The 64,834-nt window shown below is 35.5% G+C and overlaps 1 protein-coding gene across 2 annotated transcripts; it reads right to left on the bottom strand.

Moving 5' to 3' along the window:
• Positions 1-15,995: 15,995 nt before the first annotated feature.
• SERPINB2 (serpin family B member 2) lies at positions 15,996-44,873 on the bottom strand. Of its 2 annotated transcripts, XM_074201323.1 has the most exons (8): positions 44,541-44,873; positions 32,443-32,618; positions 28,276-28,398; positions 24,074-24,202; positions 22,365-22,482; positions 19,475-19,617; positions 17,339-17,503; positions 15,996-16,993 (listed from the first exon to the last, which is right to left on the bottom strand). In XM_074201323.1, the coding sequence occupies exons 2-8, from the start codon at positions 32,608-32,610 to the stop codon at positions 16,589-16,591; spliced, it is 1,251 nt and encodes a 416-aa protein (XP_074057424.1). In that variant the 5' UTR covers positions 32,611-32,618; positions 44,541-44,873; the 3' UTR covers positions 15,996-16,588. The 2 variants fall into 2 exon arrangements, with proteins under 2 accessions (XP_074057424.1, XP_074057425.1); XM_074201324.1 differs by lacking the exons at positions 32,443-32,618; positions 44,541-44,873 and adding an exon at positions 28,938-29,320.
• Between the last annotated feature and the right edge of the window lie 19,961 nt (positions 44,874-64,834).

Here is a 64,834-nt window from a genome sequence, read left to right as displayed (position 1 = left end):
GATAGTGCAAAAGGGGAAGAGACTCACAAAACAAGTAGTTCACAGAAAAAGAGGGTGTGGTAACTTTCTATTTTAACAAATTAACTGTCATTACTAGATGATAAGCTGTGTTTCTTCACTGCTAAAGGATTGCAAGTGTTTTTCATCAATTTTTTCTAAAATTGATGTCCTACTGAATTTAGCAACCTTCAGTGAAATCCCTGTAACCATGCCCTGGTCATGTCTAAAATAAAAATAATTTCTACTTTTTACAGGTTGTAAATTATTAGCCTGAGTATTAAAGAGAAAAATGCTAATACAATGATGTATATAACCTTTTTTCCTTACTATAATACAGACCAATAGGAATTTATCACATTATTCATTTTTCAGTTCCAAACATTTTCAATGACTTCCAAAAGAAGTGGGGAAACTTGTAATTTTTTATAAATTCATGGTTTTATCAGTGCAGAGAGCTTCCTGGTATGGAAGGTCTTTTTTTACTTGGATACATTAGCAATATATCTACAACTTATGGTTTTAGTCAAATGCCTGTGGAATCAAAATTCAATGGTTTCTGATAATGATGATGAGAATAATAATAATAACAGCTAGTATTTACATAATTTTTAAACTAATGAATCCATCTGAAATTCATTTTCACTCCATTCCCCCATCTTGCTTAATTTAGGTTTCTTACTTTATTTTTATTTTCAATTGCAAATTCTCTCTACTCCACCAACCCTTTCCTGAACCATTTATAAGATAGGAAAGATGATATCCATTAACCCTAACCCTAATTCAAAACATTTTCACATTAACTATGTTTAAAGAAAAAAATAAGAAAAATAATGAAAGTGAAGCAAGACCAAGATGGCAAAGAAAAGTCAGGAAGTTACCTGAGCTACCCCAGTTAGTCTTTAAACAACTTTAAATCAAGCCTCTAAATAAATTCTGGAGCAATAGAACCTACAAAATCACTGGATGAAACAATTTTCTAGCCCAATGTAACTTAAAAGGACTGCAGGAAAAGTGTGCTCCACTTAAGTAAAAGGGGAGCTCAGCCCACCACAGGCAAGTACTCAGGAGAGCCAGCAAGAAGCTCTTAGCCACAGTACACGTCAGTACCTGTGACCCTGTTAGTCCTGGCTCAACAGATGATTGGCACAGCAGGTCAGCTATGAAGCCTCCTACCCTAGCATATCAGACAAATTGCCAGCTCCCAAGCTGCTAGCACAACAGGACAGAGGGCAAGCTGCCAGGCCCAAAGTCCCAGACAGAAAACCAGTCCACAGGCCTCTAGCTTACCTCCCTTCCCCTTTCACACTACCCTAGGTGAGTAGCAGCCTTGAACCCATGTCCCAGGGGCTTCCTTTCCTTCATTTTCTACCAACTTATACCAGGCATGGGTTGTGGTATTTACCTTCAAAAAAATCCTAATAAAAATTTGATCTAAGAACTACAACCAATAAGGCATGACAACTTTATCCCAGGATATAGGAATACAGTTACTCCTTTACCCCAGGAGCAGAGATCAACTTTAAAATTATGGAATAGACTGGAAAATCCCCAAATAAATAAAAACTCTGATAATATAAGCTACCATGGCAATAGGGAAGATCAAAATACAACTCAGAAAAAGACAACAATGTTTAAATGCCTTCCTGAAAAGCCTCAAAGAGGCATATGAATTGGTCTCAAGTCCATGAAGAGCTCAAAAAGGATTTTAAAAAGAGAAGAAAAATCAGAAAAGGAATGAAAGTGATACAAGAGAATCATGAAAAAAGTCAATAGCTTGGATAAAGATAAAATTCCTTAAAAAGTGGAATTGGGCAAATGGAGAAGGAGATTCAAAAACTAAATGAAGGGGCAGCTAGGTGGAGCAGTGTAGATAAAGCACAGGCCCTGGAGTCAGGAGTACCTGGGTTCAAATCCAGTCTCAGACACTTAAAATAATTACCTAGCAGTGTGGCCTTGGGCAAGCCACTTAACCCCATTTGCCTTGCAAAAAACAAAAAACAAAAACAAACAAAAACTAAATGAAGAAAATAATTCTTTAAAAATTAGAACTGGATATGTGGAAGCTAATGCCTCTTTGAGACATCAAGAATCACACAAAATTAAAAGACTGAAAAAATAGAAGAAAATGTAAACTACCTCATTGAAAAAAAACAGATCTGAAAAATATATTGAGGAGAGATAACAAGAATTATTGGACTAGAATGGCTGAATAAATTGTGATATATGAATGTGATGGAATATTATTCTGTAAGAAATCATGAGCAAACATATTTCAGAAAGATTTGCAAAGGCTTACATTAACTGATGCTGAGTGAAGTGAGAAGAACCAGAAGAACAAATACAGCAGCAATAGCAACATTGTATGATGATCAAGTATGATTCACTTAATTCTCAATGACCAAAGACAATTCCAAAAGACTTGTCAAGGAAAATGCCATCTACATCCAGAGAAAGAACTATGGAGCCTGAATGCAGATCAAAGAATTCTATTTTCACTTTTTTTAAATTTGTTTTTCATTTTTTGTTTCTCATGGACCTTTGTTCTGAATCTTCTTTCACAACTTGAAAAATATGATAATAAATTTACCATAATGTACATGTATAATTTTTGTCAGATTACTTTCTGTCTTGGGGAGAAGAGAAAGAAGCAAGGGAGGGAGAAAAGTATGAAACTCAAAATGAATGTTGGAAACTATCTTTACATATAACTAGAAAAAATAAAATATAAAAAAAGAATTATTTGATCACCTGAAATCCATGATCCAAAAAAAAAAAAAATCCTGAAGAACAACTTTCAAAAAATTATCAAAGAAGATATTCTAGAACTAGAGGGTAAAATAGTAATTGAAAGAATCCATCAAACACCTCCTGTAAGAAATTCCCAAATGAAAATTCCAAGAAATAAAATAGCCAAATTCCAGACCTCGCAGATCAAGTAGCAGTCAGAAAGAAAACAATTCAGATATCAAGGAGTCACAATCAGGATTATAGAGTACTTAGCAGCTTCTACATGAAAAGATTGGAGGACTTGGAGTATGATATTAAAAAAAAAAACAAATTATTCAATAAAGTTAAACTATTTGCATCCCTGCAAGGGAAGGTGTTACTTAAAACTTTTAAGAACTATATCTCCATTAGTTAGAAGGGATATGCATAGACAGAGAGTATGGAAAGAAGTTGACTTTGTTGAAATGATATGAAAAAAATTGAGGTATAAAAGAGGATTGAACGGATAGGAAAGTGTAGAGAGGCAGAATGGATTAAATTGTTTCACATAAAGAGGTATGAAAAACCTCATATAATAGAGAGAAAGAAGGAAAAGGTTGAACATTATTTGAAACTTACTCTCTTTGGATTTAGCTCAAAGAGGTGATGACATTCTATAGAATGGAAATAGAAAGCTATCTTACCCTATATCGAATTAGGAGTGGAAAAGGAAAAGGAAAGTGGGGAAAGGGCTGACAGAATAGAGGGAAGACTGGAGGGGGTAGTGGTCAAAAACAAAACACTGGTGAGGAGGGACAGGGTAAAAGGAGAGAAAGAGTAAAGTATAAATAGAGCAAAATAGGATGAAGAGAAATACACAACAATCATAACTGAATGTTACTTGGATAAATTCTCCTACAAAGCAGAATAGATTAAAAGCCAGAATTCTACAATATGTTGTTTATATGAAGCACCTGAAACAGAGAGACATATAGTGAGTAAAGGTAAAAGGTCAGAGCAGAATATATTACCCTTCAACTGTAATAAAAAAAAAAAAACAAGAGCTCACAGAAAGCAAAAGCAAAAATGGATCTAACTAAAAGAGACAAGGAAGGAATTTACATCTTGCTAAAAGGTACCAATGAAGAATTATCAGTACAAAACATATTTTCATCAAATGGTATTATGTTCAAATTTCTGAAGAAGTTAAATGAGTTACAGGAGAAAATAGTAAAACTGCAAAAGTAGAGGAATTCATCTTTCTCAGAACTAGATTAAATCTTTTTATTTAATTAATTAATTTATTTTGAATTTTACAATTTTTTCCCCTAATCTCACTTCCCTCCCCCCACCTCCACCCCCCACAGAAGGCAGTCTGTTAGTCTTTACATTGTTTCCATGGTATACATTGACCTAAGTTGAATGTTATGAGAGAGAAATCATATCCCCAAGAAAAATAATAAAGCATAAGAGATAGCAAAATTACACAATAAGATAACTTTTTTTTTTAAATTAAAGATAATAGTGCAGAGACAAGATGGCGGTGTGAAGGCAGCATTTCCTGGGAACTCCTTTCCCAAAAAACTCCAAAAGCTGTAAAATTATGACTCTAGCCAAAATTTAGAGGGGCAGAAGCCACAGAAAGACTGAGTGATACATTTTCCCAGTCCAAGATAACTTAGAAGCTCTGCTGGAAAGGTCTGTTTCATCAGGTCTTGGAATTGGAAAAAAGCCCCTGGCATAGCACAACACAGCCCAGCCCAGGGATCACTGGGAACAGCTTGAAGGGGCCGTGAAAGGACTCTGCTATATCAGAATGAGTGTGTAGTGAGGAGCATCGGACAACCTGCAGTGAGAATCAGGAGAAAACAGCCTGCATCTCCAGAGCACAACCCAGTCTTTAAGGGGGTCAAGGGGGACTGCAGAAATCTCTCTGCTCTCCCTGGGACAGGACTCTGCTGTTTACCCACACTCAGATCCAGCTTGCTGTTTGGGCTTCCATACTAAGATAGCAGGGACCCTCCTCACAGCTCCAGGGCAGAGAGGAGTGCCTGTGATAATCTACATATCAAAGCACAGGCAAGAGAGCATAAGACCTTGGAGGAATAAAGGTCCCAGTAGGGTGTCCCAAAAAAGCTCCCAAAGCCTTGGAAGTGCTGTAAATTAGTCTTGGGCTGATGAAATGAGTAAACAACCGAAAAAGAATCTGACCATAGAAAATTACTTTAGTCCCATGGAAGATCAAAACACATTCTCAGATGATGACAAAATTGAAACTTCTATATCCAAAACCTCCAAGAGAAATAGAAAATGGACTCAGACTATGGATGAGCTCAAAAAAGAATTTGAAAAGCAATTAAGGGAGGTGGAGGAAAAATTAGGAGGAGAAATGAGAGCAATGCAGAAAAATCATGAAACCAAATCAGCAGCCTGGTGAAAGAAATAAAAAAAAATACTGAAGAAAATAATATGTTAAAAACCAGTTTAGGTGAAATGGAATAAGCAAAACAAAAGCAAATGAGGAGAATGCCTTAAAAAGCAGAATTGGACAGCTAGAAAAGAAGATAAAAAAGCTCTCTGTAAAAAAACTTCTTCAAATGCAGAATGGAACTAAAGGAAGCTGATGACTTTGCAAGAAATCAGGAAGAAATAAAACTCTTCCAAAAGAGTCAAAAATTAGAAGAAAATGTGAAATATCTCATTGAAAAAAAACCGATCTCAAAAAACAGATCTAGAAGAAATAATTTAAAAATTATTGGACTGCCTGAAAGTCATGACCAGGAAAAGAGCCTAGACTTCATTTTTCAAGAAATAATACAACAAAATTGCCCTGAGATTCTAAAAGCAGAGGATAAAATAGAAATTGAGGGACTTCACCAGTCACCTCCTGAAAGAGATGCCCAAATAAAACTTCCAGGAATATTATAGCCAAATTCCAAAACTCCCAAGTCAAAGATAAAATTCTAAAAGGAAAAAAAAACAAACAATTCAACTACTATGGCTCCATAGTCAGGATTACACAAGATCTGGCAGCATCTACATTAAGGGCTCATAGGGATTAGAATATGATATTCTGGAAGACAAGAATCAACTACCCAGCAAAACTGAACATCCTCTTTTGGGGGAAAAGATAGACTTTCATTTAAACAGAGGACTTTCAGACTTTCCTATTGAAACAACCAGAGCTTAACAGAAAGTATGATCTTCAAGTACAAGACTCTGGTGAGCCATAGAGGGAATGGACAAGAAGATCTATGAGGAACTTAATGATATTGAACTGTTTGTATTCCTGCATGGGAAGAAGATATTGATGACTCATATGACCTTTCTCATTTATAAGAGCTTGTTAGGTGCATTTATAGATAGAGCACAGGAAGGAGTAGAATATAATTGTATAATATAGTAACAAGATGGATTCAGTGGGTGATAAAGGGAACTACTGGGAGGAAGAGAAAGGAGAAGAAGAAGGAGTTAAGAAATTTCACATAAGAGTCAAGTAAAAGCTTTTTCAATGGAGTGGAATGGGGGAAGGCAAGGGGGAATGAGTAGGCCTTCATTCTCTTCAGAAATGGCTCAGAGCAGAGAAGAACTAATATATACACTTAATAGGGTATAGAAATCTCTTACACTAGAGAAAAATGAGAAGAGAGGGAAGGGATAAGAGGGAATGGGGGGAGGAGGGAATAGGTGATAGAAGAGTGGGAAGATTGTAGGAGAAGGTATTCTTTTGGACAGGGCCAGGATGAAAGGAGAGAGAGAGAGAGAGAATAGGATAAATGAGAGTAAGGAGGAATAGAGTGAAGGGAAATACAGCTGGTAATAGCAACTGTGGGAAAAATATTGAAGCAACTTCTCTGGTGGATTTATGATAAAGAAGGCAACTCACCCCAGAGACAGAGCCATTGAAATCTGAACATAGACTGAAGTACATTTTTTTCTCTCACTACTCTTGAGGTTTCTCATCTTCTTGCAGGGGAGGGTTATGTTTACTCTTATAACAAAATTATTGCAGTAATATAAAATAAATAAACCAAAATCAAAAAATAAATTAAAGATAATACTCTGGTCTTTGTTCAAACTCCACAATTCTCTCTCTGGATACAGATGGTATTCTCCATCACAGATATCCCCAAATTATACCTGATTGTTGCACTGATGGAATGAACAAGTGAATTAAGGTTGATCATCACCCCCATGTTGCTGTTAGGGTGTACAATGTTCTTCTGGTTCTGCCTATCTCACTCAGCATCAAGAACCAAATTAAATCTAAACACGAAATTAGAGAGTTGATTTAATGTATTAGTGCAAGAGATCACTTCTACAATCACAGAAAACTAACTAGAGTTCCTCACCCTTGTTTTTCCTTGTCTTGGTGTTTAGTATAGCAGAAGTATCTCAAATACATGTAAAGTTTCAATTATTTTCATATCTCCAGACCATTCTTCCCTCATCCAGTATAAGAAAGTGATCATTTTATGGCCACTTAGTATATACTTAGTATATGTAGGCTGTGTCATCAACTCCTGCTTAAGCTAAGAAATAGTTCATCCATCTTATGCCCACCTAGTCAGCAAAGACCTTTCCTGGCTCACCCAACTCATGATCCTGTTAACATATTATTTTCCTTATTCTAACTTATGTGTCATGTGTCAACCAATGGAATTATTCTATATTTGAGACAGATATTCTTGAATGTCTAGATACCAATCTCTATGAAAGTAGTGCCCTGGGAGGAGAGGACATCTCAGATAAAGGGGAAGATCTAAGGTCCACTTCATTAGGGGGGACCATGAATCCTTTAATAAAATTCTATTGGCTCACAGCTCTGCCTCAGTCTCTTTTGTTATAGGTAGAACAATTTTAGTTAAGACAGATTAAACAAGAAAGAAGTTAAAGAAGTGAATAGAATTTTAGTAAAGCTAGATATGATTGACCTCTTCAGGAAATTGAATGGGAATTGAAAGAAATATACCCTTTTTCTCAGTGGTACATGGAGCACAAAAATTGACCATACATTAAAGTATAAAAACCTCAAAACCAAATACAGAGAAGTAGAAACATTGCATACATCCCTTTCAGACAGTAATTCAATAAAAATCATATCACATAAAAGGACCATGGAAGCTTAAATTAAATCTTATTTGAAACTAAATAATCTAATCCTAAAAATAAGTGGGCCAAAGAACAAAAGATACAAGCAAATCAATAATTTCAACAAAGAGAATGACAGTAATATGACAACATATCAAATTTTATGGGATGCAGCCAAAGCAATACTTAGGAGAAATGTATATATCTCTCAATGTTTACATCAATAAAATAAAGTACAAATTAATGAATTGGGCAGACAACTAAAAAAAGTTAGAAAAACAATATATTAAAATTCTCCAAATAACACCAAATTGAAATCCTGAAAAATCAAAGGAGAAATTAATAAAATTAAAGGTTTAACTCATAAATAAACTATGAGCTTTTTTTAATTTTTAGTTTATACATGCATATTTTTTCCATATTAGTCATGCTACAAAAGAAGAATCAGAACAAAAAGGAAACCATAAGAGATAAAAAAACAAAACCAAATTTAAAAATAAACCTGAAAATAGTATTCTTTGATCTGCCTTCAGACTTCATAGTTCTTTCTCTGGATGTTCATGGCATTGTCTGTCACAGATCTTTTAGAATTGTCTTTGATCATTGCTTAGAAGAGTCAAGTCTATCATAGTTAATCATCATACAATGTTCCTGTTACTGTGTCCAGTGTTCTCCTAATTCTGCTCACTTCACTTAGCATCAGTTCATTTAAGACTTTATAGATTTTTCATAAATCTTCCTGCTCATTATTTCCTCATAGAACAATAATATTCTTATACTGCATATCATTCAGCTTTTCTCCAATATCTAATTCTTTGCCACTTCAAAAAGAACTGCTAGGAATGTTTTTGTACATGTGGAGCTTTACCCCTTTTTTATGATCTCTGAGTTATAGACCTAGTAGTGGTATTTCTAGATCAAAGGGTATGCTCAGTTTTAAAGTCCTTTGGGCAGTTCCAAGTCACTCTTCAGAATGGTTGGATCCATTTATAGCTTCCCTAACAGTGCACATGTCCCAGTCTTCCCATATCTTCATCTAATATTTACCATTTCCCTTTTCTGTCACATTAGCCAATTTGATAGGGATGAGGTGGTACCTCAAAGCTGTTGCAATTTGCATTTCTCTAATTAATACTGATTTAAAGCATTTTATATAACTATAAATTTAATTTAATAGTTAATTTCTTCATCTGAAAACTGCTTGTTCATATTCTTTGACCATTTATTAATTGGGGAATGACTTGTATTCTTATACATTTGACTCAATTCTCCATGTATTTTAGAATTGAGGTCTTTATCAAAAATACTGTTTCTTTCTGTTTTTCCTTCTAATCTTGGTTGCATTGATTTTGTTTGTGCAAAACTTTTCAATTTAATATAATCAAAATTATCCATTTTTCAGTGGTGGGATTCAACATGTTCACACTGGTTTGGCAGAATCAATATTGAATTTTATGTTGAGTGTGGTGAACCGTTGTTAAAATAGCACTTGTGATCAGGGCTCTCTCTGTGGTGGGTGCCTGAACAGCCACCCAATATGGAAATCACAAATTTACATTCCTACTCTTTTTTATCATTCATCTGTGCAACAGTGTTTTCTAAGCACCCATAATTATGTTCTTTCCATCCATAGGAGAAAAAAAATTGACAGAACTATGCTTATAATATAGTTATTTATTCATTTCTTAAAACTCATTTTACTTTTGCTGAAATATTACATTTTAATATTTTCATTTTTGTTATTTCACTAAACAAATATATAAGATAAAGAGAAAAAGTGCCAAACAACCAGGAATGGGTTGTCATTTGTTTTCAGTTTACATTATGCCCAAAATTCCCCTGAGTTATTATGAGTTCACTGGTGTTGCCTGAGTGGTGAAACCAATAGGAAACTAGGACAAAATGAATCAATAAAAATATAGATTTCAAGGGTTGTCTTACTGTCCATTTTGGAAGCCATGGAAGTAGAACGAAAAAAAAAGAGTTAGAATAGGTAGAATGAGTTTGGGTTCTGTATATGTACCAACATTGGCTGCTCTGGTCACATGGCTGCTTTCACTCCAAAAGGAATTATTTGCTTACTGTCAGTAATGTAATATAATCCAGTTTTTTTGTACCATGTATTATTCCTATTTGATTATTAAATGTACTTAATATTAAACTACCTTTTGGTATATCTTTTTTGTACACTAAAAATAGTCATTAGGCCAGAGAAGTTGTTAATTCATTTGAATCCCACAGCTGTCCATTTTGCATTTCATAATGTTTTCTATCTCGTGTTTAGTCATAAATTCTTCTTCTTTCCTTAGATCTGACAGTAAATGATTCCTTGCTCTTCTAATTGGTTTATGGTATCACCCTTTATGTCTAAATCATGTACCCATTTCAACCTTATCTTGGTATAGGATGTGAGATATTACTCCAAGTCTTGTTTTTACTATGCTATTTTCCAATTTCTCAAATAATGAGTTCTAATCCCAGAAGTTGAAATCTTTTTGGTTGATTAAACAGTTGATTATTATAGTCATTTACTGCTGTGTAATCTGAAGTTTACCTATTCCACTAGTCCACCATTCTACTTCTTAGCCAGTACCCAATAGTTTTGATAACTGCTGCTTTATAATAAAGTTTTAGATATGGTACCACTAGACTGAACTGGTTTTATTTTTAAAAATGAATAAAATAGACAAACTTGATTTTAAAAAGAAAGAAGAAAATAGATTACCAGTATTAAAGATGGAGTGAATTTACCACCAATGAAGAAGAAATTAAAGCAATAATTAAGAGCTATTCTGCCCAGTTGTATACCAATAAATCTGACAATGTAAGTGAAATGGATCAGTTTTTACAAAAATTTGAACTGCCCAGATTAATAGAAGAGGAAATCAAATATTTAAATAATCCTGTTCTGGAAAAAGTTATTAAACAAGTCATCAATGAACTCCCTAAGAAAAAATTCCATGGCCAAATGAATTGACAAGTGAATTTTACCAAATGTTTAAAGCATATTAATTCCAACACTATATAAATGATTTGTGAAAATAGGTGGGAAAGGAGTCCTTTTATAACACAAATATGGTGCTGATACCTAAATCAGTAAGGGCAAAAACAAAATTATAGACCAATTATTGATGCAGAAATTTTAAATAAAATATTAGCAAAAGATTATAGCAATATGTCACCAAGATAATACATTACCACCCAAAAGGATTTATACCAGGGCTGGTTCAATATTAGAAAAATTATCACTAGCAAAACTATCAGTAATAACACGATTATCTCAAAAGATACAGAAAAAGGTTTTGTCAAATACAGCACCCATTCCTATTAAAAATACTGGAGATAAGGGGCGGCTAGGTGGTTCAGTGGATAGAGCACTGGCCCTGGAGTCAGGAGTACCTGAGTTCAAATCCGGCCTCAGACACTTAAACCTAGCTGTGTGGCCTTGGGCAAGCCATTTAACCTCATTGCCTTGCAAAAAAAATACTGGAGATCATAGAAATAAATGGAACTTTCCTTAAAATAAGTAGTATCTATCTAAAACGATCAGCTAATATTATCTGTAATGGGGAGAAGCTAGATGATTTCCCACTGAGATCAAAGATGAAACAAGAATGCTTAATGTCACTACTATTATTCAATAATGTATTATAAATACTAACTGTAATAAAAGAGAAGAAAAAGAAATAAAAGGGATTAGAATAAGAAATAAAGAAACAAAGCTCTCACTCTTTACACAGGATATGATGGTTTATTAGAGGTCAAAACCATTTTCATAATATTTTCTTTTTATACTATGAGGTGAAACTGCAGAAAGAGTCCCAGGCCTGCAGTCAGGAAGGCTCATCTTCCAAAATTCAAATCCAGCCTCAGACATTTATTGTGTGACCTTGTGCAAGTCACTTACCCTGTTTGCTTCAGTTTCTATAAAATGAGCTAGAGAAGGAAAGGGTAGACCACTCTAGTGTCTTTACCAAGTAGCCTCCATAAAGGTTGAAGAAGAGTCAGACACTAGTCACCAACAAATTGTGAACCTAATCATTTCCATCAACCAACCATTTTACTTCATATCCAAACTATTTTGATGATTATCAGTTTATAATATAGTTTGAGATCTGGTACTTCTAGACCCCCTTACCTTGTTCTTTTTACATTGATTCCCTTGATAGACTTGACGTTTTGTTCCTCCATATGAAATTTATTTTTTCTAGTAATATTTTGGCAGTTGAATTGCTATGGAACTGAATTAGTAAGTTATTTTAGATAATAGCATCATTCTATTGTATTGACTTAGTCTCCCCACAAGGCTATGAATATTTCTGTAATAGTTTAAATTGGTTTTTAGTTGTGTTGAGTGTTTTTATATAATTATGTTCTGATACTTCCTATATATGTCTTGGCAAGTAGAGTCTCAAGCATTTTATACTGTTTTCAACAATTGTAAATGGAATTTCTCCATCTCTTCCTGCTAGATTTCAAGGTTAATAAATAGAAATGCTGATGATTTGTGTGGTTTATTCTATATCTTATAAATTGACTAAGTCGTTCATTGTTCCAAATGGCTTTTTAGTTGATTCTCTAGGATTTTCTAAGTGTTCCATCATATTATCTGTAAGAAATGATGACTTTATTTTGTCATTGTCTATGTTATTCTTTTAATTGTTTTTCTTCTATTATTGCTATAAGTGGCACTTCATGCATAATAATAAAAAATAGTTTATCCCCATTACAAATAATGCTTGCTCTTGAGTGTTGTATTTTGTCAAAAACTTTTTCAGGGCTTATGGACAGTCATATTGTTTTTGTTGTTTTTATAATTGATATGGTCAAATTATGCTTATTGTTTTCCTAATATTGAACCAGACTTGCATAAATCTTGGCTGATTATAGTATCTTTGTGATTTATGGTTGTAATCTCTTTGCTTGTGTTTCTTTTAAAATGTTCAATAGTCATTAGGATAGATCAAAGGAGAATTTTTTCAATATAGGGTAGAGAGTAAGAAAGCATCCAACAGACAAGGAGAAATTGAAGATAAGTGAGAGAATGATAATGATAGAAGGAGCAATTTGTTGGAGAAGATGGAATAGAATGAAATCACTTTTATGGATGTGGAGGGGCTGCCCTTGTGAAGGATAAGGTCATTTTTTTTGCAAGGCAATGGGGTTAAGTGGCTTGCCCAAGGCCACACAGCTAGGTAATTATTAAGTGTGTGAGGCCGCATTTGAACTCAGGTACTCCTGACTCCAGGGCCGATGCTCTATCCATTGCGCCACCTAGCCTCCCCTAAGGTCATTTTTTCATGTGAGACAGGGATGAAGGAAGGAATGGTGACACAAGGAATTGTGAGATGAAGAGGAGGAAAAAAAGAGTAAGTCCCTCAGTGAGTGGCCTCAACTGAGGCCTAAATATTAGACAAGGTTCTAAGGAAAGAAGATGAGGAGAAGAAAGCATGGGAGGTTTGAGGAAAGAATGGGTTTGCTGTCGAGAATAGGATAGTGAGTTCATTAGGAAGGTGTAGATTGGGGCATCTAGGTGGCGTAGTGGATAAAGCACCCGCCCTGGAGTCAGGAGTACCTGGGTTCTCAAATCCGATCTCAGACACATAATAATCACCTAGCTGTGTGGCCTTGGGCAAGCCACTTAACCCCATTTGCCTTGCAAAAAAAAAAAAAAAAAAAAGGTGTAGATCTAGAGTACTGAGGACCCATTGAGTTTATGTAAAATAAATTTGTGGTGGGCTTAGTTATAATACATGACTTTCTTCTCTTTTTTCAGCAATGCATGTATAACAGGAAGAAACTGGATGATGAGAGAGATCCAAGTCTGAGGTTTGGCAAGGACCAATTGGTAGAATGACAAAAGGGCAAGGAACTTAAGAGGAAGACAGTGTATAGTTGAACTCTGAAAGTGTGGGTAGTATAGGAAAGATGCTCTGGGAGAGAACTGAGGGGCTGAGGGATTGGAGGTCATAGTGGCAACAAATAACAAGGTATGGTATAAGAAGGCCAAGGGAAAGGTAAAATAGCTGATTGTGGTCAAATAGAGAATTTCAGAGTTTATTAACATGGGATGCATTTGTGGGAGATAGCAATATCAAAGGTATGACCATCTTTGTCTGTGGCTGAGATGGGATAGGGGAATAGGTTATGGGAAATGAGATGTTATGAGGTTGAAGGGAGTAACCAGTATTGAATTCATTAAGGAAAGAAGGAAGGTGTCCTATTCTCTATAGATATTAACCACCAAGATTTTGATTCAGAGATGGGATAGACATAGATTGTGTGGACCTCAAAAGATGAAAGGTTTTCAACTAATAGTCATATGTGGGAAGGGAGTCCAGGAAGTGGGAAGTGAGGAATATTCTAGCTCTCCCCACTTGACCAGTTCATCAAGGGGAATATGCACACTGAGGGCATATCTACAATATGTGTATATTCAACCAGGAAGGTTGTGACAACAGTGGGGGAGGCTATTCTTTATGATAGAAGATGGAAGGAATGTGAAAAGAAAAAAATTAAAACAAATTAAAGTTAATTGCCTATATAGCAGGGATGACAGATGGCACATTAGAAGTGATGGGTACAGGTGGCGTAGTGGATAAAGCACCAGCCTTGGAGTCAGGAGTACCTGGGTTCAAATCTGGCCTCAGACACTTAATAATTACCTAGCTGTGTGGCCTTGGGCAAGCCACTTAACCCCATTTGCTTTGCAAAATCCTAAAAAAAAAGAAGTGATGGGTGGCATTTGGTTGAGACTTTGGTGTAATTGGACTGAGAGGTTTGGGAGTGCAGAGCTGGGAAATATGGAATGGGAAATGGAGCTTATATGATGACCTCGAGGGATTCAGAATAATTGGCAGTGGGAGAGTATAATTAGGTGAGAGAGGCTGTTAATCATAAGTGGACTGTTAATCATTAAGTGAAAAGTACCTCTCTTCCCACCAGTTATGGAACTTTTAAGCAAGAAACTCATATTATAGGATAGAAGGAGCCCAGCTTCTGTCTCTCTTCCACTTCTCCTCCCCCCTTCTTATATGTCATTTCCTCCATTAAGCCATTTTTGATTAGTGCCCAGTTTCAATCTCTCTCTCTCTCTCTCTCTCTCCCCCTCTTCTCTCTTCCTCTCCCCTTCTTAAATGCCATTTCCTCTATTAAGGATGGTAACCCACCACCATCACCACCAATGCCATTATAGTTATCTCTTTACATCTTTTGCCTCTTTTTGTTTAGACTGATACCTAGTAGGTTCCTAATAAATGCTGATTGATTCATTGTAGTTAGATCACAATCGTCATATGCTTTGTTGTAATACTAATGTTCAGTTCTTCAAGAGACTGTCAAGTTCCAGATCTCAGACAAAGGACAATTAAAGTGGAAAAATAATGTAACTTTTTCTGACTCTCCTACCCTAGCTACCCCTCAGGTGAATATGACCTTTTCCTTTTCAAATTTCCCCTAGAGTCCAACGAGATCAGTCCCTTCTTTTTAAAAAAAAAATTTTATTTATTCATTTTTCCAACTACGTGTAAAGATCATTTTAAACAATCCTTTCTGGTAAGGTTTTAAATGTCATTTTTTTTCTCCTTCCTTCCTTCCTTGCTCTCCTCCCTCCCCTGACAGAAAGCAATCTGATATAAGTTCTATGAGTTTAACTATGTTAAACAAAACATCACTTTTCTTAAAAGATTATCTTGAGAGTAAAATATCATACTTTTGTAAAAACATTTAGTAGAGTACTTGACAATAGTTTTGTATTAATATAAATGTTTATTGACTTCCCCTATTAGAATGTTTGCTCCCTGACAACAGGGACTGTCTTTCTTTCTTGCTTATTTATATAAGCTTACTACTTAGCACAGTGCCCAGCATATTTTGCTGTCATTCAATTGTTTCAGTCATTTCTGACCCTTTTTGGGGTTTGTTTGTTTTTTTTGGTCACTAAACACTAAAGAAGTTTGTCATTTCCTTCTCCAATGGAGTCAGTGGACCCATTTTGACAGGCAATCTCAGGTAAAGAGGTCATCCAGTTAGGAAGTATCTGAGACTGGATTTTAACTGAAGTCTTCTTGACTCCAGGTCCAGTGTTTTATCTATTGAACCACTTTCTGCCTGTCCCTACATATATTAAGGATTTACTAAATGCTTGTTGTCTACCTACTTGAAAAAAAAAGTTACATTTATAATGACCATGGGTCTAATTGAAATATAACAAATAACTTTATTGACATTATTTATATTTGTTTTGCCATTTCAGTTACATCTCTGTGCTGACATTAGAAATCTACATAATATATATTATATAGGGTTTAGTTTTCCCTCAAAGGCTTCTTTTTCTTTGTATATTTTAGTTCCACTAATTTTCCCATAGAGTGAATGAAACGAGATATTTTTCAACCATTAATTTGCAGAAAATAATGATTAAATGCACTATTAGCAGACCAGATTTACAATGGGCAGCTTGTGGCTTCATTAGTTTTATACTTAGATAAATGGTTGCTATTATTTTTAAAATATCATATTATAAAATAATAAATAACAATAAAAACTATATTCTACTATAAACTAACAGTGAACAGTCAAACCAATGCTCATCTTCAAGTGTGCAAATCATTCTTTCTATGTCCATTAAAGTAAGAAGAGCAGTTAATCATTTTTAATCTAAAAAAAACTTGCTGAGAGAAACAGGAACATGATCAAAAGCCTCTGGGCTTTTGCGCGGCCAGATAACAGTTTTGTGGTTTGCTGCTCATGGTGTAAGATTCCGTGAAAAAAAAACCAGAATGTTTCCATTTTAGGGGGAGCAGAATCTGCCAAAGAAAAGGATAGTGTTGGTTTTGTTGTGCCTGATAAAGAAAAGGAAAGGATGGTCTGCCACAAACTGCTGTCCAACATGACCAGTTCGCCCTGTCATGACAGCTCCAGTGCCAGCAGCTGCTTCTGTGCCCTCTTCATTGACCTCTACTGCAGCTTGGTGAAACACTTGGGACAGAAAGAGATCATTTCTCTCTGTCATTCCTGAAAAATTGGCTTGGTTTACGCTAAAAGCATCTTTCATTCCCATGCCCTGCAGAATGGACTTCAGTTCATAATTCTTTTCCAGCTTGAACTTGGGCAGAAACACATGAATGTCACTACTTTCCATTGTGGCTTTGTTGATCCACTCATTAAGTTTTCTGTAGGTTATTTCTCTTTCTAGCTGCAGGAATAAAAATAATTACAAGGCATATCAATTTTTTTAAAAAGGGCTATTTACTTCCAATATTAGAAACATGTACTTCTTCTACTTGAAATTATTTTAGCTTAGTCATCATGGGAATGAAAATGAGATTGAATTGCCTTATAAAAATATTTGTAGGAAAAAATGGAATTTGCAGCATTTTTGAAAGCATTTTATTTAATTTTGGCATGGGAAATGTAGTTAATTTTTTTGTAACTTGGTTTACACATCCCCATGCAAAATATTTTCTAAAAATAGATATGATCATTTCATAAAAGTACTTTTATCATCAACCACTAATAATTAAAGTATTAATTTTCTTACCAATTCCAACCCAGTGGAAGAGTCAGCAATTTCATCAGGAAGCAGGATGAACATGCTGACATCACCAGAATATGGGAGTTCCAGAATCTGAGCCTTCATCTCCTTTATGTAGCCAAGGTTCAACTTAGCTTGTAGGTACATCATCTCTACAGGTTTACGCTCAGTCTAATGTACAACAAAAAGAAACAGGATGTTTGAGAACTGGTATATAAATGAAACTCTCAATATTAAACATCTTTTCATTATACATTTATAGTAAAAGTCTGACTGATATTCAGAATCTGTAGGGACCAGATACGAACTTACAGAGTTAAGAGATGTTCCTTAATAGATAAGTGGTCAGAGGTCATAGTAGACAGAGTTCACAGTTCAAATCTGGTCTCAGGCATGTACTAGATTTGTTACTCTATGCAAGTCTTCTGTCTACTTCAGTATATTAAAAAAATTTATTTGTTTTATTTTTAATTGATGGAATAAAACAAGCATTTCCATTAAAAAAAAGATTATGAAATTGCAAATCTATTGTATACAACTTGATATTCCTTTTAAATATATATAAAATTATCATGTAAATATTTTCTTCTTCTCTGCCTAACACTATAGAGATGCTATCATCAAAATGGTCTACCTAGATTACTGTGAAAATAAAATGAGATATTGGGAAAATACTCTGTATAAAAACACTAGCTATGTAATAGGTTTTGAAAGAATATTTGCTAATTATCAATGGTCATAAGAAGAATTTCAAATTAATGCAAATTTGAGGTATTATTTTGTAGTCAAATTGGAATAAATAGAAAATCTCAGTGTTGGATGTACTGTGAGAAGATACTAATACTAATCATTATTGGTGAAGCTATGAATTAGTCTAACCATTCTGGAAAAAATTATAATTAAGCAACAAAAGTTATTTAATTGTTGATATAATTTGACCTAACAAAAGTGGGATTATATCTTGAGGAAGGCTAAGGGCAGTAAGAAAAGAACTATGGGAATATCAAAAAATTCACAGAAGCATAATTTGTAATGAGAAAAAGTAAAGAAAAAATTATGAAATTATTAAACAAATTTTAACAAATAGCTATAAGATATTATTTATTAGGAGCTCTGAGGAAGTTGGAAAGGATTGAAAAGTGAACAAAACAATCAAAGAACATATGAACCAAAACAAACAACTTAGTAAATGAAGTTAATATATTGATACATCAGAACTTGTTAAACACAAGTGACAATGTGGATAACAAATGACGGAGGTGGGATCTCTTGCCTTTCTTTTAACAGAGAACTAGAAAAATGAAAAGTGACATATCCTATAAATTCAGATGAAGTGAGTTTTTGTTGGAGAATTTTTCTGAGTATCTGTTGAGCGGTATCTGTTGTGTAAAACCAAAATGTATCTTTTTTTTTAAAAAACTGTTTAAAAAAAGGACTCCATTTTTACAATTGGACTGACATTTAAATGTTATTAGAGATGTCAAGAGAACTATGGTCTAAAGTTGTATGAAAACTCTCATACTTAAGAAGGGACAAATTTCTTTTTTTCATAGAACAAATTTATTACTATTACTTAGTCTGAAGGTGGACTATTATCGCATGACACTTGAAAGATTGAAATTAAAACAAATTAAATATACATAATTAATTTCCCTTTTAAAAAGTACTATAAAGTACTTTTGTTTTTAATAGCTACTATCTTGCCTTCAGGGCAGTTATAGTCTTTGTAATAGGAGTTGTGGGACATATATACAAATAACTGCAACACATGTCAGAAGGCATCAAATTTGTTGAATGAACTAGATGAGTTTTCAAGACCACTTTCATCTCAAAGTCCCGTGAACTGTAAAGGGCAATCAAGAAAAATTCTTCAAGGAGAGATTGCTTCAAATTGGAGGATCATAAATATCTTCAAAGAAGATATGGCATCTAATTGATCCTTGAAGGAAGGGGATTGGGAAATTTCAAATGTTAGAAGTGAGGAAAGTTAGAGAGGAGAAACATGAGTAAAGTCCAGGAGAATTGACAGACAAGCCAAGACTCTACAACTAGGGAATAATTAGATTGTTCTTTATTTGCCTTGGTCCAATTTCTAATCTGTAGGTTATAACTAGATGTGAAATCTTAACATATTTCCCATACCAATGTCACTTTGAAAGGCTGTGGTCTCTTTGCTTTGTTCTGAAATGGAGTTTTCCATTTTCCTTTGAAGTAAACAGTATTTACCAGGACCAATCTGGTGTCATTATTCAAAGATCCCTCAGGTAATAGATCTGGAATTTTACCTGTAGAGAATTATATATATTTAGTGAATAATTATAGCAATTTTAAATGATTCTAGGACAAGTCACTCTTTTGCTATTATTATTTTGTATTTAATGTTTGAGGGACTATCATGAAAAACTAAAATAGCATTTTTTTTGCAATAAAATAGGGGTATAGACATATACACTCATTCCTGAAAACAAAGGACAATGCCAGTGGCGGGATTAGGAGGTCAACATGTGCTGCATCCTTTTTTTATATAGTTTTGTTTTCTTTTCCTAGGTCTTTAGGATTTGAAAGTAGTAGTTTGAAAATTCTGAGTATTGAGATGACAAATTATTCTTAAAATTTTTATCAATGACATGCCTGCACAATTATGGGCAATAGCTTTGATGTTCTGGTTTGAAAATAATGTATTTGTTGAATTCTTTTTTTTCTAGTTTACTTTTTTTTGCAAGGTAAATGGGGTTAAGTGGCTTACCCAAGGCCACATGGCTAGGTAATTATTAAGTGTCTGATGCTGGATTTGAACTCAGGTCCTCCTGACTCTAGGGCCAGTGCTCTATCCAACGCGCCACCTAGCCGTCCCATTTGTTGAATTCTTAAGGAAATCTATGGTCTTACTTTTGCAGTACAGCAATTTATTGTCTGCTAGTTTGTAAAAGATAGTGAACTTCTGGTGTAAAATGCTACCTACCTTATCTTGAATTTCCAAGTAATTATTAGCTAATTAATTTTTGCAACTGCAGATAGAGGTTAAAGTAGCTGTGTTCTTTTGAGTGTTTCTATTAAATTAAAAAAGACTGTTTAAATTTTGCAAAGTTTTTGATTTTACCTTTTTCCCAACCCCTGAAAACAAATGTGATCTCTAGGCTTTGTTTTGTTTTGTTTTGTTTTGTTTTTTAATTTGTTAAATCCTAGATAAAATAAGGAAAAAAATATTTTAAGGTCTGATTTCTCCTTTCAATTTGGAAAGGCAACCTTTAACTACAATGAAAGTTGTATCCTCAGGTTTTAGTGATTGGAATAAGGTCGATAGAAAGGAGGAGGTGAGAATTCCTTCAAGAGCACAGCCCTTGTGGCAGCTAGGTGGCAGAGTGGATTAGATCAGGGCTCTGGAGTCAGTAGAACCTGAGTTCAAATATGACTTCAGACACTTGATAATTACCTAGCTGTGTGACCTTGGGCAAATCACAAAACACCATTGCCTTGCCAAAAAAAAAAAAAAAAGAGCACAGTCTTTCCCTCCCATTGGCATTAATGTCAGAGATAGAATATTAGTCACAAACTGATAAAAGACCTGGATTAGAGGAGTGGAAGAGAGATTATATTGGAGTTACCAGTATAAATGATTATATGGCTAATTAGCATTCACCTAATCAGGGAGCTAAATAACTAATAAGGGAGGAAGTTTTTTTAAAAAAAAAATGTCTCCAGGGGCGGCTAGGTGGCACAGTGAATAGAGCACCAGCCTTGGAGTCAGGAGTACCTGGGTTCAAATCCAACCTCAGACACTTAATAATTACCTAGCCATGTGGCCTTGGGCAAGCCACTTAACCCCATTGCCCTGAAAAAGCTAAAAAAAAAAAGTCTCCAAACTTATTTTTATAATTCCCCTTCCTCATATTTCTTCTAAATAACTCAGAGTGTGATTAAAGTCTATTTTCCTTTGTTCTAAGACTCTTGTGTGACCCTGGGCAAGTCATTTAACCCTGTTGGCTTCAGGTTCCTCACCTATCAAATGAGCTGGAGAAGGAAACTGCAAACCACTCTAGTATCTCTGCCAAAAAGGGATCACAGGAACAGCATGGCCTAATCACTCAACTGAGCCTTGAAAGTACTAATTACTTTTTGATTAAAAAATAAACATATCATTTATGTTAACATATGATAGGCTGGTTATTATTTTAAATGAACTAATAAATACATTAAATACATCAGCTTTTATTTCTAATGAAGTAATTATTGATAGATACAAACAAAGTTGTTTGGAAGTCCTTAATGATTAAAAAGGTAAAGGGATTTTAGTTCTAATTCTTCTTTTATAACATGATTAATATGGAAATATGTTAAACACGACTGTACATGTGCAACCTATATCAGATTGATTACTGCCATGGGGAATAGGGAGGGAAGGGAGAGTGGTAGAAAAATGTGGAACTCAAAAGCTTGCAAAAGGATAAATGCTGAAAACTATCTTTGCATGTAATTGGAATAAATAAAATAAAATAGCATTAAAAAAGTGTAAAGGGATCCTGAAATGAAAATGTTTGAGAATGACTACTTTGAATAAAAATGTATATTTCATATTCACCAAAAGAAATAGATACTGAAGTAGTCTTTGATTTTCAATGTAACCAATCCACTAAAGCATTCATTAAACAACTAAGATATGGCTGATACTGTGCTGGGGTCAAGAAAAACAAATACACAGAACAAAACAATCCTTGCTTGCAAGAAGTTCCCTTTCTAAATAACAATCTAAATTGTAAATCAGATTTTAGTGGATTCAGTACACTTCACATTGTTTCTGGCACAAAACAGGTACTTAATAAAGACTTGTTTCTGTCCTTTCTATTAAGACCCTATTGGGAACAGAACACCAAGTTTGAGTAGATGCTAAAACTCCCTTTTCTCTAAAGAAATTTCCACTTTAATGGAGAAAATCTGTTGAATGTCAAATGTCCAAAGGATGACAAGGACATATAAAAATTAAAATGAGTCATAGTTTTTAAAATGAAGGACATCACTGTGAGAATTTTCCTACCTTTTGTTTGAGTTTCCACCCAGGAGTTGATCTCCTTTCTAGCTCCAATTGCATCTTCTCTAAAGTTGATAGGTTGTGGTTCAGCAGAGAAATATTCTTCACAACGGCTCAGGTATTCCTTAAAGGCAAAACATCTTAAAGTTCATACAATTTTACCTGATCATGATAAGGTTATAACTGCAAATTCTGAACCTGTCTTCAAGGTTAGGAGATATGAGGACTATATCACAAATGTCTGCTGAGGTTGATTGGAAGTGAGGGTGGCAAAAACTGTGTTAGATCAAGAAATATGCTAGGGGTTTGCTACAGAAGTCTTGTCCCTAGAAATCTAAATATCTCCTTCCTCTTGCCAACTTCCCTTCCACTGTTTTTGGCTCTAACAATAACAACATTCTTATAGTTCCTATTATGTTCAGACATTGTGCTAATCATTTTTTATATATATCGTCTAAGTTGATTGTCACAAGAAACTTGCTATTATTAATCTCCATTTCTCAGTTGAATAAATGGAAGCAAAGAAAGGGGTAGTTGACTTGCCCAAGGTCACACAACTAATAAGTAACCAAGGCTAGATTTCAATTTAGTTCTTGAGCTACTTCTCTTGATTGACTACCTTGGACACAACATTATAGAGGAAAGGGAGGCTTTGTGCGCATAGTGGGAGAGAGGATAGCTAGAGCTAAGTGACAATAATGCCCTTCTACTAGATCCCTTATTATTGATCATATATAATGATTACAATCATAAGTTGCAATTTGGGCACAAGTATCCAATTATCAGCTGCCATTGCCAAGGGCAGTGAAGGGGCAGGGGGAGAAGATATTCTTAGGGAACCCTATGGAACTTTAGATATCTACCATATAGGCTGAAAAAGCTATGTTTTCTTCACTCTTATTTATTACAATCAAAATCATGAAAATGACAGTTTTATTTTTTAACTAAACTATCAATAAAAGGGTCAACATGGTTTACAAAAAAAGGAAAGGAAAAACAAAGTCATTCCAAATAAATTATATCTAAGCATGTCTGTCTAAGACATTAGTCAATACAGAGTATGGTTACAAAGATAATTATTTGTATGTTATAAATTTAATAATCCAAAATGTCTTGTCATTTTTTATAATTTTATGATTTAAATATTTTTCATACCAAAATACAGAACTGATGACTATATCAAATTTGTTAAATATAAAAGGAAACTGTTAAATTTAACTATTCCCATATATAAAGCATGGGGGCCGAACCTTTGATTTCATTCTTTTAGGCAATTCTGAATAGATTCCTTCTACCAAAGCAGGTTAGTACCTTTCCTACAATTTGTAGGCTTAGAAAGTAATATTTAAAAGTTAAGTGATTTGTCCAAGATTCTACAGTGGATATGTAGCAGAAACAGAAATAGAACCCAAGTCTTCTAGACTTCAAGACTAGTTCTTTACCCATTACATTACACTTCCTAGAATTTATACTCAATATAAAAAGTTGGAAAATTATCTGATATATTTACATTTGTCTAACCTTACAGTTGAATGAAAGGCCTCTTTAGAAACTTCTGAGTCAGTCTGAAAGTTTCTCAGGTAAATTCATGACCAGAATAAAATTTTGGTGGCCACAATTATCAATTTCCCCTAAAACACATCTTGTATGGTTCCATTTTCCCTCTCTTTCCTATTTCCAGGGGACTAGAAAACTGTTGAATAGTCTTCACTTACTTCCTTGAACCTTGAGGACTTTTCTCCAAAGAGCTTATTGGCACTTTCAAGAAGATAATCTTCTGAAGATTGGTTGATAGCAGCAATGAGAGCCTTATAGGAGGAGAGGATATTGTTTCCGGCTTGTGCCTTTAAAAATAAAAAAAAAAGAAGAAGAAAAAGGAAGAAGACATTCTTTTTAATATATTCCATGACTTTTCTTGAGATGAACATAAAAGTTTACATTAACAATTTTTTCAGTTTTCTTTCCTTAATATATTTTTGCAAGAGTATGATACAGTGAAATAAAGTTTGAAAATAAGCTTACTAAAGCTATGGTTTGGTACCTTATGGCATAATACAGGGCAAAAGTCAAGTCAGATGCAGCAAGGGCGGTGACACCCATGAAAATAAAAATTAGGGCTCTTTCAAAACCACATTATTTTTCTATGCCTTGGGAACCTATAATTACCTTTAAGCTATACCCTATTGAACTGCCAATTAGCTAAGTAAACTCTTGCCTCTTCTGATCTGATCTAGTTCCAACTACGAAGAATGCCATATGCAGGGGGATCTGCCTTATAGAATACCAAAAAGCTACCTATGAATTACAATTCTTAGCATGAGGTCCCCATGCATAAAGCCTCAAGCACAGGGGAAGTGGGAGCATTATCTACCAGTTCAGTGGCAAGCACAGGAAAACTGAGGGTATGAATATATTTCTTTCCTTGGATCATAACATTTAAAATTGCAAGGGATTATAGATCTAGAGCTAGAAGGGAATGTAGAGATCATCCTGTCCACCGTTTGATGACTGAGGACAGTTGGATCCAGGGAGGTTTTGATTTGTCAGAGGCAGGATTTGAATCCAGTTCCTTTGATTTCAGAATCAGTACTTTTTCCATTATGCCTCCTTATGAGGTCTTCTGGTCCAATCATCTTATTTCGAAGACAAGACCCATAGAGGGTCTTTGACTTGCTTGAGGTTGAACAGATGGTAAATTGCAGATAACTCTGAATCTAAATCTCTTGGCTCTTACCACTATGAAGTAATGCATCCCAGAACGCCCTCTGCTGCTTCAGAGCAGCCTAAAGCTCCCAGAGATGGGATCAGCAGCAAATTGACAGGGTTCTCAGGAAGGTGGGGACAGGTAAGGATTCCTGAGAAGGCCCACAGGAGCTAATTCTAATCATTAAAAATGCTCGTAGGAGCAAATCCTCCAACTTGTGCTTGTGTCTACGCTTTAGCTAAAACCATGCAATGGAGAAACAAAAGAAATTGGAGAAAAAAATATCTTTAGCCAGCTGAAATATTGTCAAGGAAAACCTAAGAGAAAATTAGAAATACAGTCTTTGTATCCAGAAGACCTGGGGTCTTCACTTTCTAAAACCCCACCTTCTACTTGAAATCTTTCCTAATCCTTATAGATGTTGATTATTTCCAATTTATCCTGTATTTAGCTTGTTTGCATAAAGTTGTTTGCAAGTTATCTCACCCATTGGAGTATAATTTTTCAAGGGCAGAAACTATATATATATATATATATATATTATATATTTATATTATATATAATATATTTATATACATATATATTTTAAAATAGCTCTTTATTTTCCCACAGTTACATGTAAAGACAATTTTAAACATCAATTTCTTTATAAGATTTTGAGTTCTAAATTTTCTTTCTCCCTCCTTCATACTCCCTCCCTGAGACAGTAAGCAATTTAATATAGTTTATACATGTTCAGTTAGGCAAAACATATTGTGGAAAAAGAGACAGATTCAAAAGGGGAAAAATATGGAAAAAATGCAGGAAGTTAAAAAATAGTATGCTTTGCTCTGCATTCAGACTCTTCCGGGGGTTTTTTTTCTGAAGTTAGATAGTCTTTTTCATAATGAATCCTTTGGAATTGTCTCAGTTCTTTGAATTGCTAAGAATGAGTAATCCCTGGCCTCAGACACTTAATAATTACCTAGCTGTGTGACCTTGGGAAAGTCACATAACCCCACTGCCTTGCAAAAAATATTAAATTAAAAAAATAAGAAATCCACAGTCAATTATGGTACAGTATTGCTGTTACTTTGTACAATAACTCAAGTACTGTGTATAGTTCTGGTTCTGCTCACATCATTTTGCATCAGTTCATGTAAGTCTTTCCAGATTTTTCTGAAAATCTCTTGCTCATCATTTTTTATAGCACAGTGATACAGGGGATATATTTTGCTTGTTCTTTTTATCCACAGTGCCTGGCATATAAATTAGCACTTAATAAATTCTAATTGCCTGATTTACTGTTATCCATGTAAATAATTATTGATAAAAAAAATAATTATTCTAGCTGACTGAGCCTCAGCTTCTTGACTAGTAAAATGAGGGAATGAGACTGGCAGATCTTTAAGATTCCTTCTTGCTCTAATGATATGATTCTAGGAGATAAGATTCGGGGGGAAAAGGACATTTTGGGCAGAAAGGACCCTTTCCTCTTCCCCAGGTCCAAGGCACTCTAACTGTCCCGATTTCCATAAGGCCCTCAAGAAGACTCTTTTACCAGTCCCTAACCACAACACATTCTGGGACCCACAGTCTTAATTATCATATTATGTTACTACTCCTAGCAGTCTACCCTACCAAAAGGAATTTTGTTTTATTGGTTTTCAGGTGCTGTTGGCAGTATTTTCTCCTCTCCTAGTGTTTGATTCAAAATAAGTCAACTTCTCTGACTGGGAAGAAGTAGAGTATTGGATTGGAAAGAGTATTGGATCGAATCTGGGTCTGGATCCTAGCTATGCCTCTTGTTGCCTATGTGACCCTGTAAAATCTATTTTGCCTCTTGTTCCTCATTCTTCACCTCTAAAATGAGAGATTTGTACTATATAAGCTCTATGGTCTCTTTCAGCATTTAGCATCTGTGATCCCAAGACTACAGTCAACATAGAAGAAAGATCTAGAGGAACTGGGAGACATGCATGAGTGTGCTATCAATAAGCAATGTGATCCAGCCTTTTCAGGCTTCTGGTTCTTCATCTTCAAAATGAAGATCCCATGATCCTCATTTGTATTATTTGGATTGAAAGAATCTTCTAAATGCTCTATTAATCTAAGACAAATTACATTCAATGAAATATAAATAGTTCTTTCTTGGCCCCTTTTCCCCCAAATAATGGGCTACCTTTAGGTATACATGCATTAAAATGTTTCACTAAAATGTCATTGGATATGTGACTAAAAATCTTCCTTGGTCTTTCCTGTTTTAAACAAAATTTTAGATGTCATTCAACAAGTGCATAAGCATTTTGCTTCATAATTTGAACCTTGTATTACAAAATAGTGTCTGTTAATTATGTTATATCACAAAAAATACACAAACTTAAGGCAATGGGGACCCAAAATTTTGTTTGTCTATCTTTAATTATAAAGAATATATATTAAATGTTTATTATATATAAAGCAATATTCTGAAGACTATGGAAGATTCAACTATAAGGACAACAGGACTCCTATCTTCCTAGACTCTTGAATCCTGTATGTAGCTGCTGTAAAGTTGTGTATCCTGAGCAAATCAGGTAAAACCAAATGACATTTATATTCTACTTTAATACATAGGAATTGTGGCTGGGGTTTTCATCAATGTAGCATTGATATAGGTTAGAATCTTCTCCTAACTTTATTATTCTAGAAAGTTGCCTAGAACTCTTTTTTTAAAAAACATTTTTGGAAGCAATTAGAGTTGAATGACTTGCTCAGAGTCATGCAAGTAGTATGTGTCAGAAGCAAGATTTAAACTTACATCTTTCTGGGTTCATTGTCACAGTTAATCCACAAAATAACCTCACAAAGACAGCATAATTTTTTGATCTACATTTTACAGACTCAAATTATACAGTTAGGTAAGAAGTGGTAAAATTAGAGAGCTAAATTCAGGTTCTCTTATGCCAAATCTAATTCTTTTTTTAATATACCAGACCACTTCATTATATTCTACTTTACTTCTTAGGGTCTTTGCTTGTCCTTCTGTAAAATAAGGATATTGGGCCACATGATATGTAAAATTTCTTCATTCCAGCATTATCTGTGAGCCTTTTGTACCATGGAGGAATGGATTATGAATGGGGAAGAAAAAGTTGTAAAGAAGAAGAAGAAAGGAAGAGAATCAGGGGAAAGAAAAAGGAGAATTAGGCTAAAGAGACAAAGCAGAAGCTCTATGACTAGAACATGAGATACCTTCCGAATAGCAAGAGGATAGCCTTTCTTCTGGATCAGTTGCATCATTCCACAATCTCTATCCTTACTTATCATCTGAGGGATATCAACTTCATCTTCTCCAGTGATATTAAACTGAAGTACCTAGGATAAGAATTAGAAGAGAGAAAAGTAAACACATCGAATATTAGTCACAGACAGGACTTTCTTTAAAAAAAAAAAATCCTAGGGGTGGCTAGGTGGTGCAGTGGATAAAGCACCAGCCCTGGAGTCAGGAGTACCTGGGTTCAAATCCAACCTCAGACATTTAATAATTACCTAGCTGTGTGACCTTGGGCAAGCCACTTAACCCCATTGCCTTGAAAAATCTAAAAAAAATCCTCCTGGGGCAGGTAATGGATAGAGCACTGGCCCTGGAGTCAGGAGGACCTGAGTTCAAATCCAGCCTCAGACACTTAATAATTGCCTAGCTGTGTGACCTTGGGCAAGTCTCTTGACCCCATTGCCATAAATAAAATTTAAAAAATCCTCTGCTTAACATTATCCTCTTCTATAACTGAATATTTGCTCCTCTTTTTAATCCTAATATTATATTAGAAAAATAATTATGACATCTATCACCAATTTTGCTTTTGTACCCCTGGGAAGGTTCTAGGAAAAGTAAAGCAAAGCCTCCTACAAACCAAAACCAGTCGTCTAGTCTCTAGAGGTTTGATCTTTCTGGCCATTTCATTACACAACTCTTCCAGGACCCACTGAACCTTTGGCATTCACAACTGTACTTGTCTTGTTGCTGTTGTTCTTGTCAGGGATCCAGAAGTTAAGTAACTGATTAGAAAAATTTATTCATTGGCACAATGAATAAATGACAGATTTTTTAACCATGGTCTTAGGGGTTTATTTTAGTTGTCTAACACATCAATAACTTCAATAATGAGAATTTCCAGTCTCAAGAAGAGAAGGTGCTTTTTCATGGCAGGGGGAGATATTTTGTGGCCTTCCAATAAAAATATGCTGAAGCCAACTTCAACAGGGGAGAAAGATGATTGTTTCAGTGTGAATATTTACACAACAAAATCTGACAAATGCTACAAATCAGGTCTTAGTTTATGAAAATTAAAATTAAGGAAGTGATGGAAAAATTTAATAATAAAAATTAAACTTAAAAGAATATTAACATTTTGTTTTTCTTGGAGAGATGGTTATTAAACATTTACCAGAAAACCCTTTTCATCAAACCACACTTTATAAACTTTGGCCCTTTTTTTTTGCAGTGGGGCTAATGCTGCTCCCCTCTCTTGGGTTCCTTTTCCTGGTTCAACAAAAGGGACACTCCCCCTGAAGAGTTACTGCTCCAGCCTGGAATCAGAATTCTCTTGGACCTCACGGATAGTAGATTAAGAATAGTACCTCAATGATCAGAAGAATAACAAATTATCCATAGTTGTGCTGGTCCCATCATACATCACCACCTTCTCTAGGTCTTTGAGGCCCTAAATCTAAGAGCAAAGTAGACTTTTCATGTCCCCTTCCCTTCCTCCCTCATTTCCAAAAAAGGTATACTCAGAGGATTTTTATATTAACTCACTTTCTTCTATAAGGAATATAAGAGACCAATAATATTCAAATAACTCATTTCTAAAAAATTAAAAAATTAAATTATTTTTTTTTAGTTTTTGCAAGGCAATGGGGTTAAGTGGCTTGCCCAAGGCCACACAGCTAGGCAATTATTAAGTGTCTGAGGCCGGATTTGAACTCAGGTACTCCTGATTCCAAGGCCAGTGCTCTATTCACTGTGCCACCTAGCTACCCCTAAATTAAAAATGTAAAAAAAAAAACCAAACTCACAGAGTTTGTTCCTAAGTTCTCAAAATCTTTTTTCTGAACACTGATTGTAAGCCAGAGAGATTGTGCTAAGTCCACATTGAGCCAATGTTAATGGCTAACTTAGTACAGGACCTTATTTTCAATTTAGTCATTAGATTATTTCATTCACTACTGCCTCTTCTCCTTAAAACTTGCTCTGATTGAGTGAAGACAGCAGAACCAAGAGAAGGATACATAAATACAATAATGTAAATGATAGCACTAAAAAGCATACAAAAATGATAAATTATAATGAATAATATGTGTCCTAAAGAACTAAGAAAGAAATTCTTTTTTTCTTCAAATAGAAAGATGTCAGCAGCTATAAATGTAGAGGAGTATAAAATGCACCAAAAAACATTTAATCAAACAAAACAGTTATACACATATGACATGACAGGAATGACAAACCTGTGTAATGTTAAGGGAAAAAGCGAATAATTTAAAAAGTAACTATTTTTTCAGAATTTTAAAATTGTATATTTTACTCTGACTGATTTTAACATTGAAGATGAAGATCCTGAGATTACTTAAACTTGCATTATTTTCTGTTGAATTTCCTTATTTTTTCCTTTATAAAGGGCAAAGAAGGGCAAAGGGAAGAAACATTACAAAATGTTACTGGTATAGGGATATTGTGCAAGTGATCTTTGTGTAATTCCTTGTATTTAACCTATAGCCAACACAAGGAAGGATAAAGTTTCAATACAATTATTTAGATAAAGTTCATTTTAGACGGATCACTGTATACCAAGGGAAAAATATTTTTCAGGAGCACTCTGTATTCTATGAAAGAAACAGAGCTGAATTGGAAACAGATCTGTTAGACATGGAAAATCTATTCTTTCAGTTGAAAAACTGAAACAGGTAAGTTTCATGGTGCATGTTAATGATGTAACCTAAATAGGGTAACAAAGTGAAATGATTGAAAAATGCCTGAAAAACAAATGATGAGGTAAGTAAGGTTCATGCTTAGGTCAATAACTAGGTCAATAACTCAGAAAATAGTAGTGTTGATTCCAAACTTGTCCAAATTGTCCAAACCACATCCTACACTATGTCCTAGTAAAGCTAATCGTGTTCTCTATGTGGAGGATAACTTTACTACCCAAGGTTGTATCCATCCACCAAGATATAGAAACAATGAGTCTGAAGCAAAATTACAGCAGAATTTTACCTAGGATTCACTCTAATTTCCTCATAGTAAAGTAGATAAAAAGCTACATTCCCTTGATGCTTCTTCTTAAGTTGATGAGAAAGCTCAAATAATGCAAACAAAGAAGAATCTTTGAGAAATCAACTGTATTGTTTAACAATAAAAGAGCTTAGGTTCAGATTTGCAGAGTTCATACCTAGCCTCTTGATTCAACATTTGGGGCCCTTTTCACTACAGTATAGCATTAACAAATAATAAAAAGAAATCTACCCAAAATAAAATGCTATAAAATAAAAATTATTATTATTATTTTATTTTTATTATATTACTAGATCCAAGCATCAGGATGAAAAGGCATGGAAGAAATGCCTTTCATCAGCAAACAGCTTTGGATGGAGTGTCTGAACTGAGATCAGAGGATCATAGATAAAGAGGTGAAGGAGACAATAAAGACAATAGTCTCGTTCAATAGTTCAATCCCTTCATTTTACAGATGAGTCATTGGAAGGCCAGAGAAGTAAAATACATAGCCCAAGATCACACAAGGAGTAAACAGCAATGTTGGGATTTAAAACCAGACCCTCTGACTGCAAATGGAGTATTCTTGACACTGTATCTTATTGTCTCTCAGATTAGTTGAAATATTTAATTATTGAAGAAATATTTTTAAAAAACCATCCATGGCTAACTATTCAAATCCAAGCTTTTCTTGTATTTGTTGACATGTTTCTGGGCACTGGCTATAGCCAATCTTCTGCTGGTAAATGTTTGGCAACTAGCTTTTTTTTTAAAAAATTACATATGAAACACTTTATAAATTTAATCTGAATTATCAACATTTTCCCTTAACTTTCCTAAGTGTATAGAATCAACAAACAAGAAGTCAAGCCCCAATATACAGTGTCTGCCAAAATCTGAGGTATAAATACTTAAACTGAAAATTTAACAATTGACTCCCATGAGCTGGTTGGAGCAGACCTCAACACATTTCTGGATATAGTTAAATAATTGTAATAATAGGGAAAGTAGCAAGAGAGTTCCACTTTATCAGTATTTGATGACCACTGACTTTATTTCATTTAAACTAACTTCCTTGCAGGATGATAGTGATTTTGTCTTTGCACAGGAATCATATAGCCTTGAGAATGCAATAGAAGTCAACTTACCTCTGCCATCTGATCTGCTGTATTACCCTCAGCACCCATATAGATCATGGCTAAGGTAGATGAGATGCTCCAAGGACAAAAGAAGACATTCAGATTATTATTTGTTTGATTCATATGCTTGAAAAAGTTGAGGGTAAACTCTGTGTTTGCTGACTGCACGTTCTCCATTGTTTCAACTGAGAAGGAAATGAGAGAGAAAGAAAACTTAAGAGGTGATTTGTTTTCTTGGTTGTGTTGTCCATATCAACAGAATACAAGTACCTGATAGGGCACAATGCCATCTTTATTGCTCATGGGGTCATAAGACTAGCCTTAGAGCTCATTTAGTTTAACCCACTGGTTTAGTAGGTTAGAAAATTGAGCTCCAGGGTAATGAAATTAGGTACAATTACAGCTCTCCTTCCTGGGTCATTACAAATGACTCCTCTCCCACACTCTGGAATCCAATATTCACACTAGTCTATTTACTGATTGAAATGCTCTCTCTTTGTACACTCCTGACTTAGAGTCATGAGCTCCCCTCAGGATGCAGGTGAAGTACCACATCCCATAAAATGCATTTCCTGATTCTTCCCAGTTACTAATCTATCTTCTCCAAATTACTTTCCATTTACCATGTATAAATCCTGTATTTACTTAGATTTAGACATGTCGACTGTACACATTAAACTCTGACCCTGAATTATAGTTGACCTATAAAGGATGGCCTTCTGATTCCAAGTCAGAACTTTTCCCCTTCCAATCCAGTTCTTAGGCAAAATTGTTAAGGTTGGACATGTGTTACCTATGCTACTTTGGGAGCAGAAGAGGCAGTATTTTTTGCAAAAGGGAGTGATAGACTGCTTTGTATTCAACAGATATTTATCAATTCCCTACTATAGGCCAGATCATATGATAAGTGCCAGAGATACAGTGACCAAAGGGAAACAATATTTGCCATAGAGAAGCTTAAAAGTTTACAGGCTGTCATAATCCTCTGGATTAATTGAATGATTTTGACAATGTACCATGTGATCTTACAATGTGTCTCATGTTCATTGAAATGATCAAGTGTTAAAGAAATATTATTTAAAAACACTTTTATAGACTAATCACCATTCAAAGTCAGGATTTTCATGCAGAGTTGACATATTATGCATCAAAGAAAGTATAAAATACATACAAAATAAATAGGAAGAAAAAGGGGGTTGGTGGAGGGGGGTACATTAGGAACTAGAGAATCAAGAATAACCTCAAAGGAAATAGTACTTAAGCTGAACCCTGAAGGAAACTCAGAGTTTCTAGAGAGGAAGATTAGAAGAGAGGACATTTCCATCATGGGGGTCAGCAAATAAGTCTAGTTTACCGGTTTGTGTCAGTGTGTGACAGTGTTAAGAGGGGAAGTTATGTATAATGTATCAGGAAAGAGACACTGGCATCAGATCACAAGAGTTTTAAATGTTCAACCAAGGAGTCGTTATTTTTTCCTAGTAGTACTAGAGAGCCAATATTTCTTGATCAGGTGAGTGGCATGGTCAATAAAAAAAACAATAGGATAATCACACCTGAAGTAAAATTGGAGCAGTTGGTAAAATGACGGAACCCAGGAAAACATACTTTTGTCACCAGATGTGGAAGTAAATACAAGAACATTGGACAGGATGGACTCCTTAGTACCCATATCCTCCTCATCAACCCCCATTGCTTGGTGTTCTCACAAGGATGCTCTGCCTACATAGAGTGCAGATAATGATGCAATGCTATTTCAACTGAACCTTACTCATCACTCTACATGAAGAGGGAGCCCTGGGGGGAGGCATGTTCTCATTTCACAGGATTACATAGTCAGCAGGCATCTAATGTTTATGTAAAAATGCTGTGATCAGACATATGATGATAATCTCATCCATTGTAATTACAACACATTTCTTAATAAATGATTTCTTAATAAATGCTTACCTATGCAATTCCTTATTATGAAACCACATGAAGATTGTTTCAAATGCATAATATTCCCACTTCTAAATGTACTTTTCACTTTCATAGAAATTAATGACTGGACTTATGACTTCACTGATTTGGGGAATTCCTTTGGTGAGGAAATTCTCTTCAACAACATGTCATGCAAGTTAACTTCTAGTCTTAGAGAGAGTTGGCAAGGGGGGTTAAATGACTTGCCTAGGATCATATAGCCAGTATGGGTGGAACATAAACCCAGTTCTTCATGGATTTATAGATAAACTCCAATCTCTCATATCATACCACCTCTCTTCCACCTTCACATTCAAACTCAATGTTTTCATTCTCTTTCCACTTGCCTTGGAATTTTGTCTCATCCCAGTTTTCCAGGCAGGTGATACAACACACAGGAAGACCTGAATCCTAATCCTCCCTCAGATATTTTCTAGTTATGTGACTTGGGCTTATTTAACCTCTTCCATTGCCATTTTCTTCATGCTCAAAATGGAGATAATAATAGTATCCACATCACATCATTGGGTTTTTGTGAAGATCAGGTGAGATAACAGATGAAAAATACTTTTCAGACCTAAGTGCTATATGTTATTAATACATTGGTTTAATTTTGACTAAAGTACTGACTGCTTGCTTCTGATCACTCATTTCATTGCCCCAAACCTACCTTCTGACTGACCCTTCATCCACTTCAACATTTTCTCTGAGTTTGCTTCCATGTGAGACTCAATGCTCTCAATAAGGTACAAACCTGGCCAGAAGAAAGAACTTTGGGAAGAGTGTTTGTGTTGGGAATCAGAGGTCTCAGTCTCTGCCTCTTACTGGATAATTTGGGGGTGGGTTATTTAATTTCTCTGAGGCTCAGTTTCCTTTCCTAGAAAATGAGAGTATTGGACCAAATAATCTCTCAGTCCCCTTTCTAGTTCTAATGCTGTGATCCTATGTGGGCAATTATAGAATGTAGGTGCAGAGCACTCATCTATTCATAGAACCTAAGGACGATTTTTCTTTTGGGATCAAAGGGTAAATCAAACAGAAGATAATATGTACACACACATATATATATATATATATATGCATGTAGTGTGTATAAATACATACTATACATGTATATATCTGTATGTGAATACATACATATATATTGACAAATTAATACACATTTATATATATTTTTCTCTTCTCCTATGTGCCAGAGCGATGACTAGAACATAACAATAGGAAGGTGCCAATATAAAAAATGTTCCTTCCTTCAGTGACCCTTATAGCTAGGTGGCACTCCAGGTGCTGGGCCTAGAGTCAAGGAAGATTCACCTTCCTGAGTTCAAATTTAACTTAAACACTGTGACCCTGAGAAAGCCATTAATCCCATTTGCCTCAGTTTCCTCATGTGTAAAATGAACTGGAGAAAGAAATACCAAAACCACTCCAGTATCTCTTCCAAGAAAAACAGACTCAACCACACATGTCCCAGCCACTGAGATAAGCCCTCAAAGTACTAAAAAAAAGATTTCTTTTTTCACATTGTTTCTAGAGAGAAGATTATCCTACTTCCATGGCATGGATCCCAAAGTCAGCTTTGTGGAGGGCACAAAAATAAAATACAGACCTACTCACACTTAGCAAACTAACAAATGTGATAGACCATTCATCAACTGATGTAGACACACCTCAGGTGTGGTGATGGTTCAAGGTGTGGGTAAAATGCACCTTGGGTGTGTCAATGGCTCAAGGTATTGCTGAATGCTTTCAGTCACCTAAGGAGTGTGCCTCTGTATTGGCTGGTGAACATATCCATACCATCTATATGACTTACACATGGCTTAACATAATAGGCTTACATAATGGCCTTTAAAAATAAAACACCCTGCAATTAAAAAAGAACATAAATGCACCAAGTAAAATGGACACTGGTTTCTTCCCAAAAGAAATATTTCTTCATTGACAAGTTGCACAGAGCTTGGGTGAGGTGTGGGAAAAATGGCCTAAGGATGCAGAAGTTCTTACAAATATCCCAGCCCTAACAGTTGCTAAGTGTCTGAGAAAATACCAACTCCTTGGTTGAGTATTTAAAACTCTTGTGATCTGATCCCAGTGTCTCTTTCCAGACTCATTATACATAACTTCCCCTCTTAACACTGTCACACACTGACACAATCCAGTAAACTATAAAAATAGCCACAATAATTCATATAGAGAAAATGTGATACAAACTTTCAAGTAATAAATAAAAGCGAATTGATGCTAGGAGGTTCCTAATGCTAGGAGGCAACATTGTGAAGCCAAGCTTGGTCCTCCCTCACTTAAAACCAATTCACTTGCAAGTTATGACATCACCTGACCAATGTCATGGTCCCCTTCAACAACAACCAAAACAAGAATATACTCAGACTGTGTGCAATTCTTAGTGCTCTAGGCACCTCTGAGATTCTAAGTAGCAGAGAAAGTACTGAGCTGGATGGGTAGAGGAAATTTCCTTATTCAGGTGTTCTTCATAACAAGGTTGTAGTTGTTTGTCCTTTGTTCTCAAAGAGGACCAATTAACCCATTGGATGACATCTTGTACTAGAAGACTATCAAGTCCATTTCAACCCTAAGACCTATAATTCTCTAAATACTTCTTTGTGTGGGTCTCTACTTCTCACAAATTAGTAAAATGGCATACCATCAGTATTTATTAGTTAATTAATCCAAAATACTCATCTCAAAGTTACCCATTGACCAAAACATGAAATAGACCATGTATTTCCACTACCTGACTTCCTACCATCTTTCCCTCTTATTCTGCTCCCTGTCCCTCAGAGTCCCATTGTCTTCCCACAGCACATTGCCCTGACCACTCTTCTCCAAAAAGTGGCCAATTCCTGCAATTTCTCCCTCCTTTCCATGCCATCAAAATACCAAGTCCCTCAGAGGTGCTCTATTCTCATCCAGCTTCCACAATCATGAACAATCTAATTCATAAGTGTGTGTTGAACATTTTTAAATTTTTTTAAAGTTGAAAGGATTGACCTTCAAAGGGTTGAATTTCAGAGAAGTGAAAGAAATCTTAGAGGAAATCATGTGTTCAATTGCCCTTCCATTGCACCATGTAGGTGGCCATCTAGTCTACCTACATGATTGTGTATTCCTGACACTTAAAAATTCTCATATGAAGACTAACTACAATTAAGGCTACTGTCATAAACAGGGTACCCATCATGATGCTTGCTAATCTGCTTTAAAAATAAAATCCACATCAATTTAAAAAAAATTAAAAATCAATACAAAAGGAATTTCTTACCCTGTTTTGTGTGAAATATAATCTTAATTATTCAAGAATTACTTTATTCGAAAGTAAACTATTTTCTCAGATCCATTTAGAAGTCTATGTGTGAGTATGCTTAGGGCAATATAGAAATAGGCATTGGAACTATTTGGATTTATTAAGAATTTAATTTTTGTAAAGTTCTTAGTTGGTCTACTTCAGAATAGGAAATTCTTAAATTTCTCTTAATCTCAAGAGTTCATTTTGGCCTTTTTTTAGAAAGATCTTTTTTATACTTTATACTTTTTATCCTTTTTTATTTTTATACTGTTTTAATGTTTTTGCAAGGCAAATGGGGTTAAGTGGCTTTCCCAAGGCCACACAGCTAGGTAATTAAGTGTCTGAGGCCAGACTTGAACTCAGATACTCCTGACTCTAGGGATGTTGCCCTAGCCATTGTGCCACCTAGCTGCCCCCTATACTTTTAAACTTTAAGGCAATATTTGATTTTTTTTTTTACCTTGAGAATCAAACTAATAAAGAAAAAGAATATTTGAATATTTAAATCAAGTAAACAGCAGTTAAGTGGTGCAGGAAGATCTGAGTTCAAATCTTAAGATTGATTCTGTGACCCTGGGCAAGTCATGTAACAGTTTGCCTCAGTTTCCCCATCTTCAAAATGAGCTGGAGAAGGAAAGGGCAAACCATTCCAGTATCTCTGCAAGAAAACCCCAGAAGGAGTTATGAAGATTCAGATATGACTGTAATGACTGAATCATTAACTAAAATCACAATTTAAAAAGAAAAGCTTATAAATCTTGTTCACAGTGTTATTTTTGGAGTAAGGGTTAAGTTCCATTTTCCAAAGGAAGGGACAATGAAAGACACTCTCAGAATTATAGAATCTGAGTTAGAAGGGACCTCTGAGGTCACTCTTCCTAGTTGTCACTTTTACAGAACCTGTTCTACATTAGACTACAAAACATCTAGGTAGAACAGAAGAAAAAGTGCTGGTCCTGAAGGAAGGTAGAGTTTAACTCATGTCTCAGGCACTTGCTAGTTTTGTGACCTCCTGAAGTTACTTAAATTGCCCACCTCAGTTTTCCCATTTATAAAATGGAAATAAAGCACCTACTTGCCATATTTGTTTGTGAGAATAAAATGAGATAATAGTTTTAAAGTATTGTGCAAATCTAAGATGCTATATAAATATGGCTAAATGTTCACACACCCCATATGTAGAAGGTCAAAAGCTGAGCCTATAGTCAGGAAGATATGAATGTGACCTTGGACGAGAAGGGAACTTTTATCTTCATTGATTTCTTCAACCTTAGAATAGGGTAATAATAGTCTCCATCTTCTGAGGTTATTGCACATCAAATGAGATAATAGTGAAGTGCTTAGGACAATGCCTGGAAAATATTAGGTGTTTAATAAATGTGTATTTCCTCTTTTCCTCCTTCTTGAAGCTGCCCTATTCCACTTTGGGAACACTCATTGTCAGGAATTTTTTTGTTATATTGCGTCAAAGTCTGCTTCTATGCAACTCATTGTTCTCCTTTTGTCCTTCTGAGGCCAACAGGATAACACCAAGAGAGACGTTCACATACCTGACTATTAGCATGTCCCCTTTCCATCCCCACCCCCAGTCTTCATTTCTTTAGGCTAGACATCCTACATTTCTTTCCACCAGACTTCTAAATGGAATGATTTCCACATACTCACCATTTCCTTCTTTTCCCTCTGGATAATATGCAAGGTTGTCCTTGTCCTGGACAAATGTTTCTTGTTGAGTCATTTCAGTCATGTCTGATTCTCCATGACCCCATTTGAAATTTTGTAGGCAAAGATACTGGAGTAGTTTGCCATTTCCTTCTCCAGATCATTTTACAGATGAGGAAACTGAAGCAAACAGGATTAAATGGCTTGCCTAATTCACACACCTTAAATCAGCTGAATTTGAAATCAGATCCTCCTGACACCAGGTCACTACTGTGCCACCCATCTACCTAAAATGTAGTATTATGAATTAAGCACAATACTATAGGTGTCAGATCTAGGTCAAAATATGGAGACATTATCAGCTTTTAATTCTTGAAGGTGATGCATCTCAATGTAATGTAAGACATATGGTCTTTTTGAGCTGCTATGTAACACTACTGATTCACTGAGTTCACAGTCCATCAAAGATCCCAGTTCAGACCTAACCCTGTTATATCTGCTCTCAGATATTCTCCCAATTTAAGCCACTTATGACAAGATCTGGTGGTGTCATTGGATTGCAAGCTTGATATATGATGACAGTATTAGATGGTAGCCTCAAAAGTTTATCCAGACCCAACCGACATTAATAAAAGCTTAATGTCTAGAGAGAAAAAGAAAATGTTTACAGTCAGCTCCACTCTTGGTAGACACCCTTCATGAATTCCTATCCTGTGGATAGAGCATTATTGAGCCTGGAGTCAGAAAGACCTGATTCCAAATCTGACTTTTGACCCCAGGAGAGTCATTTAACATCTTTTTGCCTCTGTTTCCTCAATTGTAAAATGGAAAAATAGTATCTGTTTCACAGGGTTATCACTAAGGATCTCAAAGGAGATAATATCAATAAAGTGCTTTTTACTACAATGCCTGGTACATCATAGACATTATGAAGATATTCATTCTCTTCTCCTATTTATCCTATGGTCATGGATGTAGAGATGGAAGAACACTTAGGGATTATCTAGTGTAAAGCTTCATTTTACAGATGAAGAAACTGGGAAGTTGAGGGATTTGTTGAGGGTTATACAAGAAATATGCAACTTAGGAGGCATTTGAACCCTAGTTCTCTAACTCTGACTCTGCTCTTCCCACTGTACCTCACTGCTCCCCATCTGAGGTAATATGCCTACCTTAATGGTAAATAGAAAAGCTATATATGTCTAAAGATAGTGGTCAAGATAGGGTAGGGACTTGAAGTCAAGCCTGATGAGAATTTGTGGAAGGAGATGAGGACATTTTGTCTGGAGGCATGGAGTGGGAAAGAAGATGGGACATGGGACATGATAGGCTTCTCAAACTCCACATGTCCAAAAATAGAACTAAGGTTTTCCCCTAAGACTACTTTTCTTCCTAATAGTCTTATTTCCTTTCAGGACAATGCCATCTTCAAATCTTTCAAGTTTGGAAGCTGAGAGTCTACTTTGACTCTTTCTCTCATCCATCTTTCATGCTGCTTCATATAGAATTAGCACTAGATTTCTAAGTCTAGTAGATTTTACCTCCATGAATGCTCTCTTCTCTCCATTCATACCACAACTATTCTAATTCAGACCCTCAGAGCCTCTCATCTGGACTATTGAAAAAGCTTTCTAGATTATATTCAGCCTCTCTACTCCCTATCTTATCCTCCACTTGGCTTCTCAGTTTATCTTCCCTAATATACATGTTTGACCATGTCACTTCACTGGCTCCCTATTGCTTAGAGGATGAAATCTATCTTTCTAGAATGCATTCTACATTCTACAAAAACAAAGCCCACCTATATGGTGGGGTTCCAAATAGGAAGGGGAACCTCTATATATATATCATCTTCTATTTTGTCAGACACCCATGCTTTATAAATATCATCTTTTTTGATCTTCAAAACAACTCTGGGAGTCCCATTTTCCATTTGAGGAAACTGAGACAAACAAAAACAGAAGTTAAGTGTCCTGATTCACACAGCTATTAAATGACTGACATCAGATTTGAACTTATCATTAGATTATAATATAGATAATTATATAGATTATAATTTTGATTTATAGATTATTAGATTATAAATTCTTTGAGAGAAGGAATTATCTTCTTCCTCTTTGTATATTCCATGCCTAGAATTAGTAGGTGCTTAATAAATGTTTATTGAATGAAAGTCGTCTGTACTCTAGGTCCAGTTGTAGGCTAGGCATTCCATCTCCTACATATATGCCTTTGCACAGTTGTTCTCTGTGTACCCCACCCATCACCACTCTTTCACCTTCATGCCTATGATGTTCAATTGAAGGGTCACCTCCTACAGGAGACCTTTCCTGATTACCTTCCTTTGTTAGTGCTCAACACTCTCTGAATAACCATGTATTTATTTTATATTTTTAACTTCATAGGGCACGTGCTAAAAATTCTTTAGGTAGAATTCTTGTGAATGGGGATTGACTGATTTGCTTGTATCTTTCTCTCTCTTACTACTAGGACATTAATTTGTTGAATTAAATAGAAAAGAACCTTTTTCAAACCATAGTTGGTTAATGGACCTATGTTCAAATCTTAGCTGTGCAACTTAATATTCACATGAACTTGGGTAAGAGGCAGCTAGGTGGCACAATGGATAGAGTACTGGGCCTAAAATCAGGAAGTTACCTTCCTGAATTCAAGTCTGACCTCAAACACTTACTAAATGTTTGACCTTGGACCAGTCACTTAGCCCTGTTTGCCTGTTTCCTTATCTGTAATTGGAAAAGGAAATGGCAAATCACTACTTTATCTCTGCCAAGAAAACCCCAAATGGAGTCATAAAGAAATAGGCATGACTGGACAACAGTGAACTTGGGTAAGCCACATCACTTAATCTGAGCTTCAATTTGTTCATCTATAAAATGAAAAGGTTGGATTAGATGTTCCCTAATGTCCTTTCTAGTCACAACCCTATCACCTCCTATGATCTAGAATTTAAACTCAATTGTCTTAATATAAAGATTTATTTTGCATAAATATAGTGTGGAAACCTACCAATTATAAATTTTTAGGAACTTGAGTACAGAGGTACCTTGTAATCACATACAAAGTATACCCCTTCTTAGTTGGGACCACATGCCCAAATCATTGTTGCCACTGTAAAGAATGTTGATGTTCTGTTTGCTTCTTATGGGACTTTTTTTTAGGTTTTTGCAAGGCAAACGGGGTTAAGTGGCTTGCCCAAGTCCACACAGCTAGGTAGTTATTAAGTGTCTGAGACCGGATTTGAACCCAGGTACTCCTGACTCCATGTGCTTTATCCACTACGCCACCTTCTTATGGGACTTTTGACTTAAAGGCTAATACCACAAAATTAGTTAGAAAGGGACAATAAATGACATCAAAACAGAAAACACCTGATGTGAATTTTCTCAACAATGTCATGAATATTAATACTTTCTTAGATAACAAACAGTCAACAAACAGTTGACTCTTAATGTTATCCTTGGAAAGGATATTATTTTGGAATAAATACTATCTTTGGAAATAATGGAAAGGAATAGTCTGTAAATAGCTTGAACTTGTTGCTGATCTTGTCAGTTCTCACACATGATAAAAGATCACTTAGGCCTTGGCAAGGCTATCAGATAATCAGAATTTTATCAAAGCCTAAAAAACACAAGCTCTGCCCATTGCTCCACTCCCTTTAACCTAGATCTATATTGGCCACGGGAAGGCTTCTGTGTGGTAGCAACACATGGAGAATGAAAGCAAAATAAAGAATTGGAAAACAAGATGAACAGGCTTCTTTTTCAATTAAATCTTCTCCCAAATAATCACCATGTCTCATCCACACCCAAAATGAAAAAAGAAAAACAGTCATGTCTATTTGGTACTTTGCATGAAAGGAATAATTTCTGGATCAATATGGAACCATAATTTGGAAGCAAATGGTCTGCTCAGTTAGTCAAATAACTATTCAGTACTGTCATATGACTAGTAAAAATATCCCCCTTTATTTGATGAATCCAATTCCTTGAATGAATCAACATTTGGGAGTCTTGTTGATGACATCATTCCTAAAGAAAATTCCCTAACTCATCCATATTATGATCACCAATTATAAAGCTGAAAACTAATGAAGCTTCATTAATGAAAGTTACTGATGGAAGTTCAGGCTCTCCATTCAAAGCACCTTCAGTCATTCAAATTCGCTTAAAAGTGAAGAGCCAAGTGAAAACAAAAATATCTTTTTTCTTAGTTTTGTGGCTCTATCCTAGAATATATCTTCTCAGAAAAATATAGTCTTATTTGGGGAGCATTCAAAAGAATATATATTCACCGTAGGCACTTGGTTCTTATCCTTCCATATCAAAGAAGACCAAAATGACATCACCATGTTAGAGACAAGTTAGTGTGTCCAACTGTGACTGATCAGACCAATACCAGCTTAGGATGCTCTATCACAGGTTGGGCACAATTAGTTCATGTGAACACCTGTGGAAGGTGCTCTAAGCTTAAGCATCTAAAGGGAGCCTTTAAATAGCATCAAATCCAACTCTTTCATTTTACAGAGAAGAAAACTGAAGCTCCAGGGGTTAAATAACATGTCCAAAGCCACACAAGTAATAAACAAAGACTTGAACCCAAGTTCTGTGACTTAAAATGTGACACTCTTTCTTCCATTCCATATTATTTACAGTCATTAAAAAGAAAAACACAAGTAGAAATGAGTTCAAGATATATTACTAATTTGTCCCATGAAATTAATTGAACATCTTGAATATAAATTTAATCTAAAATCATAAAAATACAGTCTGACTCGATTTAGCAGGAAAAGTCTCAAACTGGAATCTATGACCTTATGATTTTTAAAAATTTATAACTACATTTTAATATAATTTGTTCCTTTTGAAAATCTATGTCTTATGTGTCACATATTTGAAAATATTATTCTGGAAAAGATTTCTCCAGATTGCCAAAGGAATCTATGGCACGGAAGAGTAAAGACCTGACCCTAAAAGTTGCTAAAATGTAAAACCAAAATATGTTCCTTTCTTTTCAAAATTCTTATAACTGTCATTTGATTCATCATTAATGTTCCCCTATATTTCTATCTTCAAAATATTAATAATAATAGTAAGAAAACATAGTGATAATGAAACCCCACTTCCCATAAAAATAATCACAGGAAAAGTTACCATACCTTTGAGACTGAGGTGATGTTTGCTTGACAGCTAAGGTTTCTCTCTGGCTTACTCCAGTTTACATTCAGTGATGACTGGTTTTATAGTTCTTGCCACTCCCAGGATGCTTTTGCATTTTTTTTCTTTATCATTCAGAGTGATTCAACATTTTACTCAGGAGGTCATCAGTAGAATAGTAATACTAATCTGTGTAGAAACAGAAACTTGAGAAAGTTATTGGAAAAGTGACATCATGCAGAAACTTTGGAGTTTGGCAACAACTATACAAGTTAATCAAAAGAGGCTGGAATTTTTCAGTAGCTGTGGTTTTCTTATTTTAGTACACCCCTTCAATCTATTCTCCCTTATCAAAGTAACACCACAATGAACATATGTGGTTGTTCTGTACTTTTTAGAAAAATGCTCTCATATCTCTTTATTGGGAGTGGTAGGACAGAGCCTAACCATACTTGTAGTTGTAAATAGGAAGGGAGGCAGTCTGTCTCATTTCCTCTCTGAAGTTCTATCTGTGTGAAATTCCCAAAGGCCAAAGTAAAATTATTTTAATTTGTAGTTTTATCTTAAGCTTGGTTTACATCTTCTAAAATTATACCTAAGGTCAAGCAGTATTTCAGTGACATCATTCACAGACCTCATGTAACTGGACCTTGAAAGTTTGTTATTTTTCCTCCCTCACTGAATTAAAAATAAACTGGGCTGTTCAAAAGTTGACCTATAATCTTAGTTAATTTGAGGAAGAATTTAAGTAGCACTTCAAATTAACCAGAAGTTAATCTCTCAAATTTTGACTCAAAATTCCCTAGATATGTATTTGAGCATCCTTTAAAGTATTTTAAAGCAAACAAAATTATCTGGATATAGCAAAAGTACAGCAGCAAACTTTAGAATTTCTCCTTGCTTGAGGAAACCATTGTTTGGATAGTTTTGTCAGGATCACTCTTTGTTCCACAGATCAACTTACTTTTATCTACACTAAAGGATGATCAAGATTGATATTGTCATGTAATAAGGGATGTCTCAAAAATCAAGAAACAGAGTGAGGAACGAATATGTCAGCTCATTTGACTGCATGACACCAATTTGACAGCTGCAGGGTGTACCCACGTTGAGGAGTCATGGAAGGTTAAGGTTGAATAAGTAAAGCAAGGCTTAGTATAGAGGGCCACGAATGCCAGGGTGAGTTCAGTGCTTGGGGAACTCTATAGATTCTTGGACAAAAGAGTGTTATTAAGGAAGTAGTGATTTAGGAAAATTAATATAGCAAATTTCTTACAGGAAATGATTCAGCTCCTATTTTACTTTTCTTTATTCCTCACCTAGGACAATGGATTATGGACAATAAGTGCTTAAAAATGTTTATTGACTAAATGAATGGATTCATTTCAGTTTCATTATAGTATCAACAACTACTATGTGCCATTAACGGTGCTAAGTAGGTAGGTCCTAAAGATGGAAAGAGAAGAACAAAACAGTCCCTTGTCATCAGAGAGCTTACATTTTGTTGGAGGATTCACCTTTTATTGATGAGTAAATATAAGAGAATTTAACAAAAAATGGAGCATAAATGGAAGGAAGGAATGTAAATCAGGAAAGCTTCCATAGAAAAAAGAAATCCCCAACTGTAGCCTTGAAGGAAGATAAGGATTCTGAGAGAGAGGAAAAAAATGAGGAAAGAGTTCCTTATAAATGTGCACTTCAACCTGTGTGAGGGACATGGAATGCTGAGATCAGGGAAAAGTTTTATTGGAATGTCAAATTATGAAGGGGAGTAGTAATGTAAGATATAAGGCTGAAAAAGTAAGTTGAGTCGAGTTGTAGAGTTATAGAAGTGCTCAAATACCAGTGTGGGGAATTCGTATTTCCTCCATTCAAGTTGTCATTGTTTTTTTAAATCAAGAGATGACAGAGTGCATTTTTTGGTATTGTTTTGGATTTTTGTTTGTTTCCTCTTTTGTTTTGGTTTTTTGCTTTTTGTCAACTGTGTGGAAGTAAGATAGGCAAGGTAAAAGTAGGGAAAGCAATTAAGAAGTTGTTGGAGTGGATTAGGCAAGAAATAATGGAGGTTTGATCTAGGCTGATGGTTGTTTATGTGGGGAATTTTAAAGAAATATAATAAGAATTTGCCAGATGATTAGATATGGAAAATAAAGAAGAGAAGAGACACAGCTGACTCTGAGATCATTAACCTGCATCACTTAGAAGATAGTGGGACACTCAACAAAAATAAGAAGTATGGAAGAATTGTTGCTTTAGGAGGCAAGTTGATGTGCTCTATTTTGGATATGTTGAGTCTGCCTGTGAGATATTTTGATGGAATGCACAGGTTGGAACTATTTTATACCCAGTTTGTCATTGCAGGATTGTAGTTCAGAAAAGAAATTACGATTCATTATCTAGACTTGGGAGTCATCAGCATAGACCCTCTTTGGAACAAATAAGCTCACCAAAGGAGAACTCTCAGAGAGGGAAGAAAACAGAGTTCATAGCATGGCCATGGAATACATTTACTTTAACAAATAGTGATAGAAAAGGAACTAATAAAGGAGATTCAGAAGTCATTTGATGGTTAAGAGGAAAGAAAAGTGTTGTGGAAACCAAGTAAGGGGAAAGTAACTGGGAGACAGAGATGGTCAACACCATGCAAAGTTGAAGAAAGTTCAAGAAGAATGAGGACTGAGAAAAGGACAATGAATTTAGCAATGAAGGAACACTGGTGTCCTTTAAGATTTTCAATAGAATGATCAAGTAGGATTTATTCCAGGAATGCAGGGTTGGTTCAATATTAGGAAAACTGTTAGTATACTCAATTATATCAACAATAAACCTATCAGAAATCATATGATCATATCAATAGATGCTGAAAAAGCTTTTCACAAAATACAGCATCCATTCCTATTAAAAACACTAGAGAGTGTAGGAATAAATGGACTGTTCCTTAAAATAATTAGCAGTATCTATCTGAAACCATCAACAAGCATTATATTCAATGGGGAGAGGCTCTCATCACACCCAATTTGGATCAAGGTACAACATGGAAACAAAGTAAAGACTGACAGACTGCTTTCCATGCGGGAGTGGGGAGAGGGAAGTAAGATGGGGGGAAATTGTAAAACTCAAATAATATCTTTAAGAAAAATTAATTTAAAAAAGATTTTCAACAGAGTAGCAAAATTGGAAACTAGATTACAAGAGCTGAGGAGTGGATTGTGAGGAGAAAGAGGCAACAGGTGACTTTTTCTAAGGGTTTGATAGTAAATGAGTGGAAAGTTACAGAAAAATAATTTGAGGGAGTCGCAAAACCAAGGGAAGTTTTTATGTAAAAATGTGCTTTCTTTAGACCTCAGAAAAGTTAAAATCAAAAGAAGTGAAAACAAAGAAATTGAATTATTAAGCCCCTTCAGATGCAAGGGGAGGTAGGTGTTACAATGGAGCATTTCACCTGAACACAGGAAGATTCATCCTGCTGAGTTCAAATCTGACTTCAGACATTTACAAGTTTTTGACTTTGGGTAAGTCACTTTAACTCTGTTTACCTTAGTTTCTTCATCTGTAAGGAACTGGAAAAGGAAATGGCAAACCACTCCAGTATCTTTGCCAAGAAAATCACCAGTAGGGGTCCTCCACAACTGAAATAACTGATCAACAACTACAATCTTTTAGATATAAGGGAAATATTCTGCCTTTTGAAAAGAGACTGAAATTTGAATAGTTCAACTGTATAAGAAAAAAATGTCAGAGACAGTACACTAGGGCATAGATGATCATTATTTCCAACCACCCAATAATATGGTACCGCAACAAGAATCTGGAAAAACATAAACTAGGGGGTTATCATAACTAAAGTACCTCACTGAGGGAAGTTACTATGAACTAGCAAAGAAATGTCAAAAATTAGAAACTAGATTTCTTTCATCACCAGCTTGTACATGACAAATTCTAATATTGAAATCAAAAGAAGAGGTGTCTGTCAATCACATACATATAAGTATCTATATGCACACACACACACACACACACACATATACAAAATGTTGATTGATAATTTTTGTCCTTAATTTTTTGCAGGGTGCTTATTTTTTGGCTAGGTAATGGGGTCAAGTGACTTGCCCAAGGTCACACAACTAGGAAATTATTAAGTGTCTGAGATCAGACTTCAACTCAGGTTCTTCTGACTCCAAGGCTGGTACTCTATCCACTCACTGCATCACCTAGCTGCCCTGTACATAATTTTTGAAAAAGATCATGACATCAAGATGATGCCAAGAAATGCAAGTGAGTTGGATTTAAATGGGGGTGTTGTGTGAAGTCATCAGTCTCACTTTCTGCCTCAGAGGTATCTGGGTCCAGTGACAGATATGGATCAGGACAACTGGAAGTAGACCCGGATACAGTGAGAGACCTTGGCCTTTTAAAGCCAGGTCTTCCCCAGATCACAGTTTGAATGAGGTAATGCCCATTCAGTGATTTAAGGTTAAATAAGAGAGAGAGATGAGGTAAAGAGGCCAAGAATGACCACTTACCCTTCAAAAAAAATGTGATAAGTATATAAATGTAAATGTTTTACTCAAAAAATAAGACTGGATAAAGATAATTTATCAGAGGTGAAAACTTTGAACAAGGCAATAAGATTAAACAACAGAATATAAGAATTAGGATATCATATCTTTTGGGGAGGAGTTCAAGGCAATGGGGTTACATGACTTGCTTAAGGTCACATAGCTAGATAATCATTAAGTATCTGAGGCCACATTTGAGCTCAGGTGCTCCTGACTCCAGGGCTGGTACTCTATCCACTGCGCCATCTAGTTGCCCTAAATTAGGATATTATAAATGAATAGCCTCCAAAATGTTTCAAAACAGGACAATTCAGTTTGAGTATATTTCAGAGATAAGGCTTTAAAATGTTTGGATTAAGGGTTTTTAATAAGTAACATTGCATTAATAACTGTAAAGAATTGAGGCAGCCTCAGACAATAATTGCCTAGCTGTGTGATCTTGGGTAAATCACTTATAACCCCATTGCCTCAAAAAAATTATAAGGAATTTTAAAATCATGTCTTTTTTCCTATTCAGAAGTATCTGTATGACCATATTAAGAGATAGAAGTGCTTATTTCCCAATCCCTTTCAGGAATAGGATTTGATTTATTAGATCTGAATAGGTTTTTTATAAATAAAAGACCAATCTGATTAGATTTTGTCTCAGTTTATTCAATTTTACAAAGGACTAGTAATACTTAGAGGATCTCCATCAGTGACCTGGATCTGGAAATAATTGAGGAAATACTTTCACTTATTTGCCCCAAACACAGCTGTTTGAGAGATGCCCCAGAAGTACTTGTCAGACTCCTAAAGACCATGAATGTTACAAAAAGACTTAGGACCCTTACAGCTACTGCTAAATTGGGTTCCTCTATTCAGTTACTATAACTCTCTTTCTTATGTCAGTCTTGTGCTTACTATGGACTTGTAAGTGGTTTATCATTTCTACATAGAATGATACCAGTGTAGGGACTGAGACTGGTACAGCATATTTGCTAATCATGGTTTGCCCATTGTACTTATGCCTAGGTCCTTCTTGTGGTCTCAAGCTGCCTTTTTCATCAAGAGTCTAGCTTCTCATGGAAGAAAACTGTGATAAAAGAGTGGTGAAAGTGGGCACTCTACTGTTTGAACACCCGCAAAGTGACTCTATATGGAACTACATAATTCTATGTAACTCCGTAACTACATGTTCAGCTACATAATGCTTTGGAATGCAGAACTTTCCAACTCTCTGTTTGTGAGTTTTCATTTGTGTGTTCTCATGAGAATTTATCTTTACCATGCTTCTCTTTGTGCAAAGAACTGATCCCCAAGCCAAGTCCCTCATTTCCAGGCAAAAGAAATTGGAATGGCATTTGAGAATAGAAAGCCAATATAGATCCAATTGGGGAGTTGCACCATGAGTATGGTTAGCAATGAATAGGAGAATTATTGAAATTTGCCCTGAGTCAGTCAAAGTGAACCTTGGTTTCCAGTTTTACTTGTCTTCTAGTTATGTGCCAGACAGTCTGAAGTGAAAGGAGATATCTATTTACTTCCTTGTCTTTTTGGTATCTGCTAGTCAGCATGTAGCTGCAAGAACTTTCAGTCTATCTCCTTATCTCTATGATACAGCAATATGGGAAGGAGCTAAGAGATCCTAGCCCTTCCCTTTTAAAAATGTCATCTAGGGACAGCTAGGTGGCAAAGTGAATAGAGCACCAGCCCTGGAGTCAGGAGTACCTGGGTTCAAATCTGACCTCAAACACTTAATAATTACCTAGCTGTGTGGCCTTGGGCAAGCCATTTAACCCCATTGACTTGAAAAATCTAAAAAAATAAAAATAAAAATATTATCTATCAGGATAGCTTTTCCCTCATTATCAAATTTGCCTAAGAAAACTATATGGTCGAGAACCCAGCCTTCTCAACACCATGTTACTTTGAGATAACAAACTCCTCTAATTTTCTCTACTTGATATTGCTTTATTATTGAGGACAAGGCCTGTACAAAGATTTTAATACTACCTTTGCAGTACATATGTCCATGCCTACTCATCCCTTCAAGAACTCTATGTGGGAGTGTGCCTCAGTTTGGGGAGTGGGAGGGTTGGAACTACTGGTTTTGTTATGCATTTTGAGTAAAATAACTTTTCTAAAAAAACTAATGGATGAAAGGGAAGTACATTAGTGGGGGACTTTTGAGGTGTAGCATTACAGAGGATAGCTACCCACAGGGTTATCTTATCTGAAAGTAGTTACAACCATCTCTCTAAAGACCCAGCCTGCCATTGCCATTGAGGTTTAACAGGATAAATCCATGGGAATGCAATATTAAAGATAGAGAACATTTAAATCTATTTTTCAGACAGCACAGAAAGAAATAGTAGAATAATAGAATCAGAAGAGAACAAATGAAGTTGAGGGAGTGAATCATTCATAGAAAAAAAGGTTAGAGGAAGCTGAGGAGGGGATGAGATCAGGGACTTCAGTAGGAGAATTGAATAATAATTTAATATGACCATTAGAAAAGATGGTATCCTTATTGAAAAAATGAATGGGGGGGGTGGATGGGAGGGAAGAGTCAAGGATGACAGTGAGGTCACAAATGTATGTGTCTGCATGGACAATGGTATCTTTAACAGAAATAAGAGACATCAGAAGAGAAATGGGTTTGGGGAAAAACAATGAACTTGTTTAGATACACTTATATTGATGTGCTTATGGGATATCTAATTTGAATTGTCTAAAAGGCAGTTGGTTGTAGGTTACTACAGCTCAGGAGAGAGACTTGGGGTCAATATATAGATCTAGAGGTCATGTGTATAGGATGATCATTAAACTCATGGGAGCTGACAAGTGATAAAGTATAGAAATAAGAGAAAGCTTGGTACAGCTTTGTGGTACCCCTTCAAGGCAGCCTGATTAATAAAACCAAAATGTAAACTGTGACACAGGTTAAGAGGTGAATCAAAGAAGGAGCAGTATCATGAAAATACAGAGAGAAGAAACTATTCAGGCAGGAGGATTTGTCAACGGTTTCCAATGCTGCAGAGAGTTTAAGAAGAATGAAGACTGAGAAAAAGACAACTCAATTTTGAAAGAATCTGGTGAGAGGATTAAGTCAATCACTTCAAACTAATCTCAAAATTTCATTGTTTGCTTCATAATGAACATGTCAAGGCAGTGGACATATTTTTCAATGTAGGGTCTTGTTCATGCCCAGCACTTGCCAGGAGCTTGATATCCTGCAAACATTTTTAGTGATATCTGCTAAGAACTTCCCTATTGATTCATTTTGTGTGTGGTAGTTGAGAGAAAGCCCAGGAAGTGTTGTAGCAATTTATATTTAGTGAAAAGAGAAGTCCCCTTACATCAGCATATACATCATCATTGAAATAATCCACATATAATACACTTATCTGTGGGTTGATAGTCACATCCTGCTCTTGCATGCCTGAAGGAAATCACTTTTCTTCCAAGTTTCTACCCCCAAAAGAAATACTTTGGGAAGCAGAATGTAATTTGGAAATAGGTTTTTCAATATGGGTATATATCATGTAGGCTCTGTGTTAAGTCCTGGGAATACAAAGTTTTCAAAAAATCACAATCCAAAGTGTGAGACAACATGCCAACAAATATGTTCGAAGAGACTATACACAAGATAAACTGGAGATAACTAAGAGGTGGAAGGCATTGAAAAGGGTTAGGAAAGACCTCCTGTAGAAGGTAGAATTTTAACTGAGAACAGAAGGAAGCCAAGAAAGCCAAGAGGTGGAAATAAGGAGGGAGAAAATTCCAGGCGGGTGATAACCAGAGAGAATCCTTGGAATCAGGAGATGGAGGGTCCTGTTTGTGGAAAAGCCAGGAGACCAGGATAACTGGATCTAAGACTATGAGAATGAATTGTAACAAGACTGGAAAGGGAAGGGAGGGGACAGTTAACTAATACTATTATCACAAGTATGATGGGACAGACAGAATTTATACCATGTCTGCTTTGCCCCCAGATGTGTCTGTAAGAGATAGCAAGAGGAGAAGCTGAAGTGGGAAGTTTTGGGGTGAACCCTTCAGAGGGGTAGACTGGAGGCTGTCACTCTACTGTGATTTTTAACATTTTGCTTTAGTGAGCTTCTTCCTTTCTTAGTTTCATATTTTTAACCTTAATTTTTTGAAAAAAGGGAATATGTTTTTGCCAGAATCCCACCTAGCTTCCTGAATCAGATTTTTTGTTATTATTGTTCCTGACTGTGACATTTAAAAATTATACATCTATTGAAAGAACAAGTTGGGCTTGGTTTTAAGCTATAAGTAGTGGGTGCTTCAGGTTTAATTGTGAAAGTTATTCCAATATTCTTATGGTATTTTTCATGAGGCATTCCTCTTCCCTCTCCCCCCTCCCCCCTCCCCCTCCCCCTCAAAAACCAAACCACTCCATCCTGACTTTCCTATTTCTATTAAAGGAACTAACCTTTTACTGAATACCCAAGCTTAAAATATCAGTTGTATTTGCTTCTTTCTGTCTCTCTCATCCTAATCTCAATCTGCTCCCTACAGTCTACAGACTCCCTTACAGCCTACAGCCAATTAGTCATCAAATTCTATTGATTATATCTCTGGCATCCATTGCCTTCTTTCCATTCTCAGGGCTATTACTATCATTACCTCAGACCCTTTATACATCACCTGGATAACTTAGGAAGCTTCTAGCTATTATTTCTACTCCAGGCTTTCCTGCTTCCCTCTATACCCATATTTCTATTAGAATATATACATAATGCACAACTCCAATTATGACTTATACTTATTCAAAAAAGTATGTGGATAAAGTGCAAATGTTTTTATTTGACTTTCAAAGCCCTTCACAATCTGCTTTTAATCAACCTTTCCGGTCCTATATGAATGTTTCACTTAACCTAAGATAAGACAAAATAACTCATGGTTTCTAAATGCAGCTTCTTATTTCTCATATTGGTTCCTTACTTTCTTCCCTCTTTGCTTTTGCTAAAAACCACCTCCTGCAGTATGGAATTCTATCCTCATCTCTACTCACCCCACACCTGCTTATCTTTACCTGGTAAAATATTATCCATCCTTCCAAACCTAACAAAAAAGTTCTTTTCTACTGCTTTGAACTGGAAGTGATCTTTCTTCTAAATATTCCTAGAATTTCAAATCATTATCATGTTCTTTCTAAATTGAATCCTAATATTATTTGTAAACATATAGATTCTACTCTATTAGAATGTGAACCTATTGGAATGGGAAATAAACATTCATTTTTCTATACCCACATTATCTGGCATAGTAAAGCTTGAATAAATGCTTGGTAAATATTCCACAAATGATTTACTATTTCACAATGAAAGAATCATTATTTGATTAAGGATGTTAATAAAATAAATAAGGGTTAGTGCTTCTTTATTTTTATATGGTATTTTTATTCAAGAAATAAAACATGGTATGCTTTTGGAGGGGAAAAAAGGACCTTCTGAAATATTTGCCCCATACACACAATGACACCCTCAAAAATTATTTTCCTGGGGAATATTAGAAGACAAAGATGTTAATAACTAGAGTATGTGACATACTAATTTCAGAATAAGGTACAAACTATTGATCTCAGAGCTTTTTGGAGGAACCAATTTTTGTAGAGGAGGCAGTATTGAGGCCCTGAAAGAGTGAGAAGACATACAAGAAGAAAGCCAGATAGTCACACAAGAAGACATGGTTCTAATTGAATCTTGTTTGCTTTAGGATTTTGCCCCAGAGCAATCATAATTCTGTGAAAAATTGCAAGTGAAAAAAGGGCATTGCCAGAGAGAGAAAGAGATGTATGTGTGTAGTATTTATCCTGTTGCCAAGTCAAAATACTCTCATAAATCCCACACCTTATTTTTCTGGAGGGACAAAGATTTAGTGTTCTATGATTCAGGTTTTTGGGAGAGCCTATGGCATTCACACTAAGAACTTTCCTGCCAAAAATCTAACTATGAGAAACCTGCATGTTTCCAGTGACATCAGAATGTCAGTGAGTCATGGAATGCCATCTATATATAGTGAACATACTTTGTAGGTGTATTTATCTCAACTCCCACTCTCACTGGCAAGGCAGGCCCCCAATACTCAGTCTTACTCAGAGTTTTAGGGGTAACCCTAAGGGCATGTTGTGATTTCTCAGAGGGATTCTTACAATACTATTAGCTGGAGCCCTTAATCTAGTGTACTCTTCTCCTCCACCCCTACATTTATCACCAGTGTCAATTAGGTCTCCTGTATATAAATGGTTGACTCAAATGTTAGCAACTTCACTATCAATTTAAACAGTTGACAAGTGTTAACTGGACTATTTACCAAGGAGATAAAGAACAGAAGTGCAAACACAACTCCTTGAGCCAGGGGAATGTTGGTGTTGAAGCAATATTGGTGGGGAGGTTCAAAATTAAAGGAGACAGGGGCGGCTAGGTGGTGCAGTGGATAAAGCACCGGCCCTGGAGTCAGGAGTACCTGGGTTCAAATCAGGTCTCAGACATTTAATAATTACCTAGCTGTGTGGCCTTGGAACCCCATTTGCCTTGCAAAAGCCTAAAAAAATGATAATCAAACAGACTCTCCTCTACTGTCTCAGTTATGTGGTTTTTCTGATGTTTATGCAAGAAAATTCCTTCCAATATCAAAAAGCACCCAGAAACTTGGGGAACTCTGGATAACAAGTGCATACCAGACACTCCCAATCTTACCAAGCCTCCAAGACAATGTCTCAGGTGGGACAGGCTACAAGATGGGTGGAGAGCTACAAAGAAAATAATAGTATTGAGATTGAAGTAGTCATAAACTTCAGGGACTAGGGAATACTTTCATGAGAGTCATACACAGCATAGAAGGAAACCATAGTTTTAATAGGGACAATGCCCCTCCTTTTTCCTAGAGAAGAAGCCCAACCCAGGAGTTTTAAAGTGGTAGGTAAATTATCAGTGAAAAGGGCTGGGGAGCAAAGAAAGGTGTAAAGTGCTTGGGAGCAGGGGAAAAGGAAAAGAAAAATTATTTTCATTAATCAATTCAAAAATATTTATTATGGGTCTGTTCCAGGCAATCTGCTTGTCCCTGGGGATGCAAATTTAAATTTTAAAAAATCCCTATTACTAAGGAACTTTCATTTCCATGGAAAAATCTCTCTCTCTCTCTCTCTCTCTCTCTCTCACTCTCTCTCTTTATATATATATATATATATATATATATATATATATACATATATACACATACATTTATCTGTATATACATATAAGCTTATATATGTATATAATTATCAATCTAGTAAATAAATATGTACAAGGGAATACAAAATAGCAAAATAGAAGATAATTTGGGAGGGGAGCTAATTCCTATTTGGGGTTCATCAGGAAAGACAATGCAGAAAATGGTGCTAGAGCTGGGCTTCAAAGAAGAAAAGGATGCTGTAAGCATGTGGGATGCTATATTCAAAGGCAGGAAGACTGAAGATGGAATATTATGAGAAGAACAAAAAGAAGGCTGGTTTAGCTGTATCACAAAGGAGAGAGAGAGAGAGAGAGAGAGAGAGAGAGAGAGAGAGAGAGAGAGAGACCAACAGAGAGACAGAGAGACAGAGAGAGATAGAGAGGGAGAGAGAATCAGATTAGGAGATGCTCTACAGGCAGAAATGTCAAGAATAGAGAAATTATTAAATATATAGGATGAAGGAAATGAGAAATCCAAGATAGACAATGCTGAGGCTATGAATCTGACACACTGGAAGGATAGTAGTGCCTTCAACAGAAATTGTAAAGTTTAGAAGAGAAGAAAAAATCTCTCTCTAGAGCAAGACAAATTTATCCTCAGATTTTACTAGTACCAAATATTCATTGACTTTCATAAGATGTGGACATTTTAGCTTTGTGGAGACATGAAGACCCAACACAAGAGGTCCTGTGCTAGTTCTATTATCTTGGGATCTAATCATTTGTGAGAGAAAACTTAATAAATCTAATTTGTATATTCATGTTATGTGATGCACTCTGCTTTCCATTTTAAGTGTCACATTGATAATTTTGTACCTCCCACATTATCATCCATTTAGAAATAATGCATTTTAACGGTAAGAGAAAGAATAAGGAATACAGCATATTGATTACATTCCAACCTCTAATTCACAAACTAATAGGAGAAATTAATGACTGAAAATAGAAGTAGAGATAGACAAGTGAAATAATAAATTTAACTAAAATGTGTTCTTAAAAGAGCAATTAAATTGATGAACAATTGGCAAATTTAATCAAAAGAAAGAAACAATCACCAAATTTAGTCAAAAATAAAGAGACACAAAAGTCAGGTCCTTACCAAAATCAGAAATGAGAAGTGAGGTGGGACTGGATATATTTACTATAAAAATAATGTAAAACTACCAGAGATAATTATGTAAACATATATTACAACAAAACTGAGAATTCGAAAGAAATGGAATAATTTCAAAAATAGAAATACCATATTTCCCCATGTATAAGATGCACCCTTTTTCAAAAAATTTGGGGTCTAAAAACTGGGTGCATCTTATAGAGTAGTTGTACATTTTTTTGCTTGCATTTTCCACTTTTTCTGCACTTATCTTTGTGCTCAATTTTTCACATTTGTTACCAGTATATTAGGTCATGTTTTTCCACGTTCTGCCCAGAAATGGCTCAGAAAAGATTTTCGTGAATTGCTGAATTCAAGTTCAAAGTGATCCAGTTTTCTAAAGTGAATGGAAATCATGCTGATGAAATCTTCTGGGACAATTTGACACCAGCAGAAAAGGTGAAGAAACCAACTATCAGAGAAGTTTGTACCTTGGTGACAGGATCTTGGGATAATATCAAGATTAAAATTGTTGACAGGTTATTTAAGAAGTGTGACATTTCACAAATTAAAGCTTCTCTGAGGTATCACCTCACACCTCTCAGACTGGTCAATATGACCAGAAAGGATAATGATCATTGTTGGAAATGAGGGAAATCTGGGACACTATTACATTGTTGGTGGAGCTGTGAACTCATCTAACCTTTTTTGGAGAGCAATTTGGAACTATGTCCAAAGGGCAACAAAAATGTGCCTACCCTTTGCTCCAGCAATACTACTACTGGGTCTATACCCTGAAGAGATGATGGAAAAGGGTTAAAACAACACTTGTACAAAAATATTCATAGCAGCCCTGTTTGTGGTGGGAAAGAATTGGAAATCAAGTAAATATCCTTCATTTGGGGTATGGCTTAGCAAACTGTGATATATGTATGTCATGAAACACTATTGTTCTATTAAAAACCAGGAGGGATGGGAATTCAGGGAAGCTTGGAGGGATTTGCATGAACTGATGCTGAGTGAGATGAGCAGAACCAGAAAAACATTGTACATCCTAACAGCAACTTGATGATCAACCTTGATGGACCTGCTCATTCCATCAGAACAACAATCAGGGACAATTTGGGGCTGTCTGCAATGGAGAATAACATCTGTATACAGAGAAAGAACTGTTGAGTTTGAACAAAGACCAAGGGCTATTACCTTTAATTTAGAAAAAAAACCCTGATATCTTATTGTCTGATCTTGCTATCTCTTATACTTTATGTTTCTTCCTTAAGGATATGATTTCTCTCTCATCACATTAAATTTGGATCAATGTATACCATGGAAACAATGTAAAGACTGGCAAATTGCCTTCTGTGGTGGGGTAAGATTATGGGAAAATTTATAAATAAAATCTTTATAATTCAAAAGAAAAAGAAGTGTGGCATTTCAAATGCCTTAGATGGAACTGAAGACGAGGCAATATATGAAGACAGTGACTTGACATCCAACACAGATGAGGATAAACTAATGGATAGGAGTTTTGACACTGATGAGGAGTTGCATGAATTTTATAATGAATAAAACTTGAGTTCAGTAACTTTATGTAATATATTTTTTCAAATTTTGGGTCCCAAAATTAAGGGGAAATATGGTACTCAGGCTGATAAAACAGAAAAGCAAAATAAACTAAACTCAAGGAAAACAAATAGATGATTAATGGACTGCTATATAAAATTGAACCAGGATCAGATAGATTCACAAGTGAACAATATACAAAGGATGAATAATACTACTTCATTCCATAAATTAACTTCAGATTCAGAGACAGTCTGCACAGGAGAAGAATATCATTTTGACATATAAACTCAACAAAATAAAACAGGAAAAGAACATCAAAGAAAAAGTTATGATAGAATTATGGTAAAAAAGAATACATTAATATTTACATGTTGTAATCCACTAGAATTTATAGCAGTAATATAAAGATTATTTATTATTACAACAAATAGTATAATAAATAATACATCAATGACTGGGATTTCAGGAAGGTGACAACTCCCACCTGTCAAATCATAATTCATGAATAATTTAACATCCTAGAGTTTCCTGATTCTAGTTTATTGAGGTTCTATGAAGTGACACATTCACTGTAGCTACAAAATGTCAAAAGAGAGATTTGAACTTAACAGCTCCTTGAACTAAGTCCAACTCTTTGTTCACTACCATGTCCCCACCATGTCCTCCTCAATAAGAGGGTGGAGAGGATGCTATGTGATGCACCCTGCTGTGATTTCATTCTAGCCACACCACAGCCAGCTTTTCCCTTCCCTCAGATTGACCCATAGTTCTGCTGTTCTGCTATTCTCCTTGCCAGGGTCTCTTCTTCTTTGCCTCCTGTTTTTATTGTCCCACTTTGTCCTTTAGAAATTCTCCCTCTGGGGAGACTAGGTGGTGCAGTAGATAGAGCACTAGCCCTGGAGGGGCTGAATTCAAATCCAGCCTCAGACACTTAATAATTACCCTAGCTGTGTGGCCTTTGGCAAGAAACTTAACCCCATTGCCTTGCAAAAACCTGGAAAAAAATTCTCCCTCTGCTATTAAACTCCTTTTCATCTCAGCTCTCTTCCTCTCCTATTCCTTCCATCCTCTGATTCTCACTGAAATCCTGCATTCATCTTTGAAACCTGACATCCCTTGGCATTCTTTCCAAGGCTGGCTTCTTCTTAATTTTTGATATATAAGGCCAAGAAAGGATTTGCTCTATTCCTTGCTCCCTATGGTCACTATATGACCCCGCTTTTGATGGCATTACTCAGCATCCATTTTTAGTTTCTTTAAAACTTAGTTATCCTATCCAATTCAATTCAATTCAACAAGAATTTATTTATCTTCCAGATGCTCATCTCATCTTGGGACCTCCAGGTCTGTTATTCTTTTTCTCTAGAAACTTGATTACTTCGCTCAATCTCTCAGTCTTTTTTATTCCAACTGCTGCTACCTTTGAACAGCCAGTTTCTCAACTTCTTCATTTCTCATAGCCTCTATCTGAGGGTCACAACAACTAGGCACAGAAATACTACCTCATACTTGCTTTCACTGCCCAATATAATGAATTTACCTCAGATGCTAGAATTCTTAGTTTTTAGGTATGGTAAGACTAGAGTAGCGATTCTTAACCCGGGGTTCAGAGGGGTCTATGGGTTTTATGGGTACTGTGAAATTGGATAGGAAAAATGACATCTTTATTTTTACTCACATCTGGCTTAAATGTAATTTTTCCTTCAAATATTAAAAAATATTGTTCTGAAGAGTATATAGGCTTCAGCAGACTGTCAAACAGGTCCATCTCTCTCTCTCTCTCTCTCTCTCTCTCTCTCTCTCTCTCTCTCTCTCTCTCTCTCTTACACACACACACACACACACACACACACACACACAAACACACATACCACATACAACCTTTGGACTAGAAGATTTTTAAAGTCATTTCTAGCTTTAAAATTTTATTTTAAAAGAATTAGTTTTTAACACTCACCTGTCCTATTCCCATGGTCTTTATCCCTCCAGCTTGCCCCATTGTCTTCCTTCACATGCCCGCAACTCCCCAAACAACATTATCATGGCCATTAGAGCAATCAGACAATAAGTATTATGTTAGCAACTTCTTTATTCTCATCAGTATTGAGGAAAAGACAAGAATATTCAATATCTCATCCCCATGTCCTTCAGTTCTGTCTGACTTTCCCTTATCCCCTGAATATGCTCTTGTTCAGTCATTTCAACTGTATTTGTCTCTTCAAGACCCCATCTGGAGTTTTCCTGGGAAAGATCCTAGAGTGGTTGCCATTTTCTTCTCTAGTTCATTTTAAGAAAAGAAAAAACTGTGGAGAATAGGGTTAAGTGACTTGCCCAGAGTCATAAAGCTAGAAAATATTTCAGGTAGTTTTTGAACTCAGGACCTCCTGACTACAGGCCCAGCAATCTATCCACTGAGTCATCTTACTGCCCTGAGTTTCCTCAGATTCTGCCTTTTAGGACTTTCAGAGGTGTCCCTCATTCTTCCAACTCTAGAGAAGGAATAACTAGGTGATCCCAAGGTTCATTCCCTTGATAAGAAGGTCTAACAATAATAATATGCTAAAGAAACTGAGTATATATAGAGCCCAGCTATGCTGCTTCATCAATATGTAGTTTATGAGGTCAATGAGTCTTGCTAGGCCATTAAAGGTACAGTCCACTTAATGCTTTTAGCACAACCTACTAGTTTGATGAAGTTTAGTAGCATACTACAAGCTAGTAAGTCCAAAGGTCTTAAATGACTATAATTGCTACTTTGGTGGCCAAATCCTGAGCAATGTTTGTATCTGGGTGGTTCTGTGAAAGAATATTTTTTTCCCATGAAGTCACTGAAACTAAGGTTGAGTGCTACCATAGGCAATGTAAATCTGGAGAATTGACTGGATAAACTGTTTCCAAGATTAATTCAGACTGATAAATGCTGCTCTTCTCATTGATGATCAATATTTATCAACAGTAAGCTCTAGGCTTTGTACTTTTGTAGAAATAAAGTTGATTGTCATTTTTAGATGACTTTTGTGTTACTATATTGCTATTTTTTATTATTTAGCACAATTTCTGGCACATGATAAACACTCATTAAACTTTTTGCTAAAATAAATATTCAGTATTTTAGAAGAAAATGGCTTTACAAAAGCATTTCTGATCATGTCACACCTATTTCCACCCCTCCCTCCATGGAATAAACTTGTATTCCCTTAGACTAGTTGTTTTGACACCACAGTGTCATCTTAAAACATAATAGAAGCCTACTTGCTTCTAAGGAAAGACAGGAAGATCAATTCCTTCAACCTTAACTTTTCCATTTCTCAGATAGTTACAACAACACTTCATATCCATCAGTATATGACTTCTTGCATTATGTGGCAAGTCAGCAGAAGAGTCATTCTTGCAACATATCAGGAATATAGCCAAAAGCAGAAGCTTAAGTATTGCCATACTTCATCTTTCTAAAGGGATATTTTTTAAGTAGCATGATTTAGAGAAAAAAATGCTATAAAATATTATTTTTATTTTTTGTTTTGTTAAACTTTTATAAATTTATTTGCTTTTTTTATTTGACCAAAACTTTCTATAACAGCTTGCTATGGGACATGGAACTACAATATCATGGATTTAGAATTGAGAAGGATCACAGAAGACTACACTCTCTCATTTTATGCATGAGGGAATTAAAATGTAGAGAGTGGGAGTGACTTCACACATTACACTTATCAAGAGAATTGGGGTATGTACCCATTTTCTCTGTTTCCTAATCCAGGATTCATTCCATCATATCATACTTCTTATCTAGCTCATGAAATGAGCAGTAATTCTCAAGAGAGAATTTTCTCATCTATGGTGAAATAAATAGACAAAAAAGGAGAAATTTCTGGGAAAGAATTACTGGGAAAATGTCTGTGATAGATACAAATATGAGAAATACAGAAGATATTCTCCCTTGAGAAAGAATGAAGGACATATTGGGAATAATTTTACACATATACACACACACACATACATAGATTTGTGTCTAATGGTAACCATAGAAAAGAAGAACAAAAAAAGAAATTTACATGATATTTGTAGAGAATAACAAATTGTATATGGAGAATTTACAGTTTCCTGTCCAATAATCTTTTTATTTCATATATATATATGTATATATATATATATATACATATATATATATATATATATATGTTGTGTTATGGAAATGCATAGTTATGTTCCATGAATTGAAAATAAAATGTCTCAATATTGAGTTAAAAGAAATGAATTGGATAAAGCTCTGACTCTAGCATCAGGAGTACCTAATTTCAAATCTGTTCTTAGACACTTGCTAGTTGTATGACCTTGGACAGTCATAACCCCAAGTGCCGAGAGAGAGGGAGAGGGAGAGAGAGAGAAAGAGAGAGAGCGAGCAAGAGAGAGAGAGAGAGAGAGAGAGAGAGAGAGAAATAACCTCTACCCATACTCTGACATAATGAGATACTTTCTTTTTTGTCTTGCTCATTGGGCCTCTGTCACTTCTTATCATAGACCATTCTCTCATTTTATTACTTTGGAGAAAAATTTGACTACCTCTACTTTGGTCGGTGAAACTCACTGAACAGATGAATGAATAAAAGAAAAAAAAGCATTTATTGATAGGGAATTATGGGTCAAGAGGAATGCTTAGTGTTGGGGATAGAAATAGAAAGCTAAGTCTGCCTCTGCTCTCAAGGAGTTCCCATTCTAATGTACATTACACATATGGAAGGTTTCAACTACTAGTCAGATATCATGGCCTTTGAGGTATCATAGAAGCTTCATTATATCTCTTTAATGTTTTTCCACTGAGAAAAATCATATCCTTTTTGATATTTATATAGAAGCAAGGACTTTAATGAAAAGAATCTTCTGAACCACTTTAGTCTTCAGTCTCATAAACTATGAGTGTGGCACTTGCCAAGTAGTTGCCAGGATGAAGACTGTGGGCACTGGTTGGGGGGGCAGAGCTTTTCCAAAGACTTTTAGACCCAAGGTCCTAGGTAGTCTCCATCAAGGACTCTGGGTCGATGCTATTAGGGTGATGTTAGTTAATTTTTATTGCTTGTACATATATTTGATGCCTTCTATCTCATTCCAGTATTCTTTGCTGCTTCAACTAAGTTGGTTTGCCTGTTCTGTATGAGGAAGGTTGGTTGGCAGTTTGTGGGAAAGCTGAACTCTTCTTCACAGGAGTTGTTTCCTTGGATAATGACTTGGGTGAAGGAACAGGACTGATGGTCTGGGGGATTCATAAAAACTTGAAAATACAGACTCCCACATATAGAAGTAGAATCATAAGATGTGGTGCTCAAAAGAAACTTAGAAGTCATCTAGTCCCACCCACTCATTTTATAGGTGAAGACTATATAAGGTTCAGAGAGTTGCAGTGATTTGCCCAAGATTATACCCTCAGAAACATAGAATTGCAAAGCTTCCAATTCATTCCTCAAAAGAAATCATACCTGGGAGGCTAGAGCTCCGGCCCTGGAGTCAGGAGTATCTGAGTTCAAATCTGATCTCAGGCACTTAATAATTAATTACCTAGCTGAGTGGCCTTGGGCAAGCCACTTAACCCCATTGCCTTTCAAAGACCTGAAAAGAAAAAAAGAAACCATACCAGAGAAGTGATTATACCAAACTTCCTTCCAACACTTGAAGATTTCTAGTGAGTGCAATAGTTACAAATGTATACCTCATCACCTCCTAAGCAGCCCATTCCAATTTGGGATGGATATTATTGTTAGGAAGTTGTTTGGAATTTTGGTTTTTGCTCCTTACTTTGTCTTTCTGCAGGAAACCTTCCCCAGTTCTCCTTAATCTTACTGTCTTCCCTCTGAAATTAG

The sequence above is a fragment of the Macrotis lagotis genome, chromosome X (assembly GCF_037893015.1).
Source record: "Macrotis lagotis isolate mMagLag1 chromosome X, bilby.v1.9.chrom.fasta, whole genome shotgun sequence".
NCBI lineage: Eukaryota > Metazoa > Chordata > Mammalia > Peramelemorphia > Peramelidae > Macrotis > Macrotis lagotis.
This window is presented reverse-complemented; position numbering and strand designations above follow the sequence as displayed.

Coding starts and splice junctions, on each gene's coding strand:
- SERPINB2 (XM_074201323.1), bottom strand. CDS start 32,610: ATGGAGAACGTGCAGTCAGCAAACACAGAGTTTACCCTCAACTTTTTC. Junction 28,399..32,442: donor CAGCAGATCAGATGGCAGAG/GTAAGTTGACTT, acceptor TTCTTATCCTAG/GTACTTCAGTTTAATATCAC. Junction 17,504..19,474: donor AGCCTTTCAAAGTGACATTG/GTATGGGAAATA, acceptor GTTGTACATTAG/ACTGAGCGTAAACCTGTAGA.